We start from the raw sequence: 72,089 nt of genomic DNA, 5'->3' as shown, positions 1-72,089 counted from the left end.
TGTTCAATCGTCGTCAAGCTCGTTGGAGTATGTCTTTGTCAAGATTCGAGTTCATTATCACTTATCGGCCAGGAAAACAACAAGGTTTATCCGATGCCCTATCTAGACGTTCTTATTTTGTACCAAAAGAAGGAGATGCAGCTTTTGAGCAACAAAGAACGGTCCTCTTGAAACCGGAGCAATTTCATCTCCGAGCAATGAAATCAACATTGACTGTTGATTCAACTTTTCTCAAGCAAATCCAGTCCAGTATGTCCTCAGACCCTCTTGTTTATGATATCGAGAATAATTCTTCCAAGTCTCATGATCCTTCTAAGTTTGAGTTCAAGAATAATCTATTATATTTTGAAGGACGCCTATATGTTCCAGAAGGAGAAGCACGTTTACGTGTTCTTCAAGCATGTCATGACTTTCCAGCAGCAGGGCACTTTGGATATAATAAGACTTTGGAACTCATATCAAGAGATTTTTGGTAGCCACAAATGTGGAAGTCAGTCAAAGACTTTGTACAATCATGTGATATTTGTTCAAGATCAAAAATTCCTCGACATCGACCTTACGGACTTCTTCAGCCATTACCTATACCAGAACAACCATGGTCTTCTGTTTCTATGGATTTCATCACAGATCTTCCAAACTCAATATTTAAGGTGTACTATCAACTACCAACAAGATGATTGGACAACCCTTCTGCCATTGGCAGAGTTTGCTTATAATAATACGGTACATTCTTCCACGCAACAAACACCTTTCTTTGCCAATTATGGCTATCATCCACGACTTGATACTTTTGATTTTTCAAAAGTTGATAATCCTGCAGCAGAAGATATGGCAAATCGGTTGTCAGAGTTACATGCAATAATGAAGACACAATTCAAGAAAGCTCAAGAACGACAAAAGATAAACGCAGATCTATATCGTAAGGAGCAACCACAAATCAACGTGGGTGATAAGGTATGGCTACTTCGTCGCAATATCAAGACTACTCGACCTTGTGACAAGTTGGACTATCGTAGGCTTGGCCCCTTTTCTGTTTCTGAACAGATCAACCCAGTTGCATATCGGTTACATCTACCGGAGTCAATGAAGATCCATCCTGTATTCCACGTATCTCTTCTTGAACCATATAAGACAGTGGATATACAAGGAAGAAGACAAATGCCACCGCCTCCTATAGAAGTAGATAATAATGAAGAATTTGAGGTGGAAGAGATATTAGACTGAAGGCGGCGCCGAAATAAGCTGGAATATCTTGTTCATTGGCGCGGATATGATATTAGTGAACGCACATGGGAGCCATCCAGGAATCTAGCAAATGCATCAGCTAAAGTCAAAGTTTTTCATCAACGACATCCATCAAAACCAAGATGAAAATCTCTCTTATAAAAGAGACAAGATTGAGGCAAGATAACATTCAATTTCCTATCCTTGTTTGTAACTTCTTTGCATTTGTGACGCTAATTAGATGGAGAGCCAACAACCAGCGGATTCAACTCAAGAACCTTCGTTTGCTGACCTGCCAGACGAGACATTACGATTGTCACAACCTTCAAGACGACGCAATCGAGATGAAGATCTTCAAGAACGACATGTTCTTCCTCGAACAGATGGTGAGATACAACGCGTTTGGTATCACGATTTGGGAAGGGACTCCCGATGTTTGGTGATTTTGCTAGAGGTAGGAACAACTCCTGATGGTGTTTCGAATATTCTATTCGAAGGAAGTTATGAAGGCCTCAATAATGATCAAATAACTGGGTGGTCTTCCCGCCCTGGTATGGGACACTACCGATGGTTGAGAGGCCCTATCAATCATCTTCGAAGAGAACAGAGATCAGAGTATGTGGCGAATATAATTCGTCGCATCATAGATTTCCTCAACACATGATGACCGCTCCTCGTGGAACTCGTCTCTAGAAGGGGGGGTAATGTCACGGCCATAAACATATAAGCTAATAATTACATATAGAAATAGGTAGAAGTAAGTAAAAATAGATAAAAGTAAGTTAATTGTATAATATTTAATATAGAAGCTTCCTAGAAACTTCCTAGACGCTGCTTTGACTTCATAGGTATCTTTAATTGACTTTTTGGATTAGAAACGTGGTCAACAAGTTGGCCATGTGCCACACATGTTGTTAGCTTGAAGATCAAGCTAACTATTTGGCCCACACGTAGGAAAACTTGCCTTGTAAGTCAAGGCATGTGTCCTACAAAGTCAACACATATTGGAGGTCCTATAGAACGTCGCCACGTAGCCCCTAGTTAGATAGTATATATAGAGACAAGAGTGAAGGCTTCTTCACTCTTGTCAACTCCTTTCTTGCTTCTAGTCCAGCTTCAAGAGTCTTTAATTTCTTGTCTTGTGGCAATAGCCATTCCAGTTTCTTTTTAATATACCTACTTGTTTATATTTTGACTTATTATATCGAGATAGCCTTTTGGTGTATATTTTCCCTCATCGAGTCTTTATCCTTGACAGATTGACAAGAGTACACTTACAATATCAGAGCTTTGTTTTTTCTTGAGTAAGAGTGGATTACCCCTTTCTCTTGACAAGACATAAGCGGAATAACCAAAGTCGGAGTTGCATCTTCTCGAGTCGGAGTTGCGAAGATGACAAGAGGTGTATTTTGCTTGGCTTCCTTCATGAAAGCCTTGCACCTATAAACAAGGATTTGTTTCTAGACATTGTCTTGGCAGATTCCACCTTCAAGGAGTTTGTTAGAAATGTCACTTTCTGCAACTTCCAATCTATCAATGGATTATATCTATCAAGCCAAGATAGTCCCAAAATGATAGGACATGAAGGGGTCTTGATAACATTAAACACAATATTGCTCTCATGGTTTTCAAGACGTACCTTCAATGGTTTAGTTTCATGGATAACATTGCCCAAAGACAATGGTCGTCCGTCTATGACTTCTACATGGACATGCTTAAGTTTCTTTACAAGAGAAATATTGTGAAGCTTGGCAAACTCTTCATCTATAAAGCAAGCGGATGCACCCGAGTCTAATAAAGCATCGACTTGTAGTTCTTGAATACCCAGATGTAAAGGTACCATAAAACAATCTGAAGGTTGAGCTGAGAGAAAGGGACCTTGATTAATTTTGGATGTTGAGATGTCTAGCCGCACGGTCCCTATTGTGGCTGGGCGTCCTTGTTTTCCTGCATGCTTGTACTCCTGAGTCTTGTTGTTTGAGGCTTCTGTTTCTTCCGACAATCTACAGCTTTATGGCCCGCTTCTCCGCAATATAAATACAAATTTTGTTCAAACCGTCGCTTCCTTTCCTCAGTTGTGAGGGGTTTGAAACGTACCGCATCAATTTGCATGGGTTCAGGATCTGTGGAGTGATTCTCTGGACCTTTTGAAAATCTAGCAAATGCTCCATCATTTCTCCAGCCTGATCGTCTTTCTTGTCGTAATTCAAAGAGGCGGTTGTCACAAATAATTTCTTGAGATATAAGTTCTTCTAAAGTATCCGCGTTAGGCATGGTGTTCAATAAGTTCTTGACATCATCTCTCAGTCCATATCGAAATCGTGTCATGAACGCCTTATCATTCCAATCAAGATCACATGTAAGCTGTTGAAATTCTGCAGCATAGATTGCAGCAGAACGTGATCTTTGTCGCAGATTTTGTATCTTTCTTTCAGCCACTCTTTCTCGATCGCTATCTCCAAACGCAGCAGTAAGTCTCTCTATGAAAGCCTCTAGGTCGTACAATATTGGAGAATCCTTCTCCAATAGTGGAGCAAACCAAGAGCGAGCATTTTCTGATAGAAGAGTACCTATGAAAGCAACCTGGGTAAATCCATTCGGATAACGAGAAAGGTATAGGCATAGGTAAAGCCGTACTTGTTGCACAAAACCTCGAAAGTTGGCTCTTGTTCCGTCAAACTTGTCTGGCATACTCGCTTTTGGTTCTTTCGTACTAATCCTTGAAGTATCTATAGGGGTCGTATGTGACACATGTCTTGCTTCTCTCAGTCGAATAATCTCTTGTTGTAGGCTATGAATTTCGTGTCTAGCTTCTTCGGTCACTAGATCAATTTGAGGTTCTTTACTTGGATTGCGAAGAAATGCAATCTCCTTTCATACACTATTCATAAGAGCTTGAAGATCTGCAAGAGTTGCCACTCTATTGTCTACTTGTGGAGATGCACTCTCTATGACCTAGTCTACTTCTATATTTAGAGAATAGATGGATTAAAATTTTGAGAGAAGAAGAAATTGCTAAGTCTCTTGGAGAAAATTGTAGCACTACCTGTCACTAAAACCTACTCGGAGAAAAGGAAAAAAAAACACTAAACGATTTCAGTTTTAGAGGAGGGTAATCCGCAACCTCTAAAAATGCCTCAATACTTTCGAGAAGAGGGGTAATCCGCACGCTATCAAGAAGGCAAAGCTCTGAAATCGATGTTAACAGTCTTTTCTACTAGCTATGCTAAACAAAAAGAACGAATTAATATCAGTCCAAGAGAGGGTAATCCGCAACTCTTAGAACGCTCAAGTATCTCCAAGGAAAGGGGTAGTTCACTCTTTGCCTCAAAGAACTAAGCTCTGATATTGTGATTGAGAAAATATCAGTTTAGAGGAAGGTAATCCGCAACCCCTAAAGCGCTAGAATACCTTCAAGAAGAGGGGTAATCCGCTCTCAAACAAGAAGGATTCAGCTCTGATATTAAGATAAAGGTAGTCTCGACAAACTATCACGGACCAAAAATACAAACAAGAAATCTAAACAAGAAGTTCAAGAAGAAATGACAAGAACTAGATTATCAGATGAGTACAAGAACAACGCCAAGAGAATTGAGCTACAGCTTCAAGAGATGCGTTGTCGAGACTGAAGAACTCTTCAGCCTCGACTCCTATATATACTACTGGCCTATGGTTCTAAGGAAGCGCATCAAGAAGCTTCCCAAGAACTATGAAGCTTCTCGAGCAACTACCCAAGAGCTAGGAAGCTTCTTAAGTAACTTCCTAGAATCTACTAGAATATTCTAAGAATCTTCTAGAGCCTTCTAAAGGAATCTTTAGGGAATCTTCAAAGAATCTTTAAGGAATCTTTGAAGAATATTCTAAGAAAATATTCAAAGAATCTTCTGGAAGTTTGTAGAGACTTCTTTCTAGAAGGTTCTAGAAACTTGTTTCTAGAAAGGTCTAAGGACTATGTCCCTAACAACAAGACAATCAGTGGATACAAGGTCGTGAGTATAAAGCAATATTGAAGATTAGCAAATTGGGTTGTTCGGGGTTCTCTATAACATCTAGAGACCTATCGGTTGGGGCAAAAAGGATTTCGGCAAGCAGTCGAAGGACATCCGTATATATTTACGATATATTCTTGTAATCGTTAATATTCCAATAGTCAAAAACCGATCGACTGCTTGAATATTAGCGAATCTCCATACTACCTCCTACAGCCAGACGTCCGATGCATTCTCGAGCAGGAAAGCACGTAATACTACATAAGTGGTCAACCCGACGTGAAAGCTTGAGGTCGAAGATATAGGATTTCATTTGATTTTATTTTTATTTTTATGGAAAATGAAAATAAAAATTTTGAAGGATCTTTGGGAGGAGTTTCTGGTGGGGGTTCTTCTAAAGGACAAGGTATGCACATGGATCCGTCTATCACTAGTATGTTTCAAGCCTTTTCATTATCAATGCAGCAACAGTAAAGCAATGATCGAAAGAAAGCTTTGGCAACCAAAGCATTGCAAGCAGTGGTCAATAAAATTGATCAATTTGATCGAAGAAATATTTCAAGGTATTTAAGATGTTATGTTCGTGAAATGGAATTAAATCGAGTTTCAAAGAAGAAAATGGTTGAATTATTTGGACTTGCCATGATACCGGAGATAAGAGACCATATTACATCGATTACGGATCGTTATGGGAATTCATGGGAGGTTTTTTCACATGCATTAAAAGATATATATTTCTTGGAAGATGCTGATCGCGTTACTAAGATGCTGTTTCTGGAATAGATTGAATGGTCTAATAAGAATTTGCAAGCAATAGAGCTACTAAGGGAATTTGAGAGGCAGTACTCTCAATTGTCGAAGGTAGAAAAATTGACATTGGAGTCGAACAAAGTTGATCTATTTCTTCAAGCTGCTAATGGAGAATTGCAAGGAAAATTGGAACTCCTTCTTGAAGACAAAGAAGAAGATGAAGGATTGACAACAAAGTGGAAGAACGTTGAAGATGCGGTGGAATTGCTTACAAAAAGAGAAAGGAGGAAGGATAGGAGCAATATTTCGAAAACAGTACAAGCATGCAAAGCTCCAGTACGTACAACACCACCAACAATGCCTACAGTTCAACCTTCGACATCCTTATCGAAGAAAGCAGATATGGGGATGGAAGAAATTATATGAGGAATGCAAGATCTTCAAATCAAATTAGCAAGACTTGAAGAGAATACTTCTACAAATAATTTTAAGAATGATGGAAGAAAAAAGACGAGGAAATTTTGATGATACTAGAGAAGGAAATTCTTTTAAGAGGCAAACTCGAGGAGACAAGGCTCGGCAGCTTCACAAGAACTGCTTATACAAGATACCTCAGCATCATTGGAAGAAAAAACAAGGGAGACAAAAGATAAGGACAAATCAATTGCTTATAAGCTACTTTCTGACATTGAAGCGGCAACAAATTTGAAAGGGGTGTTGGAAGAACGTATATTAAACGCTAAAGTGGAATTCACATTTAAAGAAGTTTTGAGTATTGCAAAGAAGGAGTTTCATGATGTTATCATTGACAGCATTAAGCAAAAGAGGCAATTAATGAGCGAAACTGGAATGAGTCATGCTATTGAAGCAAGAATATGTAGAGATGAAGAAAAGGTTGATATTGGTTACAAGCAACCAACAAATGAAAAGAATGGATAAAATCAACGAGTATGTTTCGAAGATTCTAGTGACAAGGAAATGGAAACTTTGAGTCATTATACTCGAAAGCATTGGGCAAGGACAACTACTGAGTTAATGGTCAAAGTAGGAGATATAGAAGAACCAATTATTGCTTTAGTCGACCATGGTTCTGAAATAAATCTTATGTCTAAAGATCTTTATAAGAAGCAAAAATGGCCAATTGATATGAAACATGGATGGGCAATACGAGCAGCTAATAACACACGGGGCAAGTTAGATGGAGCTTGTCCAGATGTCAAAATTTGGATTGGAGATGTTGCGACGAAGCAACATTTCTTTGTTCAAGATACAACGTCTTATTCGTTGATTTTAGGACAACCTTATATTATGGCAACATGGATGGAAACAAAAGTACTTGACAATGGTTCTTCTTATGCAAGGATACGTAGCGAAGATGGGAGGAAAGCTGTACAATTTCTAACAGTACCTCCTAACCATGAACGGAATCGAGATAGGTTGAGGGAAAAACCATTGCCAAAGATTGTTGAAGGATTTAAGGATTTTTGAGAGGTACCACTATAAAGTGAGATTATGGAGGTACAAAAGAAGAGGCACTCTCGCGAGATGAAGGTGCCTTTGATGCGAGTTTTATTGGTATTTTGGAGAATGGAAATATTATGAATAAGAAAGTTGATGATTTTAAAAGAAAAGAAAAAAAAAGATTATATAATATTGAAGGAGGATTATGCAAGTTAGGTACATTATAAGATGCTGAGAGGATTTTAGGTGTTTATGAAGAAAATGGACTGGAAGATTCATTGGAATTGATTACATCTATTGAGTTAGGAGATAATGATAAGATTGTTGAGATTCATTCAAGAGAAATTTATACCATACTTGAAGCTCTTCAAGCACCAGAAGTCACTGTAGAGACAAGATATAAAATGGCACATAAGAAGGTAAAGCCTGTTGCCAGACCATTAGCAGAAGATTCCAAGGAACAAATGGGAGAAGCATCAAAAGAAGCAAGTTTAAGAGATCTAATGAATATTGGACATCAGTTTACTAAAGAGACTTTTGAAGAATTGAAGATTGGTTCTGATGGTTCTTTATTGCCGGAGGAAATTACTTGCTTCAAAAAGATGTTGGCTAAACAAGATAGATCATTTGCCTTCGAATCTTATGAAATTGGGTGTGCGGATCCAAATATTATAACACCTGTGGTTATCTTCATTGTACTCCATGTACCTTGAAATCTAAGACCGATTTCAGTACTAAGGGCACATTTACCTAAATTGGTGGAATTATTAAAAGAAAAGATGAAGATGAAAATATTGAAACCCTCATTTGTGTCGTATTCTAGACGATGGTTTACGGTACCTAAAAGGAATGGGTCACTACGGTTAATTCAAGTTATGCATCCGGTCAAAAATGGGTCACTATGGTTAATTCAAGATATGCACTATCAAAAATGTAGGAATTGGGCCTATCGTAGATGAATTTGCTGAGGCATTTGCAGGAAGGGTGATCTATTCAATGGGTGAATTGTATTCAAGTTATGATCAATTTGAACTTGCCGAAGGAAGTAGAGATATGACAACGATGAGGACACTACTTGGATTGGTTAGAATGTGCACTCTTCCTCAAGGCGCGACCAACTCAGTTGCGCATATGATGAATGGGATGAATAAGGTATTCAGAGATTTTATTCTGGAGAAGACTATGCCTTTTTTGGAGAATGTTCTTATAAAAAGGTGCAGAGAAGGAGACAAGGATGAAACTTTAGATAAGAGGGGGTGTCGCAAATATGTTGTTGATCATATACAAGATTGTGAAAAGATTTTAACTCAGCTTGGAGAAGTTCATCTTACATTATCGGGTATGAAGTCCGTATTTGGAGTACAAGAGGTTGTGATTGTTGGACATTTATGTGGATCTTACGGAAGAAAACCAGATCCGACTAAAGTTGATGCAATTGGAAGGATGAAAGAGGATTGTGATTCTTTAACAGAGGTTCGTAGGTTTTTAGGTCCATGTGTATTTTATCGAATCTGGATCCCTCATTATGCTCACATAGCGGATCCATTATATGAATTGTTACGCAAGGGCTACCGATTTAAATGGGAAGAAAGGCATATTCAGGCAATGTAAAGATTGAAGAAATTATTGATGTCACCTCCAATATTGAGGAAGGTTGATTATAAGTACAATAGACTAGTGATTCTTACTGTGTACACTAGTCCAATTGCCATTGGATGGGCTATGGGTCAAGATGATTCAAGTGGAAATAGATTTGCAGTTCGATTCGGAGCTAAAGTTTTAAGTATTCATCAGCGTGCATATTCACAAGTCAAAAGAGAACTTTGGGGAGTTGTTTCGGCTATGAAAGCTAAAAATGACTATTTGATTGGGGCAGTAGTAGTAATTGAAATAGATTGCTTGCCATTGCTTGGAATGATTACTAACTGTTCAACGCCAGATATTGCAATGTTGAGATGGATTGCTTATATTAAGTCACTAAATCCAAAATTTAAGCATGTTACTGGGAAGGACAATTTGGTAGCAGACATGCTATCTTGAGTAAGATACGAGAGAGAGGACAAAATGGTTGAAGACATTGATGATGTCGGATTGAAATTCTATTCAATATCAAATCTCAACAGAGAAGACAAGCTATTTCTTGAAGAATCTTATGAAGGAGAATTATTGGATATTGGTGATTACTTGAATATCTTGACTAAGTAGGGGAATTGGTCTACAGAAAAATTCAAACAAATAAGAAAAAAAGCATATGGATTTTTGCTTCGAGATGGATACTTATGGAAGAGACCGAAGAAAGGAATTGGGATGCCATAATGAGTGATAGGCAAAAAAGAATAAAAACTAAAATTATTAAAGGAGTTTCATGATAGTTTGTAAGTAGGGCATAGAGAAATCCGGGCTACTTTTGCTAAACTCAAGGAACGATATTGGTGGAAAAACATGTATCGAGATGTGCTCTCATTTGTAGAGTCATGTAAAATCTGTCAATCGTATTCTAATATCCGACATCGAGATGGTCTTCATCCTACGTATCCTCTAGTTATTCATTTTAAATGGATTGTTGATTTGGTTATTATGCCAGTTGGGTTATGGCAGATGAGATATTTGGTCTTAGCTTGTAAAGATTTATCAAATCAAGTAGAAGAAAGAGCAGTAAGGACAATATCTACAGAGGGGATTTGTAGGTTTTTGCTTGAAGATGTCATTTGCCGCTACGGATGCGTAGGAAAAATCACTGCAGATCGTGGAGAATTAAATGCACAAGAAGCTAGTAAGTTCTTTGAAAGATGTGGAGTTAAACTATCCTTGACTACTGCTTATAATCCAGAAGGGAATGCAAAAAGCGAATGTGGTCACCCACCGATTGTGAAAGCATTACTTAAAGCTTGTAATGGAAAAGTTAGAGAGTGGCCTCGGCTTTTGTCATTTGCATTATGGGCTGATCGAACAACACATAGTTCGGTGACAGGATATATGTGAGTAGAACTTATGACATGTCAAAAACCAATTATGCCAATTGAAGAAAAGGTACTTACTTGGAGTATGCTACCATGGAAAGATGGATTGACAAGAGAAGAACTTCTCGCTATTAAGATTCGACAATTGGAGCAAAGATCGGAAGATGTGTAAATAGCATTGGAAAGGTTAAAAAGAGCAAGGTTACAAAACAAGGCATGATTCGATAAGCAACATCGATTGAGACCTAAAGCAATTGAAGAAGGTGATTGGGTACTTGTTTATGATAGTAGTCTGGACAACCAATATAGCACTTTACGGAAGTTTTCAAAACATTGGTTTGGACCGTATGTGATAACAACTATTCATGATAATGCGACTTACTCATTGCGGGAGTTAGATGGTACAAGGTTAAAAATACCAATTGCAGGGAAGAGAGTGAAATTGTTTAAACAAAGATATGCAGAAATAAATATAGAAGACCTTAATGAAGACATAGATATTCAGCTGTCGGGGTAGAGAGGTTTTGCCTCAAGAAAGTGTTGGGCTTCTGGCTATCACTAATTGCTCAATCAAGCTTAAAATAAGGAAACTCTAAATTTATATATATAAGTTCTCCTTTTGGAACAATTACACCAAATACTTAAGTCTTAAATAACCAACAACACCCAAAATATGGTAGAAGTACTCTAAAACCTTGTATATCCTTATGTGGAAATTCTCTTGAATCTCAACACCTCATAACTCTTGATCCAACCGTCCAAATAAAATCAAAATTTACATGAAGTACTGATATGTTGTTATTAATTTGTACAAAAAATTTCAACAGCAAATTCGTCGCGGATCTTGAGATATCTTCAAAATCCTAACAGTCGCTTCAAACCCTAATCTTTATATACCCGCATGCAATTTTCTTTATATATCACAAACCATAAATCAAAATGCCCCGAAACTTATATAAATAGCTTTTTAACACAAATGTTTACATTTTCAAAAAAGTTTGAGCCAAAATTTCGTCCGAAAACTCAAGTTATGGCTCCTAACACTACTTTGAACAAAACCGCTCACTTACTGCCTTTGATTTTAATGCGCTATCTTTAACTCCCTATAACTCCTTCACATAATCTCCAAATGCAAAGTTTCCTTCGTAAAAGATGTATTTTTTTAAGTTGTGCTTCTAGCCGCTCCATCCGATCTCCAAGAGCTTCCGTAAGATTCCTCTTAAACTCAAAAGAGTAACAGTAGGTCTCAAATTAGAACCTTAACTTCAAACGGTTATAACTTATTCATCCTAACTCCAAATCCTATAAAATTTGCACAAAATTTGTAGCCAAAACCCTAAAATTTACAACCCTTGCCTTTGATTTCCTAATGGCCTCTTTGAAGTCGCGGAAACCCTTATCAAGGTCGCGGGCAACCTCCTAAAAGCCCATTGGGCATAGATTTCGACCAATGGAGATGAAGATCCTTATTTCTACCTTCATCTAACCATGCCTTGGTTTCATCCCTACCAATTAACCTCCTATTAGTTTAAATCTTCATCTTTAGGCTTCATACTTAACATTAAGGTTGTATAACTTTTATATACTATAATCAAACTTAGTAAGGAAAATAAAATAAAGTTTTTTTTTTTTTTTTTTTTTACCAACTCTTTTTAATTTAATCTATTAATCAATTTAACAAAAATTTAGATTTATTAATATATAATATATTTTAACAAATTTTTACATACTGTAAGCATTTATAGTACGACACCACAGTAGAAAGATGAAATTAATTTGGATAGTAGAAACGGTGGAGATGGACTAGATGAAGATTTGGAGAACATATTATGAATCAAATGGCAACTAGGTTAATTGGTGTATATTAGAGAATACACAGGTTCAGAGGGGGTGGATGTCATGTTGTAACATGAGTATATCATGAAAATATAAAGAAAGGGGACTTTTATTAATGTTCAGTTACCTCGAATATTGGGAGCAACGACCGATTCCAATGCCAATATTCAGGGGCCAGTTTTAGACACCCCGTCACAATCGGTCAAGGCATACTTACTAGTACTAAAAAACTTAGTTCGAGTCCAATAGTAGGAGTCAATACAATCAAAAGGACTAAATTGATGACTGAGCGAGCCTGACGTGAAGGACCAATTTGATCCAATTACGAGAACATCTAGGTCTTATTATGGGCCTCTTAGCCAATATGAGACCTGATTTGGTCGGGTGATTCAATGTGGTCCCGATTACGGGGGTTTTGATTCCGTTTCAGGCTGTCCTATTCTCTGTGCCATTTTAGAGAACGTTGTTTCTAGAAAAAGAACCTTTTAAAAGGCAAAAAATGGAGGAGAAAGCTCTGACGACGGGAGCCAATTCTAGATCCAAGACGAAAGATTGAAGAAATTTAGAGGCTAGGGTTTGAGAGGGGAGAGAAAAACATTCGGAAATGGTTAGGGTGGAAGAGAGGATTCAAAGATTCAGGAATTAGGGAGGTTAAGAAAAAAGAAGGATACAAGGTTTTTGAGTAGGGGTCAGAAAAGGGACTTTTGGCGATCAATGCTGAGAGGTCGATATGTTGTACTGGTGAATCAAGATTTTAATGAAGTGGGTGTGATTACTCTTGATTTTTTTGTGAAATCGAAGTTACATCTATGATTGAAGAATTAAAAGGGTATCTATAAGATTGAGTATGCGAAGTGAATGAAAATTTTTGGGTTAATCTAACAAGACAGTCAGTGGATACAAGGTCGTGAATATTAAGCGGTATCAAAGATTAGCAGATTGGGTTATTTGAGGTTCTCTGTAACGTCTAGAGACCTACCGGTTGGGACAAAAAGGATTTTGGCGTTCAGTCGAAGGACATCCGTATAGATTTACGGTATATTTTTACAATCATTTATATTCCAATAGTCAAAAACCGATAGACTGCTTGAATATTAGCAAATCTCCATATTACCTCCTACAGCTAGATGCCCGGTGCGTTCTCGAGCAGGAAAGTACGTAATACGATAGCGTTGACTTCTTCAAGGCATATTTTATGGAAACAAACAAGTCAAATTTTGCTATAAGTGTCGTGTTATCAAAAATTGGAAAAAATGACAAACTCCTCCTAATAGCTTTCCATTCGAAGAAATTTTCAATAGCCAAGATTAATTATGAGATCCATGAAATAGAACTCCATGCAACTGTGGATTCATTTCAAGAATGAGGTCATTATCTAGAAGGAACCTCAAGTCCATTTACAATGTATACAGACCATAAGAACTATGAGTACTTCATGTCAACATGTGTCTTGAATCATCGTCAAGCCCATTCTAGTATGTCTTTATCTAGATTCAATTTCAAGATCACTTATTGACTCGGTGTCGTATAGCATGATTTATTATTTGAGAATATACTAGGTATCTAGCTCAAGAAAGTTTAGCTTAAACCTTTATATGAATCTTATATTAGCTTCCAAAACTCCTTTATTTTACATAAAACTCAAAATATAACAAAATCCCTTCAAAACATATTTTTTCCGCAAAGAGTTTTCCTGTCTTAAACTATAGAAATTCATAACTCTTGATCTAGCCGTTCAATTTTTTTCAAATTTATAGGATAGGTAGAATTCACCTTTAAATCTTATCACAAAAAAAATCAACCGCAAATTCACTCCTGATCTTTTTACATCTAAGAAATCATAGTAGATGCTCTAAACCCTAATTTACAAGCACCCGAGTACTATTTTCTTAATATCTTAAGAACCCAATATTTAAATGTCATCAAATTTATTTTCAAAGTTTATTTATATAAATTTAAAAAAAATTTGAAATTTTGAGCCAAAACCTTGTCAAATTGCTCAAGATATGGCTCAAGACACAACCACTAGTAAATTGGATCACTTACTATCCTTAGATTGCATGCACTAACTTCAAAATCCAATAACTCCTTCATTTCAACTTGAAATCTAGTAAGCAGTATGCAAAAAGTCTAGCTGCAAAAGTACTCTCTCCAATTACAATCGCCGATCCTCAATTGCCTTCTGTACGCGTGCGTTATGTCAAAAAGAGTGACAATAGCTCCCAAATCAATACCTTAACTTTGAGCGCCTATATCTCCTTCATATAAACTCCAAATCATACAAGATTTGTACCAAAACCATAGCCAAAAACCTAAACTTACTGACCTTGGCCTTCAAAGCTCAAATGGCTCCAAAAAACTAATCCTAATCTCTAATATGGCCCCGGGCAGCCTCTTCAAAGCCCATTGGTCATGATTTTTGACTAATAGGAATGAAGATTTTCATCATTCATCTCCATTCATCTATATGGATGCCTTAAACTCTCTTTTCTACCAAAACCCTTTTTCAATCCTTTTTTTTATAAGATTTACATAATTTATGCTCTAAACACCAAATAAGAGAACTAAAATAAGTTTCCAAAGGTCACCAATGTTTAAGAAAGGTGACTCTAAATATTTAGAAGTTACTGTCAATCAAAACCAATCTTAAAAGCCACTATCAAAAAGAAATTAAAGTTATACAAATTCTATAGTAATCTTTTTAAATAACCTCTTCTCAAGGTAATAATCAAATTATATTTTATAACCAACTAAAATCTACTAACATGGCTCTCATCATGTTACTTAATAAATTATATATTAAGTATATAATTACATTATTTTCATATAATAGCCAAACCATAATACGAAAATGTACTTCTATTTTACTAATGCGATCTTGGATTATACTATCAGAAAAGTCAAGATTACAAAAAATCCAATCTATTTGAGGGTTATATTTTTCTAGCTATAATAATCCTAAAATAACCAGATTAAAGGGAGCTTTTATTACATTAAATACTACTATGTTGTTATGATCTTTAATTGCTACATCTAAAGGAATAGTTTTATGGATAACATTTCTAGAAGACAACGAACGACCATCAATGACTTCTACATGTACAGATTTAACTTTCTTCATTAAAGATATTTTTTGATTTTTGGTAAAATCTTCATCTATAAAACATGCTGAGGCTCTTGAATCTAACAAGACAAAGAATTTGTGATTATTAGGTCCTAAATATACTTCTATTATAAAATAAGGTGAAGGATCTGAGGAGATGATAAGACCATTACTAGGTATTGTACATGATTCCAGCTACACAATGCCTATTGTAGATGGAGAAACTCGTTTCTCGACACATTATCTTCTTAGGTAATTGTGCTTGTCATTTTATAATTGTATTGCTTCTTTAGATAATGTTGAGCAATGAGCTTAGCTTCTCCACAATACAAATACAATCCCTCTTGGCGACGTCGAGTCTTTTCGTGCTTTTTCAGAGGTTTAAAACGTATCATATCAATTTGCATTAGTTCCAACTTTGACAAATACGTTTCAAAAAACTTAGGAGTTGTCGCCATTACTTGATTTGTTCCTCTCCAATAAAATCTTTGATCTTAACACCTTTCAAATAAATATTTGTTGTATGAAATGGCTTAAGTAATAAATTGTTCCTAAGATTCTACTTTCAACATTGTTAATAACAAATCTTTGATGCTATCTTTCAACGCATATTGAAATTGGTTGATAAGTACTTTGTCGTTCTAGTCCACATCGCAAGCAAGGTTTTAGAATTTGGTAACATATATAGTTTGCACAACATCTTGTCGCAGACTCAAAACTTCTTCTATAGATGTAGGCATAGTACTTCCATGATTCATATTAGAAATACATGAGATTTCTACTCTTAGAGTGTTGAGAAGTTCATGAAGATCTACCATAGTTGCAAATCTGTTCTCACTTCCATTGAAAGTAGCATCCATAATCTTTCCTTCCATAGACAACTCAAATGAATTCAAAAGTTAAATTAAAAGAAGATAAACTGCAACCTCTAAAAATTAATCCCACAAAGAGGGGTAATCTACTCTATTTAAGAAAAAGATCAGTATTAAAAAAAATATATATATATTTAAAGATGGAAGTCTGCAACCTTCAAAAAACAACAATAGAAGTGGAGTAATCCACTCACTTCTAAAACAAGACAGAAACAATATGTTAGCACTCTGGTCAAATTGTCAAGGACATGAATCTTGAAGACAAAAAATCCTCAATATATTCTTCTATCACTAAAGAAAACTAAAAAGTCACTCAAAAGGTGATGTAATATTAACTAAAAAGGCTATGGCCAAAAATAAAAAGACTAGAAAGTCTTGAAATAAGACTAAGATTGAAAAGACGTTGAGAAGAGTGAAGAAGGCTTCACTCTCGCCTCCATATATACTATCTAACTAAGAGCTATGTGAGAATGTCCTATAAGACCTCCAACATGTGTTAACTTTGTTAGCCACATGTCTTATCTTGCAAGGCAAGTTATCTATGTATGCACCACGTAGTTGGCTTGTTCTACAAGCTACTACATGGAGATAACTTGTTCCATAAGCTACCAATACATGGTTAGCTTTTTGGCCAAGTTTCTAATCTACAAACACATCTAAAGTCAAAACCGTGTCTATAAAGCTTCTATGAAGCTTCTCAAGAAGACTTTATAAAATTATTCTATATTTATCTACTTCTATTTAATCATATAAGTAACTATTGAAGTAAATGTATATATCCTTGACAATTAATCCTTAGGATTGTCCATTAAGATATCTTTTTTTAATCTTCAATTTAAAAAAGCCCTCTTCACATCAATTTGATATTTTTTTAAATCTATTGCTACTCCAATTATTATAATGGTTCTTATAGTATTGAATTTAGATACAAGAGAAAATTTTTTATTAAAATCAATACAAGAAACTTATAAATAGCCTTTAGTAAGAAATCTAGTCTTAAATTTCATAATATTATCTATTACATTCTTTTTGATTTTTAACACCTATTTACAACCAATTGAAGATTAATTTGGTGAAAGTTGAGTCATTTTCCATATTCTATTGTTTATAAATAATTTTTATTCTTCTTCCATAGCATTCTCCCACTTCATAGCATCCATGGACTTCATTGGATCACAAAAATTTAATGGATTAGCAAGAAATGCAACATTGGCAATTTCTTCACTTATTTGAAAAAAGATGTGATTCATCCATCAATTACCAAGTTGTTTTCTATCTCTCAAAGGATATTTCTTTTTATTTGATAAAAATTCACCTTCTTGCACTCCAACATCTCTTATAACCTCTTCTTTTTTAAAGCTTGTTTCTTCGTAGTTAATGATTGATACTCTAAATTATCATCATCTTCAACATTTTTATTGTCTTCATTGTTAATTCTAATAATTTTACATGTTCTTTAATATATCTTGTTTAGATCTTCATCTTTTCTTACACTTTTACTATCTTCATTGTTAATATCTTTTTTTTCTTTTTTTGCTAGAATTGGAGATGTATTCATAAATATATCATTACTTCTATTTTAATACATGTCCAAGTATTCACAAACACTCTTATGCTCTAAAAATTCTACATTACAAATCTTGATGATCTTCTGGGTTTCTAAACATATAAACCTATATGCATTCGTACCTTCACAATATCCAACAAATACATATTTTGTATCTTTTGTATGAAGTTTGAACTTCATATAGTCTGATACTTTTGCATAAGTAATGCATCCAAAAAATTCAATAGACAAAAGTACAATACTAATGCATCAATGATGTAATCAAGCAAAGAAATATAATACTAATATTTTATAATACCATTCTAAAATGATTGATACCTTTTAAGACAATAGATGTACTCAACATCAAATAAGATCAAAACTATATCAACAACAAGATGCAAAATGGAATTTGTAAGATATCAAATCCTAATATCAGCAATAATCATAAGATCTAGTCTTTACAACAAGATAGACTTCAAAGAACTTCAAAATTCACAATTAAAGGTGAGTGGATGAATAACCTATTGAAAAAAAAGACCTTTGAATTCACTAACATATAGCATAAGTAAGATTGCTCTAAAAGAGAGTATGAAGTAAGATGTATTTTACTTCCAATATCTATTACTTATAGATGGTGGCTACTATCCTAATGGATAACTTCTATCATTTGATGAATACATCCATTCAATTATCTATCAAGATTATATATACCTATCTTATCTACTATAAGAATATATTTTTAGTATATTTTTTATATCCTTAAGATCTTTTGTTCATTCATCTACTTTATTTCTTGGCCTTCTTACATACCGAAAGCCGATCCTTTGACCAAAAGTAACTTAATCAAAGTAGTATCTTTTATAATATAATTTATTCTATTTTTATCTTTATTTATTAATTTTAATTATATTTTCCTATATGATTAAGTAAAAATAGGTAAAAATAGATTTATTTCAATTTTTTTTAAAGAAACTTCTTAAAAGCTTCATAGATGTTATTTTGACTTTACATATGTTTTTAATTGATTAGTAGGTTAAAAACTTAATCGACAAGTTAACCACATATTGGTAGCTTATAAAATAAGCTAATTATGTGGTACATATATAGAAAACTTACCTTACAAATTAAGATATGTATCTTGCAAAGTCAACATGTTTTAGAGGTCCTATAGGATATTGCCACATAGCTCCTAGTTAAGAATATATATGGAAGCAAGAGTATAGTCTTTTCTAACCTTATCAATGTCATTTTAGTCTTTAGTCTTGTTTTAAGACTTTTTAGTCTTTTTAACTTTGGCAATAGCTATCTTAATTTAATATTATATCATCTTTGAATGATTTTTTAGTCTTCACAAGTGACACAAGAGTATATTGACATTTTAGTTTTCTAAGATTTATGACTTTGACAGTTTGATAAGAGTATTAATTTATTATTTTTATCTTTTTTTAGAAATAATTAGATTACTTTTTTTTTATTATTATATTTTGAAGATTGAAAATTATCGAGCTTTAAATAAATTATTTAATTTTTTAATACTATTTTTTTTAAAGAATGCAGATTATCCCTCTTTGTAGAAATTTTCATTCAATATTAGAGGTTGCAAATTACCTTCCTCTAATTTGACTTGTAGATTTGTTAATTTGTTTAAAATGGAAGGAAAAATTATAAATTTTATACTTAATGGAAGTGAGAATAGATTTGTAACTATTCTAGATCTTCATAAACTTGTCAATACTCTTAGAATGGAAATTTCATGCATCACTAGCAGCAATTATAGAAATACTAATTCTATGCCCATAGAAGAAATTTAGAATCTATGTCAAAAAGTAGATCGACCTCACAACCAAATGCAAAAGGTTTTGCTTCTTTAAGTATGATTGAGACACGGATTAATATGCTCAAGAAGTTTGATGGAACAAAATCAAAATTTTAAAGAGTTCTGTAATAAGTTAAGTTCTATCTAAGATTCTATCCCTTCTAATATCTTAATGGATTTATTCAAGTTGGATTCATAGATACACTTCTATCTAGAAGTTATCTCTCTTGGTTTGTATCTTTGATAGAAAAGGATTCATAATTCTATTATAATTTGAATTCATTCCTAAAAGTGTTTATGGCCACATTCCAAGAAAGTGATCAAAAAAGAGTAGTAGAGACTAAGCTTTTATTTTACAATAAAGATCACAATCAGTTACCATATATGTTGTTAAATTCTAAAATCTCTCTTGCAATGTAAATTGGAATGACAAAGCCTTCATCAATCAATTTTGATATGGATTGAAGAATAATTTCAAAGATTTATTATTAACAATGCCAAACATATAATCTTTGAAAAAAATTATTATTCAAGCTATTGCAAGTGATAATTGATTATTTAAAAAGCATTAAGAATAAAGACATGGCTCAAGAAGAATAAGCCAAATAATGATGGTAGCTCTCAAGTTTTCAAAAACTTATTTATGAAGATTGCAACTAATATAAATTGATATGGTATATTTTAAATTTCTTATAGAGTAAGAAAAGACTTGACATTGTCAAAAAGATTTGTACTTATATTGTAGACAAGCTAAGTATACTATTCAATAATGCTCAAAGAAGCATTTCAATTATAAAATGAAGAGCACAATCGCCAAAGAAGATAATATATCAAAAAATGAGTTTTTCTAACTACAATAAGAACCATGCAACTAAAATCATATGCAATACCTAATAAAGGTCTTATTCTCTACTCAAGTCCTTTATCTTCTTTTACAATAGATGTATGTTTAAGATCTAAAAATCACAAAGTTTTTGTATTATTAGATTTAAGAACCTCATTTTATTTTATAGACAAAGACTTTGTGAAGAAACAAGAAATATTTTTATTTAAAAAAACTAAATCCATTGTTGTAATATATGTTGTCTTATTTGGAAATGCACCAAACATCTAGTTGTGGAAGATAAAGTACAAATATCCAGAAAACCTTAATAGGTTTCACACATATAAGAAGAATATAATTCAAATTTTAATTCAAAAGTACTTAAAGTAAATATAAAGTACTCAAAAATACTCTTCTTAGTAACCTCAACTATACATAAATTTCAATTGTCTTATTACTTTTATAATTAGATAATTTTGATTTTTCTTTGCAAGTCTTTACCTTAATTAATGAGCTTTGGTAAGCTATAACTCCTATTTTAACTGTCCACATAGTACAAAGTTTTGCATACAAATGCCATTGTAAGTCTTCTATATGCTTAAAAAAATTTAGTCCAATCCAACATACAAATTGTGAAAAAAATCCAAAAATGCACTAATATCACTTGGCCGCCAACTTTAAAGTTGATGCAAATGTTCTAGTGATAATTTCTCCTTCTCCAATTGTTAATTTCAACTCAAAATTAGTATGTAGCTTTATCTTGAAGTTATCTAATACCATGCCAAATTTTACCTTCATTTGACTTTTAACTTCATCTTCATCTTTTCTTTCAATAATTCCATCAAGTTTGGTAAATGTGCCCTTAACACTAGAATTGGCTTCAAATTCCAAGATACATGTAGTATAATAAAAAATAACCATAGGCATTATAATAATTAAATCCACACATTCAATTTCATGAGATTCAAATATAAATGATTTACCTTATTTTTCCAACATTTCTTTTAAGTACACAATTTTTTCTAGTAACAAAGTGTTAGGGACCATATACAAGACAAGGATTCAAGACTAAGGAATAGAATTAACTCAACATTAAAACAACAACTACATACAAGGTAAGAAGATCTTAGCAAGACCACAAGAACTGAGTTGACAAGATTGAAGATCTCCTTAGCCTTGATTCCTATATATACCAGGTCCTAAGAAGCTTCTTAAGATGTTTTTATGATGCTTGAGAATAGAGTAAGCTTGAGATCCTTCTTTAGCAACTTCTTAAATCATCTAAACCTTCTTAGAACCTTCTAGGATCTCCTATGACCTTCTAAAACTTTCTTAGAATCTATTAGAACCTTTCAAAACCTTTTAGAACTTCTAAGAACCTTCAAGAGCCTTCTTAGAACCTATTGGTATCTTTTTGAATCTTTTAGAAGCTACTAGTATCTTTTGAAACCTTCTAAAACTTTCTAGGACCTTCTTCAATTGTATGTCCATGATATCACTTCTTCTTTTAGCTTCGAGGTCTCTAAGAAGCAATATTGCAATAAGCTAATATATGCACAAGAAGTTGAAGATCTGTCACATGGTGTCTACTATATATTCTAGTTATTTTTTACAAAGTAAATGGTTTATAGGCCCTTGTAGCCATCGATAGTGACCGAAGCCTTCTACTTGTGATCAAGCATAAACTTTGGTATCTTCAATATAGAAGTTTCCTACAAACACTTCTTCTGGACGTCCTTCATAAGCATGTTCTACCTCAAACACAATTACCACTGACCTATTACTAAGTATTTTTTTGACGTCTTTATAGTTTATGCAGCTCTTTATCTTACAACCATCTTTGCAAGCTACTTGGTTGAGATGGTATGACCAATAAGGTATCTATCTTTGACTATTTTTATCATATAAAGTAAACAAGATCAAAAGAATATAAAGAAGCTATGGTTGTAAATTCAAACTACTGATTTATACTGTTCTAAATATTTGTCAACAATTGCCTCTTTTAGAGGTTACTTCCTTCCTTTTTTATGAGGCCAAGAATTTAAAATCTTCATAGTGAAGCCATCTTATCAAGCTATTGTTCTTTATTTTGCTGCTTTTGGTTTAGATGGATGTCATTGATAGAACCTTCGAACATTCATTTATATATTTATAACGTTGTCAGCTAGTTCCCACATGTGATTGTTGATATCATATCTGTGCCAATGGATCAGATATTCAAGCCTTCTATATCTTATCCTTGAATATAATACCTCTTCTATCTCAAATTTAATATGATTATTAATTTCAATCATAAGAAGTGGTGGTTGTCTTTGACCTAGTATGTTGGATTCTTTATACCTTTTCAAAAGTGAAACATGAAAGACTGGATGAATTTTCATGGATGAAGGTAATTCTAAGCAATAAGTTATTTAATTAATTTATTTTTGAATAACAAATGGTCCTAGCCTTTGCTTGTCCAACTTATCACATAGCTTATTGGTTTTTATATTGCGCCAAAGAAGCCATATTTTGTCACCAACTTGGAATAGAAGATGTTCCTTCCTCAATTCATCTACTAGTAGCTTATAACATTATTGAGTTCTTTCTAGATGAATCTTTATGGTTGCTTGAAATTTAGCCATTCTTATAGAAAACTCCTTTGCTACTGAATTTGCTGACTTTGAAGACTCTATCATATCCAAATTTGAATGATGACCGCAGTTTGAGTAGAATAGTATTGATTATATAGATACATAGATTGTATTATTATACACAAATTTTACTAACGATAAATAAGAAGTTGAATCATCTTGTTGATAGTTGATGGTACACCTCAAATATTGCTCAAGAATTTGATTGGCCAGCTCCATTTGGCCATCACTTTGAGGGTAGAAGGTAGAAGAAAGGTTCATGTCAATCTTAAGAATCTTGAAAAGTGCCTTCCAAAACCTTGATACAAATTGTGGCCCACAATCTGACACAATGTCATTTGGCAACCTGTGGTAATAATAGACATTATTAATAAAGAGTCTTGTCATATCTTCACTAGTAATTGACTTCTTACAGGGTATAAAATGTGCCATCTTAGTCAATCAATCAACAACTGTAAAGATAGTATCAAATAAATTTGATGCTCAGAGATTTTTAATGAAATCTATAGAGATAGATGACCATGGTTGTCTTGAAATAGGAAGGGGTTAAAAAAGTCTATATGGCTGATGTTGAGGGTTCTTTGACCTTAAATAAGTATTACATGATAGTACAAATTCCTTAACGTCCTTCTATATTTTAGGCCACCAAAAGTCTTTAGATAGAAGTTCCAAGGTCTTCTTGAATCTAAAATACCCAACTATAATGAAGTCATGGTATGTTTGAAGAATGCGCAGGCGAGTTGGTCCTTCAGTAATGAACAAAAATTCTTCAAAGAATAAGAGGTTATCTTCATACTTGAATTTAGAAGATTCTTTAGGAAAGTTGTTAGCAAGACACTTGATATTAAGAACAAGAAAGTCTATGTTTGAAGCTTTACAAACTTGATCAAGAAATGATAAATCCACACGCATTGATACATTGATTGCTCAAAGATAAAATTGCTCAGGATTTAATAAGGTTGTCCATTGTTGATCATATGCTACTTTGCCTTCTTTTGGTTCAAGATAAGAACATCTTGATAATGCATTTGATAATCCTTGTTGGCTCTCGGATCTATATATGATACAAAAGTCAAATCGTGATAAATATATATTTCAATATACTTGGCAAGAATTCAATACTCGAGCTTACATGAGATATTTAAGATTCTTATGATTTGTATATACAGTCACTTAATGAAAAGATCCTTCAAAAAAGTGGCACCATTCTTAGAAAGAATCTATGATAGCAAGTAGGTCTCTATTGTTGATTTAATAATTAATTTCTATCATAGAGAATTTTCTAAAATAGAATTCAATTGGATGAAGTTTGCCATCTTTTCCATATTGTGACTTGAGGTGTATGAAATACATACTTCTCCAATTTTACATACAGCCCAACATTTCATAGCTTTTCCAGCACAAAGCAAACATATTTTTTGTGGTCTTCCAGATTCTTAGAAAAGATCAGAATATCATTCAAATAGATCATAACAAAGTCATCAAGATACTCATGAAATATGTCATTCATTAAGTGTTGGAATATGGTTGGAGTATTGATAAGTCCAAAAGGCATGACATTATATTCAAAATGTTCATACTTGGTACAAAATGATGTCTTCTATTCATCTCCCTATTTGATGTATACCAAGTTATATATGCCTCATAGATCAATCTTTGTAAAGATTTTTGCTTTGCTAAGTTGATTAAGAAGTTTGGATATAATGGTAATGAATATTGATTCTTTACCAAGATTTTATTAAGATCACAATAATCAACATACATTTATAAGGATCCATCTTTCTTCTTCACAAATAATATTAGAGCACTAGTTCGTGACTTAGAATGTCAAATAAAATTCTTAGCCAAATTTTCCTCAATATACTCTTTTAAAGTCGCAAGATTATTTTGGGATAAATTGTAGATGGGTCCAAAGGATGGTTAAGCACCTTCTTGAAGGTCAATCGCATAATCATAAGGATAATGCTTTGACAAGATATTTGAATTTTTCTTTTCAAATACATCTGTAAAATTCTTATATGCCTCTAGAATTGTTGTTGTAGCAACCATAGGTTTTGATTATAGATTTGCATAGATAGCAAACGTAGTGCCTTATTTGACCATCCTTACAAATACTTTGGCTCTAATAAATAAATATTATTTAAATTTTGGCTTATTAGGTATTAAAAGTTTTTTTATAGATCTAGAGATTCTATGATCTACTAGAGGAAATTTTAACTTTTGTGATATCCAATCTATCCGTGGATTATATTTTTAAAGCTATGAGAGTCCTAAAATGACTAGACTTGATGGTGATCAAATGATGTTGAATATTACTTGACTGTTATGGTTGTCAAAGGTTATTTCTAATGGAACATATTTCATAAGTGATATCTCTAAAGGATAAAAGTTGACCATCTATTATTTCTACATGTAAGGCTTTGGATTTTTTGACCATACAAATTTTTTATGATCTAGAAAATTCTTTGTCAACAAAACATGTAGAGGTTCCTGAATCAAGTAATGCATGATAATCTAGTTTTGTGACTCTTAATTGTATAGGTATAATAAAACAACAAGAAATGCTGGCAGAAAATATATGATCTTTTTTGGTTTGTGATAGTCAAGAATTGAGGCACACGGTGTCGAGGTAAAGAGAGTTTGCCTCAAGAAAGCGTTAGGCTTGTAGCTCCTATTAAATATTCAATCAAGTCTAAGATATAAAATACCAAGTTTATATATATAATATTTTTTTTTTTTGAGCAATTACATCAAAACACAAGCCCAAGTACCAAGAAAACAGCCAAATGTATGATAAAGTTCTTAAAACCTTATATATCCTTATGAGAGATGTTTTCTGAACTTCAACAGCTTATATCTCACGATCAGATTGTCCAAACAATCTTAAATTTTACATAAAGTACTAATATATTTTCAAAAACTTCCACAAAAAAATACAATTGCAAATTCAATACGGATCTTGAGATATCACCAAAATCCTAACAGTAGCTTTAAACCCTAGCTTATATACATCTACGTGCTAATTTCTTTATATTTCACAAAATAAATATCTAAATACCATGAAACTTTGACCTATAGCTTTTTAACTTAATAACTCACATTTATAGAAATTTTGAGCCAAAAATTCGCTCAAGAACTCAAGATATGATTCCAACCATAACTATCAACAAAATGACTTACTTATTGCCTTTGAAATACATGTGCTATCTTAAAATGTCTATAACTCCTTCATCTAAACATGAAATTCATCAACTAGTATATGTAAATTATTGCTAAGAAAGTTTCCTCTCTAACTCCAGTCACCGATCTTTCATTGCTCTCCGTACGCATATGTTATGCTTCAAAGAGTGACAATAGGTACAAATTTGACACCTTAACTTTGAATACCTATATCTCTTTCACAAAAACTCGAAATTACACAAACTCTTCATCCAAATTATACTCAAAATCTTGAACTTGCTGATTTTAGCCTTTAAAGCTCAAATGAATGTAAAACAGAAATCCTAATCCCTAATAAGGCCTCGGACACCCTCCTTGAAGCCCATTGGGCATGGCCTTTGACCAATAGGAATGAAGTTTCTCATTCTTTGCTTTCATCCAACCATGCCTTGCTTTCATCCTCTCCAATAAGCCTCCTATTAGTTAAAATTTTCTTCTTTAGGCTCTAATCTCCTCTCAAGGCTTTATATTAAACATTTAGGTCTTACGATTGTTTTAAATGCTATAATCAAAAAAGATAAAATTCAAAATAAAGTTTCTTACATCTACTCTCTTTAAATTAATCAATTAACCATTCTAACATACATCTAGATTTATTAACATATAATATATTTTAACTAATATTTATATACTATAAGCTTTTACAATACAACAACGGTCCCTACTATGGCTAGACGCCCTTGTTTTCCTACAATGCTTTTAATGATGTCGTAGTATTTCTCGTTCAATATATATGCTGGCATTTCTCTAAATAATTATTAACCTTATGGCCATGTTTTCTACAATATAAACATAGGCCAAGTTCCCTTCGATGCTTCTTTACTTGCTCAAAAAGAGGTTTCAAGCAAAATACATTAATGACATGGACATACTCATGTAAGTCAGTAATTATATATACAAATAGATAGAAGTAAGTAAAAGTAGATAAAAGTAAGTTAATTCTATAGTATTTGATATGAAAACTTCTTAGAAGCTTCATAAATATTACTTTGACTTCATAGGTGTCTTTAATTGACTTTTTGGATTAGAAATGTAGTCAATAAGTTGGCCATGTGCCACACATATTGTTAACTTGAAGACCAAGCTGACCACACATAGAAAAACTTATCTTGTAAGTCAAGGCATGTGTCCTACAAAATCAACACATATTGGAGGTCCTATAGAACGTTGCCATGTAGCCCCTAGATAGATAATATATATAGAGACAAGAGTGAAGCCTTCCTCACTCTTGTCAACTCCTTTCTAGTCTAGTTTCAAGGATCTCTAGTTTTCTTGTCTTTTGGCAATAGCCATTCCAATTTCTCTTTCAATATACATATTTGTTTATTTGTATTTTGTTACCTTTCTTTGAGTAAAGGCTCACTTGTTTGAATTTCTTTTTCATCGAGTTCTTATCCTTGACAGATTGACAAGAATACACCTACAATATCAGAGTTTTGTGTAATCTTGATTAAGAGTGGATTACCCCTTTTTCTTAATAAGATATAAGTATATTAGAAGTTGTGGATTACCCTCTTCTAAACTGATATTGTCTTTAGTATTTTCTTTGTTTTCAAGTCCTCTCTTCTATTTGTCTTGAGCGATATTAGACATCTTCTTTTTTTTAAGTGTTATCATGGCAGAACTTGTTGAAATGAAGAGTGCAATGGTACAAATGCAAAAGCAATTGAGGGAGTTAATGCTTGTGATGCATCAACTCAATTTACCACCACAAGGAGCAACAAGATTGGTAGGAAGTGAAGATATAGAAATGGTTGGAGCTACTTCAATATCTGTACCAAATCATATGCTTTCTCCTATAGTGGAATGTCCTTCCAATATTAAAGAACCAAGAATTATCCTACCCGAGAAGTTTGATGGCACGAGATCCAAGTTTCAAGGATTTATCAATCAAGTGTAACTTGTGATTGAACTTCAATCCCAAAGCTATCCAACTCTAGGATCGCAAGTTAGATTCATTGGTACGCTTCTTTCATTTTCAGCACTATCATGATTTTCATCTTTTCTTGAACGATAAGATCCAATATTAGATAATCTAGAGGCTTTTCTAGGGGAGTTTTGATCCATGTTTGGAGAACATGATTCAATTCGTGTTGTAATTAATAAGATTCATATTTTATGACAAGGCAATCGATCAATAACATTGTATGCTTCACAATTTTGATAACTTATAACTGATATCAAGTGAGATGATGCTGCACTTATTAGCCAATTTTTCTACGGATTACAATATGAGGGAAAAAAATTAATGCTCAACTTATCTAATCTTCAAACATTCAGTCAACCAATTGACTTTCCTATGAAGTACGACAATCGCCTTTTTGAATTTCAATCTGAGAACCATATAAGTGGACCTCAACATTACTATAATTCAATGGCAATACTAACATCTCTTCAACACATACATTCGGAAGTAGAAGATATGCAAATTGATGCAGTACGTTTCGAACTTCTTACTGAGCAAGAAAAGACTCATTGTCGGTAAGAACGACTATGTTTATATTGTAGAGAACCAAAACATACTATTCAACATTATCCAAAAAAATGACGCAACCACAAAATGAAGAGTATGGATGTGAAAGAAGACAATATGTCAGAAAACGAGTTTATCCAGCTATAATAGGGACTGAGCGGTTGGAACCTTGCACAACATCTAGTAAAGGTCCTATTCTCTCCTCAAAGCCCTTTCTTTGTTATACATTAAATATTAATTTAGGACCTAAATATTACAAAGCCTCTGCCTTGTTAGATTCAGGAGCCTCAACATGTTTTTTAGATGAAGAATTTACTAAAAGACATAGCATATCTTTAGTAAAGAAAACTAAACCTGTTTATGTAGAAGTCATAGATGGTCGTCCATTGTCTTCTAGAGATATTACTCACAAAACCTTTCCTATAGAAATAATAATCAATGGTCATAATAGCTTTGTAGTATTTATCATTAGATCTTCCTGTAATCCAGTTATTTTAGGTTTATTGTGGTTAAAAAAAATACAACCTTCAAATAGATTAGATTTTCTGAACTCTTACTTTATCTAAAAGTATAACTAATAGTGTAGTTAATGAAGTAGAGAGTCATAAGTTCAATTCAATTAAACCTGTATTTATAGGTGTAAAAACTTTCTTGCATGTTGCTATGAAAGAATCACCATATATTATTTATGTTACACCTGTTTCTAGTGGTAGAAAGACTTCAAGTGGCATTCCCAGCCAATATCAAGAATTTCAAGATGTATTTGAAAAAAATAATGTGGATACACTCTCGAAACATCATCCCTATGATTGCTCAATTGACCTTAAAGAAGGAGCACAACTGCCATTTGGACCAATCTATAGTTTATCACAAAATGAGTTGACTGAACTCAAGGAGTATATTGAAGAAAATCTAGCTAAGAATTTCATACGCCATTCTAAATCTCTGGCAGGAGCTCTAATTCTATTTGTAAAGAAAAAAAGATGGATCATTGCAGATGTATGTTGATTATCGAGGATTCAACAAGATTACCATCTAGAATAGATATCCACTACGTTTAATATCTAGACTTCTTGATCAGCTCAATCAAGCTAAGATCTATACAAAAATAGATCTCTGAGGAGCATACAATCTATTGCGCATCAAAGAAGGAGATGAATGGAAGACTGCGTTTCGAACTAAGTATGGAGATTTTGAATACAACGTCATGCCTTTTGGACTTACAAATCCACCAGCAGCTTTTCAACATCTAATGAATGATATTTTTTGAGAATTTTTGGACAATTTTATGATTTGTTATTTAGGCGACATCTTGATCTATTCTAAGAATTCAGAAGAATATGAACTTCATGTTCATCGTGTGTTACAAAAATTAAGAGATGCAGGATTCTATGCCAAGATAGAAAAGTGTGTATTCCACACTACTCAAGTCAATTTCTTAGATTACATCATTTCAAATGATGGACTTATGATGGATCCTAAGAAAGTTCAAACTATTGTAGATTGGGAGATCCCAAAAACGGTAAGAGATGTCCTATGCTTTTTGGGATTTACCAACTACTATCAGATCTTCATCAAGGACTTCTCTCGAGTTACAGCTCCACTTACATGTTTGACTTATAAAGACAAACTCCAATAGAATCAAGAAGCGGAAGTTGCTTTTGAATCTTTGAAGACAACGTTTGTTTCTGCACCAATCTTATATCGTGTTGATTTTTCCAAAGCGTTCTTTATAGAAACAGATGCATCAGACTTTGCTCTAGGTGCGGTTATGTCACAAATAGGAACAGATGACAAACTTCATCTAGTAGCCTTTCATTCAAGAAAATTCTCAGCAGCAGAAATCAATTATGAGATCCACAACAAAGAACTTCTTGTAATCATGGATTCTTTTCAAGAATGGCATCATTATCTAGAAGACGCTTCCAGTCCAATTATTGTGTATATGGATCACAAGAACCTCAAGTATTTTATGTCAGTATGCATATTAAATCATCGACAAGCTTGTTGGAGCATGTCTTTATCAAGATTAGAGTTCATCATCACTTATTGGCTAGGAAAACAATAAGATTTATTCAATACCTTGTCTAGATGTTCTTATCTTACACCAAAAGAAAGAGATGCAGCTTTTGAGCAACAAAGAATGGTTTTTTTGAAGCCAGAGCAATTTCATCTTCGAGCAATAAAATCAATATTGACTATTGATTTAACTTTTTTCAAGCAAGTCGAGTTAAGTATGTCTTCAGACCCTCTTCTTCATAATATTAAGAATAATTCTTCTAAATCTCATGATCCCTCTAAATTCGAGTTCAAGAACAACCTACTCTATTTTGAAGGATGCCTATATGTTCCAGAAGGAGAAGCACGTTTAAATATTCTTCAAGCTCGTCACGACTTCTCAACAGCAGGATATTTTGGATACAACAAGACTTTGGAGCTGATATCTAGAAAAATTTGGTGGCCTCAAATGTGGAAGGAAGTCAAAAAATTTGTACAATCATGTAATATTTGCTCAAGATCAAAAACTCCTCGTCATTGACTTTTTAGACTTCTTCAGCCATTATCCATTCCAAAACAACCATGGTCTTCTGTTTCTATAGACTTCATCACAGATCTTCCAAACTCAGGTTCTTATGACTCTATATTCGTGATAGTAGATCGTTTTACCAAGATGGCACATTTTGTACCATGTACAAAATCTATTACATGTAAAAAAATAGCTAAGCTCTTTCTTGACAATATCTATCGCTATCATGGATTATCCAAGGATATTATATCAAATAGGGAAACTCTATTTGTATCAAGATTTTGGCGGACTCTTTTCAAGATTCTAAAAGTGGATATAAAACTATCTTCGGCATTCCATCTTCAAACTGATGGACAAACGGAGCATGTTAATCAAGTTTTGGAGCAATATTTAAGATGTACCATTAACTACCAACAAAATGATTGGACAACTCTTTTGCCATTGGCAGAGTTTGCTTACAATAACACGGTACATTCTTCTACAAAATAAACACCTTTCTTTGTTAATTATGGTTATCATCCATGACTTGATACTTTTGACTTTTCAAAAGTTGATAATCCTACAGCAAAAGATTTGGCGATTCATTTATCAGAGCTAAATGCAACGATGAAGGCGCAGTTAAAAGAGGCTCAAGAACAACAAAAGGTCAATGTGGATGTCTATCAAAAGGAACAACCACCATTCCTCTTAGATGATAAGGTATGGCTACTTCATTGTAATATCAAGACCACTCGTCCTTGTGACAAATTGGACTATTGAAGGTTGGAACCATTTTCTATTTCTGTACAAATCAATCCAGTTGCATATCGTTTACATCTACCGGAGTCAATGAAAATCCATCCAATATTCTACGTATCTCTTCTTGAACCATACAAGACAGTGGACATACCAAGAAGACGACAAGTTCTACCTCCTCTTATAGAAGTGGACAATAATGAAGCGTTTCTAGTAGAAGAAGTCTTAGATTCAAGGCAGCACCAAAATAAATTGGAATATCTTGTCTAGTGGCATGGATATGATAATAGTGAATGCACATGAGAGCCAATAAAGAATCTTGTAAATGCACCAAAGGCGGTGGAAGCTTTTCATCGACAACATCCATTAAAATCAAGATGAAAACCTTTTTTATAAAAAAAAAAAAAAAAACATCTAGGCAAGATAACATTCTACTTTCAATCGTTGTTTGTAGCTTCTTTGTAGTTGTGACGCTCAGGAGATGGAGAACCAACAACCAGTGGATTCGACTCAAGAGCCTTTACTTATTGATCTGCCAAACGAGACATTATGATTCTGACAACCTTCAAGACGACGCAATCGAGATGAAGATCTTCAAGAATGACATGTTCTTCCTCGAATAGATGGCAAGATACAATGCGTTTGGTATCACGACTTGAGAAGGGACTCCAGATGTTTGGTGATTTTGCTAGAAGTAGAAACAACTCCTGATGGTGTTCCAAATATTCTATTCAAAGGAAGTTATGAAAGCCTCAACAATGATCAAATAATTGGGTGGTCTTTTCGCCCTGGTATGGGACACTACCGATGGTTGAGAGGCCCTATCAATCATCTTCAAAGAGAACAAAGATCCGAGTATGTGGTGAATATAATTCGTCGCATTATAGATTTCTTTAACATATGATGACCGCTCCTCATGAAACTCATGCCTAGAAGGGGAGTAATGTCACGGACATACTCATGTAAGCCAGTAATTATATATACAAATAGATAGAAGTAAGTAAAAGTAGATAAAAGTAAGTTAATTCTATAGTATTTGATATGGAAGCTTTCTAGAAGCTTCATAGATACTACTTTGACTTCATAGGTATCTTTAATTGACTTTTTGGATTAGAAATATAGTCAACAAGTTGGCCACGTGCCACACATGTTGTTAGCTTGAAGACCAAGCTAACTATGTGGCCCACACATAGAAAAACTTACCTTGTAAGTCAAGGCATGTGTCTTACAAAGTCAACACATATTGGAGGTCCTATAGAACGTCACCACTTAGCCTCTAGTTAGATAGTATATATAGAGACAAGAGTGAAGCTTTCTTCACTCTTGTCAACTTCTTTCTTGTTTCTAGTCTAGTTTCAAGGATCTCTAGTTTTCTTGTCTTTTGGCAATAGCCATTCCAATTTCTCTTTGAATATACATATTTGTTTATTTATATTTTATTACCTTTCTTTGAGTAAAGGCTCACTTGTCTGAATTACTTTTTCATCGAGTTCTTATCCTTGAGAATTAATCTACATATCTTTTGTTTCTAATTGCTCATTAGAATTGGATGGTGAAGAAGCTGCAAAATAATTAGTGTATACATGTAGTATAATTAAAGAATATTTATCTTGTCATTATTGATATAAATGGTTATCGCACTTCACTACTTGACTAATGGCTTTATTGAGTGTTAGAAGATCTAACATAGACAATAATAAGTCCTTGACATCGTTTCTTAATTTCCAATGAAATTAACTCATCAATGTGTCTTTTTTCTAATTTATATCAGATATTAATTGTCAAAAATTTGAAGGATATGTTGATGCAAAGTGTGTTCCTTGTCCAAGGCTTTGAATTTTAGTTGTTGAAGAATGAACCTTATCATATTCACAGATGCTTCTACAAATACTACCAAAAATGCTTCAAAATTATACAATATATGAGAGTTCTTTTCAAATAATGGAATAAACCACAATAAAGCTTGATTTGAAAAGAAGGTTCCAACTAAACCAACACGAGATGCTTTAGTGGAATATTGTTGAGGTTGAAGCAAGGTGATGAGTCGTACTTGATTTATAAGCCACAAAATTTTAAACGGGTGTCATTAAACTTTTTCAGAAGGTTGATCCTTGGTTCTTTTGTTGTTATTATTGTCAGATCATTGCTTTGAGTCGATGCACCTCCCATGTTTGAAGTAGACACAATCATTTGAGAATTTGAAGTCTCTATTGCAATTTGATGCGGTGGTTTAGGCGCTCTGGCTCCTTGACCATTGTGTATGGTCATATGTAGTTCTTCATTTTACTTTGATAAAGCCTCTTTCCTAATCCTCAATGCTTCAAGAACATTAATAATAGAATCTAACTTAATCTCTTTAGAGTCTGTTATGTTGAATTTTCTACCTTTTGCTATAGAAAATCAGAGAAACACATGCCTTCAAAAAAAAAAAAAAAAAAAAAAAAAAAAAAATGATCTATGATACAAAGAAAAGAAACCAAAAGAATATTAAGAAAAGAATAATATTAGTTTAGAGGAGGATAATCCACAACCTCTAGAATACTATAGTACTTTCAAGAAGAGGGATAATCCACTCTCTATCAAGAAAGACCAAGCTCCTAATATTATTTTATTGCAGTCTTGACAAACTATTAAGGACCATATACAAGACAAAGATTCAAGACCTAGGAATGGAGTTAATTCGACATCAAAACAATAATTAGATAAAAAGTAAAAAGGTCCTAGCTAAATCACAAGAATTGAGTTATTAAGATTAAAGTTCTCTTTAGCCTCGACTCCTATATATACTAGGTCTTAAGAAGTTTCTATGAGAATTGAAAACAAAATAAGCCTAAGAACCTTCTTTAGTAACTTCTTAAATCATCTAAAGTCTCCTAGAACCTTCTAGGATATCTTATGACCTTCTAGAACTTTCTTAGAATCTACTAGAACCTTCAAGAGCCTTCTTAGAATCTACTAGTACCTTCTGAAATCTTTTAGAATCTTCTCAAATCTTCTTTAATCTTCTAGAATCTTCTAGAATATTCTTCAATTATATACCTATGATACAAAGAACTATGAAAACTAATCTTCAATTCCTCAAAAGTCTCTTTAGCGAACTTGTGCCTAATATTCTTTAAATCCTTTAAGCTCTTTTTTCTTGCAACTTCTTCTATTTGTCTTTTAAAATCTTCTAGCAAAGGTCCAATAATGGATTTCAATTTCTTATCCACTCTCTTATATTTTGATTCAATTATGATCTTTGATGCTTAAAAAGATTTAATTGTATCATAAACTTCTTTTATATGAATTTATATAATTTTATCATCATCATCTAATCTAATAAATATAATTAATTCTAAAAGATCTTTCAAACTATTTTCTTCATGAATATCTATAATCTTTTCATTGTCTTCTAATATTCTTAATCTACATAACTCTTTTTTAATATTACACAATCTTTTTTTTTCTTTTTTTTTTAAAACTTCGACCCTCTTATATATAGTACTTCTATTTTCAAAAATTTCAATAAATCCTGCATCAAAAGCACCTACATCTTACAAAAGTACCTCCTTTTGTACCTCTATAATCTCACTTAATAGTGGTATCCTCTAAAAATCCTTGAATTCTTCAACAATTCTTTGCTATGGACTTTCTTTTAACTTTTTTCTATTTTGCTTATGATTTGGAGGCATAGTCAAAAATAGTATTGTCTTTCTCCCATCTTCACTACAAATTTATACATAAGATGAACCATTATCAAATATCTTTATTTCCATTCAAGTTACAATAATATAAGATTGCTTCAAAATAAATAAATAAAAATAAATAAGATGTTGCATCTTGAAATTTTATTCTATTCTAACATCACCAATTCAAATTTTTATATTTAGGTAAGTATCATATAAAATACTTTATATATTATTAGCTATCTATATTTTCCATCTATGTTTCATATTAATTAACAAACTTTACTTCATGTAAACAACTTTAGACATAAGATTTATTTTCAAACCTTAGTCAATTAAAACAACAATCAATTCATCTATATTTCTAACCTTCACTAATACCTCTATTATTGCTCTAGCCGAATGCTTTTAAGAATAATAACTTCAAAATTCTTTATTCTTATTACTTTGATTATCAAAATATACTCTTTGATTATAATTCCTTTCCTCCCTTGTTGATTATTTGCAACAATTACCAAATTCATCTTTTTTATCTTCACATACATATGCATTAATAGCATAATTTAATCTAACTTCTTTCATTAGTTTCATCCTTTGTTTAATACTGTCAATAATGACATTATGAAATTCTTTTTTGGTAATTCTCAAAATCTCTTTTAATGTGAATTCAACCTTAACATTGAACATATGTTCTTCAAGCACCTCCTTTAAATCTATTGTTGCTTTAATATCATAGAATAGTTTGTATGTTGATGACTTACATTTATTTCTTATGTCTTTAGATTTTTTCTACAATATTGTCAAAGCATCTTTTATTGGTAATTCTTTTGAAGTTATCTCATAAGCTTTTTTTTTTCAAGTTTTTCTCTTAGAAATACTTCCTTCTCTTATGTCCTCAAAATCTCACTTCTTCTTTTCTTTTATTAAAGCTTCATATTTATTTTTAGTAATATAGATATATACTGATAAAGTTTCTACAAGATCCTTGAATTTATAGCTCTACAAATTATAATTGCAGTATTCAAGAATGCTCCCTATGGTAACTTTTTTTTTATTATAGAAATGACAAAAGACCAAAGTCTACTTGATATAATATTTCTAAAAAAAATTTATTTGTCATCATCATCCATCCTAATATTATAATTTATAACTTCCATTACTATAATTCCATATATAGCCAAATACTTTTTAATCAATGCTTTATAACTCTCTTACCAAAGTTATTTTGAAGAAGTTTACCAATATCTTTTAATGATATCTTTCCATCTTTTAAAAAAATAATATCTTGTTATACCATTTCTTTGAATTTACTACAATCTTTTTGAAAATAAAAATCATTGTTACACCAAATACATCTTTGCACATATCTTTATTTTAAAATAGCCTTCGAACTTGTTGTAGAAGTCTTCTTCTCAATGCTTGAAAGTTTGATTTGAAGATCTTAAATCCCATATATAATCTCCTCAAATTCCATGTTTTCTTTTTATGATATAGTTCTTAGAGGTTGAACAATACGTACTATCAATTATAAAGTAGGTACTTGAGTTTTAGATACTTATCCAATTCTTTAAATTCTAACTCTATTCTTTCTCATTTCCCTCTTTGCAAGTAATCTAATAGCATCTTCAACTTATTTCTATTTTATTATCAATTCTTCATCTTCTTTATTCTCAAGAAGAATTTCCAACTTTTCTTGTAATTCTCTATCAATTTCTTAAAAAAACAATTCAATCTTATCTGGCTTCATAGTTAATTTTTTATTTTTGATAATCAAGAATATTGCCACTTAAATTTCTTCAAAAATTCCATAGCTTACAAATTCTTATTTGGCTACTTAATCTATTCTAAAAATGATTTTTTAGTAACTTGATCAATGTCTTCTAAAAAATATTTGTCCTTTAATACATATAAAAATGTCTCTTATGAATCTCCAAAATGCTCCATAATTAATTCAATATGTTTTCTTATCTTTGATATTGTATCAAGTCCAAATAGGTCAATCATCTTTTTTTTGGAAATTTGATTTAATTCCATTTTTCATATATAACATTTTAAATACTTTGAAATATTCCTTCCATCAACTTAGTCAATTTTGTTAACCATTGCTTGTAATTTTTTGGTTGCCAACATCTTTTTGCAATCATTTCCTTGTTATTATTGTATAAATAATGTAAATACTTGAAACATATTTACAATGTTTAAATTAAAGTATATACCTTGTCTACTAATAAAAAATCTACTTGAAGCTCTACTTAAAGTTCTACTTGAAGCTCTACTTAAAGATCTACTTGAAGCTCTACTTGAAGCTCTACTCAAAGCTCCATCAAAAACTCCAAATTTAATCTTCTTGTTTTTTTATATCATTAATTTTAAATAACCAAAAATACAATGCAATACCTTCCACTCTAAAATTTCATGTTAGATTCACTATTTATATCATAATATGTATTGTCTTATTTAAGAATGCACCAAGCACCTAGTTGTAGAAGATAAAGTTGTATTTTATAAATATCCAAGAAACGTTATTAGGTTTTATCCATATAAAAAGAATGTAATTCAAATTTCAATTCAAAGTATTTAAAGCCAATACAAAGTATTCAAAAATAATTTTTTTTAGTAATCTCAGCTATATATAAACTCTATTTTTATTATTACTTTCAAAATTAGGTAATTTTGATTTTTCTATGCAAGCCATAATCCTAGTCAATGAGCTTTGGTAAGCTATAATTTCTACTTTGACAGTCCAAATAGTACAAAATTTTGCATACAAATGCCACAATAAGTCTTCTGTAGGGTTATAAAAATTTAATCCAATTCAACATACAAATTGTAAGAAAAAGGCCAAAAATCACATTAATATCAGTTGGCTGTCAACTTGAAAGTTGATACAAATATTCTAGTAGTAATTTCTCCTTTTTCAATTGTTAAATTCAATTCAAAATTAATGTGTAGCTTGATCTTGAATTTTTGTAATACTATGCCAAATTTCACCTTCATCCAATTAATAGATCTCAAATATCATAAAAATCCTATCTAAACTTAAACTATCAATTTTTAATACCTTCTTGTAACAAAACCCTAATATTTGCCAATTATACTATTAGATTAATATAAAATTTTACACATACTTAGCACATCCAATCAACAAAGTACTATCAAATTTTGAATCATAAATGTAACACCAATTTTACAAACTAAAAAAGAATATTAACTTTAATTGTGTTACATAAATCTCAAGTCACTAATACAAACCTTGACTTTGAACAATAATTGAAAAGTCAAAACAAACCCTATGAAAATAAGTCTTACATCTTTGAAATAACTCAATTGTTGGTCTTTAAATATTATCCTATTTTGCCTTAGGTAGCTGTTTTAATAGCTAGAGGTTTGATTTCGACCTTGTCCTACAAATGGTTGATCCCCGAGTATCAATCTAACCTATTTTAAGAATTTTTTAGCCCAACCTTACTTTCAACTTAATCCTAGTATCAACCATACTAATTATTTACCTCTTCTATCTTATTTTTATTAATTTATGGCCTTTCTAAAGTATTAAAAGAAATTCTACAATCTAAAAGATAAAATAATTAACCAATCTTTAATCTATTAGCTATTAAGATAAGAAAATAAATTAAGAAGCTTTTATAAAAGCCATGTTTAAATATCTTAAATCATTATTACATCAAGATGATTAAATATTAATTAGAAATTTATTTTTGATTATATTTTCATCATATAATTGTCATCATATAGTTATTACAACATGACATTGTACATATAGAAATCATAGATGGTGTCAACAACATGAGTTTTAAAAAACTAAAATATCAATATACTCTTGTGTCACTTAAAAAGACTAAAAAATCATTCAAAAATGATATATTATTAAACTAAAATAGGTATTGCTAAAGTCAAGATTTAAAAAGTTTTAAAATAAGACTAAAGGTTAGAAAGGCATTGACAAGAGTGGAGAAGGCTTTATTCTTGCTTCTATATATACTCTTAATTCAAAATTTTGAGGCAATATTTTATAGAACCTCCAAAATGTGTTGATTTTACAAAATATGTATCTTAACTTGCAAAGTAAGTTTTCTATATGTGTGCCACATAGTTAGCTTATTCCTTAAGCTACCAACATATGGTTAACTTATTGACTGAGTTTTTAAATTATCAATCAACTACAAATCCAAGTAAAGTCAAAGCAGTGTTTATGAAGCTTCTAAGAAGCATTTCTAAAAAATATTATGAAATGAATCTACTTTTATCTACTTTTATTTTATCATATAGATAAATATTAGAATAAATATATATATCCATGATATGAAGTTGATTGAATTCTACCTTCATATAACTTATTCATATGAGGCATACTAGTATGTATAGCTTATCTTATGCCTTGTGAAATTGAAGAGGTTGCTATAATCTTTAGCTCATCTATTTCAAGTTTTATACTTATTGAATAGCATCAAGTATTAGAACATGCTTCAAAATATACAATAAGAGATGTAAAGAGGATGAATTATATTAAAGGATTAAAAATCATAAGAGAAAAGGATAAAATACCTATATGTGAGTCATGCATTTTTGGTAAGGCCCAAAGGCAATCTTTTTCATACAATCATAAATATGCTAACAATATTTTAGATGTAATAGTGCTTAATCTTGATTATTTTCATACGACTACTTTTGGTGGAGCCAAATGATTAGTTATGTGCATTGATGAATATTTTGGCTATTATAGCTTTGCTTTATTTTAAATTAATGACCAAGTATATATTACTAATAAGACTTGAGAAGCGGATGTATAAAGAAAAATTTAAAAAAAGTTAAAAACTTTTCTCAGTGATGAAGGCACTGAATTCTTGAATAGTAAGCTTGGTTCTTATTTCAAAATTAAAGGCATTTAGCACATAATCACTCTTACATATACACATGAAATTATTGGCATAGGAGAGCATATGATGTAGATTATTTTTAAAGGAGTACAAATACTTCTAGATAATACCAAAGTGGATTGTCAGTATTGGGCATTTGCAACAAAATTTGTGACTTGGACTTGCAATCATCTTTTATTTGCAAGACTTGGTAGTAAGATAGTATATAAAGTTTTCTATAGTAAAAAAACTTTTCTTCAAAATGCTCATTGCTTTGATTTTCTTGCTTGGTATCATATATCAAAAGAAAAATATCAAAAATTCAATGCAAAAGCAATGAAGGGTGTTTTGTTGGATATTCAGAAGTAGCAAAAAGATATGAAATTTTTCTACCTAAAGAAAAGAATATGATTCTTAGTTAAGATGTGATCTTTTTTGATAATAAGTATGAATTACTCGGTGAATCACTAACTCTTCAAGAGAAAATTGGAAAATATATGGATGATAGAAATAATCTTGATATTTTAGATTTTCAACATCCAAATGAATTAAAAATATACCAACCTCAAGCTTTAAGATTACATGTGCATGATAGACTAGATGGAGAAATGATTTAAAAAATAAAAATAAAAAAAACAAAAAAAAACAAATTCTATATCAATAGAAGTAGTAGAATTCTATCAATCAAAAGTATAGGCAATGACTTAAGCTCTACTACCAAGAAATCATCATATAGGTGGCATTGACCTAGTAAATATTATAAGCAGTAGTAAGAAAATTCAATAGAGTCATTATTGCATGCTTTGAAAAAAAGACAAAAAAAAATTATTTTAAGAGATTATGTCTTACCGATTGAAATAGTGGATGTGGTTTATGTTAATGAATATATAGAATCAAAGACTTTTGAACAAGCCATGAATTCACTTTTTTGCAAAGAGTAGAGTCATGCCATAAAAGAAGAACTTGATTCTTTGAAAGATCATGGTACATGGGAATTTTCATTTTAAGCTAATGGTAGGAAGGCTATGGATTCAAAATAGATTTTTAAGAAAAACTTGCTAATAATGACTCTATTGAATTTTTTAAAGCTTAATTGGTTACAAAAGATTTTATTTAAGTGAAGGAATCTAATTATTAAGAAAATTTTGTACCAATTTCTTGCCTTGTAATAATTCATATATTTGTTACAATTGTTGCTAACTTTAATTAAAATATATTACAACTTGATGTTGCTTCAACTTATTTAAATGACAAACTTAAAGAAGAAGACATTTATATAAAAAATTTAGAAGGTTTGGAAGTTCTATCAAAATAAAAAAAACAAGGTATTGCGATTGCTAAAGACTTTATACAATGTGAAGCAATCTAAACATAGATAAAATAAGAGTTTGGATAAATCTTTATTGAATCTTGATTGGAAGTACTAAAAATTAGACCCTTATTTATACTTAATATATATAGATAGATTAGCTATTGTATTAATTATTTATGTTAATGATGTGTTTATTGGTGACAAGAACTTTGAGATCCTTGTGAAATACAAGGATGAATTAAAAGAATACTATAAGATGAAAGACCTTGGTAAATCTAGTGATTTTTTTTGCATTAATTTTTTACAAGATAAGAAAAATGGTACAATTAGTTTAAGCCAAACTAAGTACATTTGTCAAAAGTTGGAGGAATTTGGGATGAAAGATGCAAAGATAGTTGCTACACTAATGGTATGAAGTCATATCACTAAGTATAAGAATGATGATCTTTTTGATGCAGAAAGAATAAAGCTTTATCAAAAGGTTTTAGGTTCATTATTGTACCTTGCAAATAATACAAGGTATGACATTGCATTTTCTTGTCAATACTTTGCTCAATACATGGCACATCTACATGTTTTACATTGGCAAAGAATCAAACAAATATTTTGTTATTTGCAAAGAACAAAATATTTGGTATTATAATATGAAAGAAAAGAAGAAAATTTCCAATATATAGGCTACAATGATACAAATAGAGCAGGTTGTGTAGAGATGTGTTATTCAATAGAAGATTATGCATTTATATTAGACGAGGTAATTATCACTTAGTCAAGCAAGAAACAATCTTTAGTTTTTTTTTGTCAATAAAAGCAAAGTATGCAGCCTTAGATGTTGCAACAAGGAAGACTTTGTAGCTTTATAAAGTATTTAGAAATTATGACATTTTAGAGCCAAAAAGGATTCTTATTTATGAGAATAACAAGAATACAATTGCTATTGCCAAGAATCCAGCACACTATGGTTGTACAAAGCATTGGGATATAAAACATCATTTTATTAGATAATGTGTTGAGAAATGACAAATTGGTTTGAAGTATTGTCTCTTGGAGCAAATGGCGATAGATATCTTCACAAAACCTCTCCTTAGAGATAAATTTCTAATTTATAGGGATATGTTAGGTCTTGTTTCAGTAGAGAATTAAGTCCCACTTTTGGAAGAGGAGTGTTGAATATCCCACATTTTACATGCCAAAAGTTGTGACTTATCCAACTCTTAATTAAGACTTTAGAAGTGCCCTTTCCTTGGCTTTCAACACCTTTCATTAGCAACAAATAATATCCATCATGTTTTCATGCTTTCATTCTGTTTTAGGAATATGAACAGGTTCACAACAATTGCAGGGTGCACTTGTGTCAGACATGGCTCCAGTTCCGTTACAGATTTCAATAGTGCTGCAAGAGAGTGGGGCAGAATCTGATTTATCATTGAACAGTGGATGGCAGACTAGTGGAAAGAATCAGGTCTTTTGTCGTTAGTCATGGAGCTCATGTGCAAGCACATCAGTGCTCATGCAGTAGGCAAGTGTCCATTTGAGGTCTGACAATCAACAAGACAATATAGCCAAAGCTACAGAATGAAAAAATCACTGCTTACTATCATGATACTCTGCGCATACGTGCTGTTGAATTTACACATTTTTATGCTTACTAATTTGCAACTGTTTCAGCTCCAGAATTGGTCAATAATACCAGTTACAGGCTCCCATGAGGGTATTATATAAACAAACAAGCAAACATTAAACAAGATTTGCAAGGTTTACAACCGGTACTATAAACAAATAAAATTGCAACTGATCATCATTATTATTGTACAGAGCCACATGTGGAGAATAATCCAAAAATGACGTCTTTTAACTCCAGAATTGGTCAATAATACCAGTTACAGGCTCCCATTCCGATTCTAATGTAGAATACAAGATTACTGACCCACCTGATAAAAGATCCACATTTGTAGGGTGGAAGCAAAAAACATTAGCGAAATTTCTCTAGGCTCGAGAACCTCACTTAGCATTTGTGCTCTTCTGATAGAAGACAATATCGCACTCATCAGCCACGAAGTGATGCTCGGAGAAACTCTTCATCATGACAGAGATGAGGTGAAGAGGAAAAAGACCCGACTTTTGGGGCTCGCGGTAGTAACTTTTTAACAAGGGCCTTACGGCTGCTGTAGCTTCACGCAAATGATAATGCGGGATCTGAGGGAAGAGGTGATGCACGACGTGTGTGCCAATGTCGTGGTGGATCTCATTAAACAAACCGTAGTCGCGATCGATGGTGGACAGTCCACCCCGCAGGTAACTCCATTCCTGACCTCGGTACCAGGGGATTTGTTTCTCATACCCGTGGTGGTGAAGGTAGGTCACAGCGTCCAACCACATCACGTTGACGATGTAGGGGACGAAGTAAAGCTTGAACACAAAAAGAAACCCGACTTGCGACACCGAAGTCATCGAGATGGCAACCATTGTCAACCAGCATGTGGTCGACGTTGCCACCTCCTTCCACTCACTCGGGTCAAACAAATCGCTGGACGGATTGAAATGGGAACCCGACTTGCCAGGAGTTCTCCACCAGAGGTACGCGGGATACGCAAACAGCGTAGCCGGAAAGTTCAGCCGTCCAAATTTGCCCCAGAAATCCAGTGTGATAAACAGCCCCTCTGTCATCGGGTACCAGGACTCGTCGTTCTTGACGTGGCCATGGTTGGCATGATGTGTCCTGTGACTGATGCGCCACCCGTGATATGGCACCAGAATGAACGAGTGCAGGATGTGTCCGACCAGGTTGTTCAGGCTCTTGTTGCTTGAAAAGCTGCCATGCCCACAGTCGTGACCCAGAACGAAGATCGCCCAAAACATTGTCCCCTGTGCCAACCAATACACTGGCCACAGAAACCAGCTATCGAAGTATACCGCCACATACGCTAGCGTCACTACAATGGCAACATCTCTGACTACATAGCTGAAAGATCTCGACAGACTCCGCTCCCAGCAGTGCTTGGGAATGGCGGCTCGTAACTGGCCAAGGCTGAAGGGCGGCTTTCTAGACGCATCGAATTCTTCATCCTTCCTATTAATCTCATGCTTCACGGACATCCCACCCACGTTCCTGACATTCTCAATGCTATCCAACGACACCACGGGAAGATTGTGACCAATCTTTCGGGGCTGATCCAGCGATATCAAGCCCCTTCTAGACGACATCGCTCCAGTCCACAAGAGCTCCGCCGCGACTCTCCACTGGAGTCTCTCTCTCTCACTCACTCTCCCCTTCCCGAGACACTTATTGGAAAGAAGACTCATAAAAAGCACAGGCTGCATCTTTACACTGCTGTGGGCGGGTGGAGGTCAGCAGCTACCATTCAAGGTCACCCTTGCGTGCAATTTCAAAGAACACCCTAGTGCCACGCTCGTGTCGGATCTGTACTCGAGCAGCCAACAAGGACTAAGTGGCCTGCGCGGTCTGGCGAGTACGAAGGGGAAGACAATTGTCTCCACTCATTAACCGACACGACCCACGACCAGCGTACATATCATTCTCAGAAAACAAAAATAAACAGAAATTACGTAACAAAAACAAAAACAAACAGAGCTGCAAGAGATCCGCTTTCAGCAATCACATTGTAACCCAAACGGGCCCAAATTGTATTCTCCTCGCCTACAACACACAACTGTGTATGGGCCATCGATCCAACACCCTCCCAGTTGGGAACCGTCCAATTTCAAAAAACCAACTCCTCGTCATCTTGTGCACTACACCACCGCGACACAAACAAGAGCAACCTTATTGCAATTCATTGGAAGAGATAGAAACAATCTGAAACTCCTTCAAATTTCCAGATTCATAACGGCGATGTGCCTCCAGGGCTCGCAAGCACAGCACATCTACAACGATCGTTTGCGGCGCCCCCTAGTGAAATCCATTGTGGTTCATCTCGCAGCACCTCGATCTGAACTCATGCACCAGAGTCCCCAACCGTCGATGGGATACCAAGGAAATCTTGCAGCATCGCTGCCATGGATTTGCACGACCAGGCTGAATCTGTGCATGCCCCAGTGATTTCGAATTCACGGTGTCGGTATCGATAAACCCTAAAATGTTTTGCGATAATGCACACCGTTGGATTGTGTTCGTTGGATTGAGGAAACATGTTTGTTTGTTTGGTTCTTTGCTATGGGGCTGAATGTTGACAAATTAAGACATTTATTGAAAAAACGAAAACATTCGTCTACATCAAAACCAAGGTACTTGAAAATGAGCTAAAAAGTGTTAAACAACATGTTGTGAAAACATTGACATCAACCATCAAACAAGTTGTACCAATCATAACTTCTGTGTGCATCATTACCTTGCCTCCAAACTCTTTCATGATATTGATATATATACACACACACACACACACACACACATGTAAACACATACACATACATCATGATAAAATTTTTTTATTTTTATGTATTTTATTATTTGGCAATTCTGACGAAATGGAAGCACAATTGGTAAACTAACTTAGTATTGTAATAGACAAAGACAGAGGAAGCTAATTGAACAAATAAATTAAAAAGTTCCTATAAATTCACAAACAAGAAATATACTATTTCTTCGATTAAAAATGTTTTTATATGTAGTAATTGTGAAAAGTGATACTATTCAACAAATTGCATGAGAAAACAAGAACTCCAGGCCACGTTGTTGGCCTTAAGTGTAAAAAGAGCCCTCAAGGGAGGCCAATCCGTCTTTCCTTTTCCTCCTCTTCCTCCCTTTATTTCCACTTTTCTTTTTGCTGGTAGGTATGCACAGAAATGTGTCAGAAAAGCAATAGAGCAGGTCAACTTCCATTTCCCAGTGATGTTTTGGTTTGTAAGACAACTGTTTGCAGAATAGCAGGTTCTAAGCATGGTTTGTGAGAGTCTTTGGGTCAAAAGAGACTGCTCACAAGAAGAAGGGAGGCCGGAGCTAAGATGAAGCTCAGTTTTTTCTGAATAAACACTCAAGGAAGCATACGGGGTGGTGAGTGCCTGAAGGGACACCCTAAAGCAATTTTTTGAGCATGATGATGCTGCAGGAAGTAGAGAAGCGTGAGGAGGACAATTGCAGACACTTGGCAATCCAAACATCATTGAATTTGGCCACATAAACAAGAAGTTTCTCCAAATCCTAAAATTCCTTCTTGCTAGTTGAATTTTTTCTTCTACAATGTACCTTGCCAGATCAATTTAGGTTGTTTTTTTAGGATTGGAGATGCTCCTAATGGGGAACGTTAAAACACCTGTGCGGGTATTGCCTTGGAACAACACATCCAATACCATACATGCCACACTATTTCCGTCTGGTCCCAAGTTATGCCTTTATCTGTCCTTAGAAACCTAAACACAGATTGAGCAGGAAGCCACATCCCTTGCCCACCTAGTACTAATAGATTTTGCATCCACCAAACACCCCTCTTGCATTGAATTGCAAAAATGGGTGAATGCTTACTTGATTGAACCAAATATGCTAATAATCTGGATCTGGATGCTACAAGGGTACATTGTGATCACCTTCATGCAAGCTGAAGGTGCTCAAACAGCCTTGCAATAGAGCCTGCTTGCATGTGGAGTACATCTAATCTACCTACATCTTTGGAAACCTCAGTTTGATCCTCACACACTGCAAGGGATCCAAATTCTCTTGTGGGTATGCTTGGTTTTCCTAGTGGAATTACCCAAACCAATATGGAATGAGCAGAAAGCATATTAACCATTTGCACCACACATCAACCCTGTAATCACAATCAACATAGTCATCACCTGACTATTCAACGAATGCACCTGTGTGATGCATAAAACACCCATTCTCCTGTGTTCTTAATTCATTTGCTTCTTAGTCATGAATTGCAGAAATGAATGGACACACAAGTCAGAGAAGAATGGGGTGGTTAATAATATATGAAGAAAACAAAAATGATGTCAATTTGACAAACCTACATTTGATCATGAAAATGATTGGAAAGCACACTCACAAGCACAATTGGAATGTGCAATTGAAGGTTCACTTTGATTTTCTTTTGAGGTGCTTGACTTTGTAAAGTCATTTTGTCCCTAGAGCACTTTCACGTTGAAGGCATTTATAGAATAATGAAAAATCTATCCTGGGCATTGACTTGTGTTTGTATGTGTCTATATATATATATATTGATATTTTTAGGTAATTTGGTGATTCTTTTTGTGGAGATTTCACCCAAAGTAAATTTGTTGTTCACCAATAAATGTAGGCACAATGATTTAATCAACATTGTTAAGTTATTTGGAAAATTGTTCATGTAATCCAAAATTTCAAACTCTATCTCTTTTTGTTTATTTTTTTCGATTTTCCTAGATTTTATACAACAGTTTGCGGTTTCTAACTCATTAAAATGTATTTATAAATATCTTTAAATTAAATTTTAAAATTACAATTAATTTGTAAATATTAAAACTCTTAAAGTTTTATGTCCAGGTTTGACATTCTCATGTGGTTTACAGGCACAAAGTACAAGTGATAAATATATTTGTGTATGTGTGTGTATATATATATATATATATATTTATTTCTTTGCTCAATTAATTTCACACTTTTGTCATGGTATGTGGCATTTTATTTTTCTGTTTTCTTTTAATATTTTTTCAGTAATTAATTTAAAGAGACAAAAAGTATTTATTTTGGATAACAATATGAAGTGTTTGAATTCTTAAATTTCGTTTTATATTATTATAGTTTCTTTGATATGATTTTTTATTTATATAACTATGAAATTTAGAAGGGTAATAGAATTGTTATTGAATTTTTAAAACTTCTCTAAAAGTCATATATTTTTATTGAAATTCATTGTAAAGCCTAGTGTGTACTTTTTCTATTTTAAGCATATTTCATTTTCAACTTCGAATCAAATCATTTGAACTTATATTGGTGATCAAATTTAAAACACTTAACAGTAAAGGATTTTTGGAAATACAACCCAATTAGTTTTACTTCCAAGTTTTTATTTTTTATTTTTACAATGATTCATTTATGTTTTCTTAGTTTAAAAAGTACAAATTCATACTCAGAAAGTAATAAAATCTTGCAAGGCCGATTGAAATCATGATTTTCAATTTTGGTCATTTCAATTTATACAAAACTTAATTTTTATTACTTTTCTTTATTGTGGTCAGTTGTGCAAGGTACAATATTCTACCCCAAAACACATGTACATCATCTGACAATAAATTACGGTAATTCATAAAAATACTATTTTTTCTTTAATAATGATCCACATGTTTTCTATATCAACTCTTTATTAACTCTTTATTAACACATTTACTGATTTTAAAGAACTTTCTTTTTGGCATTTCTTGGCAGCACAACCATCCACAAACGACTCATACACCTTAGTTAAACTATCTTTACATGAAAAGAATCACCTCCATTTGAAAATACATCGAATGTCAAATAATCCAAGTGTGAAATGCAAACAACTGGACGAAACAAGAGCCATGAAACAGATTATAGAAGTACTTCTCAGAAGCCAGATCTCATGGATGAACAGACAGATGAACAGAAAACGATGAATAGACAAACGACGAGTGAGAATATAATGAATGAAAGAGCGGATGAGTGAATGATGAAGATTTAGATGGATGGATGTGTGGATGGGTCGATGGAGGGGTGGATGGCGAATGCATGGTCGGATGTGACAAGAAGCACGGGTGGTAGAGGTGGCCCAATGGCACGTCGGCAGCGACGAGGGCAAGGACGTGAGCGTGAAAAGGGATAGGTGAGGTGGAGGTGGAGATGGAACCCTAATTTGAAGCAGGGATGTTGAAGTTTGAACCTCCCACGAATCCTCTCGTCTTTGTGTGCTTGAATATCGTCGTAGGATGAGCGAGGAGGAGAAGGAGAAAGAGAAATAAATGGTGGCAGAGGAGGAGCTAGGGACCTTATCTGAGGAGCGACGGGTGTACCGGGTTTAGCCTCGCCACAGCACAGCACCACGAGGTCAGAGAATTGTCGGGCTTGCTTGTCGAGGATGGTACTCTTCATGTGCCCGCACACACACTCGGAGCCAATGTCGGTGCCTGGCTGGGCCGCACCTTAAAAGCTGCCATCTCACTTGTCTAAATCTGTTTGCGCAAGGTTTATATTATAAGAAAGATCCGGATTCGGCATCCACAGGCGAGACCGGATGCGCTGCGTTGGCAGCCACGCACACATCCAGGCTGGAGTGTCTTTTGTCGTCAACCTCACATGACCTTGGCGGTGAAGGGCCACTGCTTGGACCTTTTCCGCGGGACTCGCCTCGCGCTCAGAAATCCGCATCCATCTCCTCGCGAATCGATTCCTCCGCTGTTTTCTATCGAATTCCCGACTCATTGCATGTGCTAATACGGGTGGAGAAGGTCTTGGTCCATCATTTTCTTTGCCGCTCTTGCATCTCGCGCTGGCGGAGGTGTGAGATTCAGTCCGCGATTCGGGACGCCAGAGGTTTTTTTTTAAAAAAATCTTGTTTCAGCTGCATTGGGCTATTTTTCGGGCTTGTTGCAGTCTGAGATTTACGGTGAGGCAACTAGCCGTGCGTAGGTGAGTTGCCCTTTTTTTTTTTTTTTTTTTGGTTTGTTTGTTTGTTTTGTTTTGTTTTGTTTGTTTTGTTTTTTTTTTCTAGCTAGCAGTTTCGGCGTATGTTTTTTTCTAAGTGCCACAGCGATGGGCTTCAAATTGTTGTTTGTGTCTCTGTGCTTTCGCATTTTGAAAAGTGAGCACTTGTATCCTGCTGAGGGTTAGGAGCACGTAATTTCTGGTCGCATTGCTTTCTTGTATGTTGGGATGCACTCTTCGGAGTTGGGGTCTCTTACCTTGTCCCTCATTTAGTAAACGTCCGAGAAATTAATCACTCACAGGTTTGGATATTTGCAGCCGCGGTGATACTCCTCTTGATGATTTCAGGACTTTTTTGAAATGAGAGGTCACACCATCTTGTTCGTGTACCTTTGCACTTTGGTTCGTACGTGCCAGGGCACGTACACTAGAGTTTGGATTTTAAAGATTCGATTACTGTTACACGTGTCTAGTGATGAGGGATGTGCTGGTCTTGCTTTAAAGTTTCAAGTGCAGTTGCACGTTTAGGAACTAATCAAGTGTGTGTAGCGTGGTACAATCTGTATTGGTATCTATCTCTCTTTTTCGTTTCGTATGCACTATGTGACAATCTTTTGCTGTACTCGTTGCGTAGGCCTTGATTATTTTGTGCCAAGATGATGCAAACGCGGAAAGACATCTTGGAGATCGACCGGGAGAGTGTTATAGTTATCTCCAAATCTAAGCTTATAGATGGCTTGCTCAATCTCATAGGTGTGCTTCTTAACTCCGCATTTTTTCCATTTGCTCTCTTATTGGATCTCTTCAACATTTCATCTGCCTGTTCACTCATCTCAAATTTGTTGTCCTCCCGCTGACTTGACCAAATCTCAAGAATGAAATAGTTTCTATACTTGTCTAGTTACATTCTAATGAAGATGAGATGAATAATGCTTTGTGGTTTATAAGCATGCATTGGTCTTGAAGGATGCTTTCATCTTGTGGAATGATTCTTTAGCCTTTATTTTTGGCAGGGCCGGATGAGAGAGTGGAGTTCAAAATCCTTTGCAGACGTATTGAATCAACAATTCGAGCTTGGTACAACCTGAAGTTTGAAGAGATGAATGTAAGATCGAGGTTTTATTTGTATCTGAGGCAGTCTACAATAGAGAGCTTTTTATCATATGTATTTTTATGTGTTATGATTGACTTTCACGTTGTGTTGGAGTAGGAGCGGTGAATGTAATATTTGTTCTGGATGAAACCAATATTACGTTTTCTCTACCTTAAGATCTTAAGTCTCCCGTGTTCTCTTGTTCGTTAAACCGCTTCTGAAACCCCGTCTGCTTTTTGAAATTTTCAATCGGTTGATCGAGAAGTAAACGGATATTTAACTTTGGTAGTTCAATATCCACTATGTGGGATCTCTGTTTTGAAGTAGAACATCTTACTTCGCAGAGTACTTGGGTTCGATGTCAATCATTGGTTTTATTTAGGCCATGCAACTGAATTGTTTTTAGATTAATTGCTTGCTTGCAAGTGTTTTGATGTAGCTTGCTGAACAGGGGGCAACGTTTTTCTGGTAAGACAAGGATGGATTCGGTAGGCCGATCACCCCTACCTGGAATTAGTCAGGCTGATTTTCCTATGTTTGCAATTCGCAGCAACTGTATTCACTTTTTGATCCAGTTCATGGGCGAAAGAAATTGGAGTCACTGCATCTCAGTCCTGCAAAGGTCGATAAAATGGAGCAGCGATTCCTGAAAACCTTGTTCCAGGTGCACCTATTATGACTTCGCTCTTCGGCTGTACTTATCCTCCATCCATCGTGTTTTGTTTTCTTTATTTTCTTTTGATGAATTCCTTCTTGGAGTGACAGTTTGGAATATCAGAGCATGTCTGATTAGTCCTGAAATTAGACAAACAGCCTTCTAATTTCACGTAAACAATCACCGTGAGACTTGTTTCTTTCGAAATCACTGCTGAGAATAGTCTACGTAGGTCTAAATCATCTTTAGTATGATTATTAGGTGATGGAGCAGAGCAACTTCCAAATACTCAGCGATGCTGAAGTAGAGCTGGCAAATGCAGGCCAGTATCTTGTGAACATGCCAATTGCAGTTAATAAATCCAAGGTACTTCAGCAAAATCAAGACTTTGAATTCTGATTTTGATCCTAGGTTCATCGCTACCACTATAAATTGTCATTTTTTTTTTTTTTTTTTTACATGTTTTATTTTTAATTTGTGAGATTTTTGTTAAGAGATTGATGTTTTAGCAAGTTCTTTTTACTAAAGAGTATGTCGTGATGACACTGGGACCTGCAGTTAGACAAGAAGCTTTTGACCACGTTTTTCAAAGAAAACAAAGTTGATCAAGTGCCTTCGTATGCGGATCAGGTATTTGAAAATCAGGAATATTAATCTACTTACTGAAGCTCGAATATTCCTTCATAGAAAGTTCTGAACCTATTTAAATTGGATCTTGGAATCCCTTATCCATAAAAATATACCTAAGAAGACATTTCGAACCTCCAAGGAAATTCTTTTGAAGTATGCGCTTTCTGCCTCTACCATTTTAGACACATCAATCTTTAACTATATATCTCTGACGTAGTAGAACTTCAGATGTTAATAGTGGTTGATACGGTAATGTCTGACATGTTTTTATTTAATGCTCCTAGTACGTTATCTTTCGACGTGGAATTGGAATCGACAAAACCACAGATTACTTCATTCTGCCCAAGTTGGATCTCCTCATTGAACGCACTTGGAACTGGTTTTTGGAAAAATTGGGGTAATGTTCTTACCTATCCATGTAGTCAAGACCCCATAGAATTCAAACTCAAGTTGATGGTGGTTGCTTGCTTACCCTTATCTGTATTTGAATTAGATTTTCGAAGGTGAAAAATGAGCAACTTGTTCATGTGCACTCTCTCTCAAGAAAGCGAGTTGAAGACCAGAATACACTGCAAGGCAACACACAGAATGAAGACAAAGATTCAGGAGCTGATGCTCATAATCTCCGCTTTGAACGTATTCGAATTCAGAATATGGATATCAGGTGAGCGGAGATGACAATTATGCCAGAGATTCAATGTCAAACATCCGTGTTTGAAGTTCTATCCTTAGTCTTAGAAGAGCAGACATCTCAAATTGATTAGCCTAACATGGCGTACGCCCTAAGATTGGCATTTAATCTGTTGGCTTAGTGCTTTACTATCGCATGTCCCTTTTTTCTTGCAAGTGCTTTATGGGGAAGTACAAATTAATAAGCAATAGAAGCTGATAGTCTGAAGGATTACATTTTTCATCCCTATCATCAGATCATGTGATACTCATACTTTTGGTTGTTGTGACATAGTTTCCAGAATCTCTTCACTCAAAATACGGTACAGGAGCCTACATTTGACCGCATGATCGTAGTTTACAGGTAATCATACCATTTGAGTTCCAGGTATAGATAGTTTAGTTAATAGTAGTGTTGGGACCCGTTTCACATATTTGTGCATGTAAGTAATCGGTTACTATAGTTTGTGTTATGACTACATTGAGCTTGAAAGCCACGCTTTCTTGTGCTGTGTATCGTGCTGTGGTGGTTTGCTTTCTTTGTAACATCAGGATGTAAGATGCTCATTAGAGAATAATTTCCTTGCTGAAATTATGTTATATTGGAACGTACCTAAGTATGTTGTTTTTCGAGAGCAGGCGTGCTTCTAAACCACATCATATAATTGACCCACTTGGGGACCGGGCCATACACATCCGGCATTTTCGAAACATTCCTTTGGCAGACATGGAGCTTGTGCTTGTAAGTTGTCAATGTCTATACTTCACACCTGTATGTCTTAGGTCAGGGTACAAAGCCTTCAAAATATGCAAGTATGATATATTTTGCATTTTCTTCGGTGCTATAGCGTTGCATGTGCAAAAGCAGAAGGCAGAAATCTTATTTTGGTTTTTATTAACATCCTTCCGGTTTTGCTTGCCATCAGTGTTAGACCATCAGCATATGTGTTATTTTGCTTCTAGACCTGTAGATGTAATTAAAGTAAGTAATAAAATCAAATTTATTTTGTGTGGTTTCAGCCTGAGAAGAAAAATCCAGGTTTGACACCTATGGATTGGGTCAAGTTGTTGATATCGGCATTGGTTGGCCTGGTAAGCTATATGTTTCAATTATGATCTGGCATTTTCTGAATTTCATTCTGGTTTAGGTCTTATAATGGACATGAGTTCTTCTTGTTGACAGATGTAGCTTTGTTAACCTACGCTGATGATGTGCAGGTTGCTTTGTTTGGCTCGACAGAAGTAGGGGAGGGTGATGTATGGGTGCTACTCGCAATCTTGGGCGGCATTGTTGGATACATTGTGAAGATATATTTCACGTATGTAATTCTACATCCAGAAATCCATTTCCAAAGAAGAAAAGAAATTCAACCGTGTACTTTTTTTCGTGTCATAATTTTTAATTGTTTGACAATCCCCTTAATAACCGTTGAAAGTTTTGAAGCATCCAGTAGCCAACTGTACAATGAGTCTCCCATATGCTTTAAATGTGAAACATTGGACCATCGCAGCTTGCTGCCATTGCTTTTTGTCTAAAATCAGTGAAGTAAATTCATGTTAAGATTACATCTGCCTACTTCTGAGAAGAATTTAGTATAGGCCTCCAGTCTTACTCATAGTCAGTAGCTCACCACAATAAGTTCGTACGATCTGTGTTGTGAAATTTAACCGGAGGTCTCGTTGAAACGCTTTGCAGATTCCAGGCCAATCTCGTGCTGTACCAAAATCTTATCACTCAATCCTTGTATGACAAGCAACTTGATAGCGGAAGGGGGACCATACTCCATTTATGTGATGATGTTATCCAACAAGAGGTCTGGCACCGCTACATGGACATGATTGATTATACATATGTGTGTGTGTGTGTATGTGTTATTTTCATTTCTTTTTGGTGACATTTGTGCAGCTCGTAACTGTAGAGATTCACAATACTTGCTTTTGCCCAGGTAAAGGAAGTTATCATGGCTTACTTCGTTTTAATGAGTCAAGGCAAAGCTACCGATCAAGTGAGTGATAATCTGAGCACATCCATTAAATCAATGTACTTATTTATTCAATTTTAATGTGTTGTTCTGACCTTTATATGGATCCAAAATTGAGTATTCTGTTGTATATTTAAACCTGTTTCTTGTTTCTAATGTTTCTCATGTGAAAATGTAAACGAAGCAACTCCACTCTGGTGCTTTCAAACTAACAAATGTAATGCGTGGGTCAAGTAGGAATTAGATAGGCGGTGCGAGGAGTTAATGACCACAAAATTTGGTGAAAAATGCGACTTTGATGTACATGATGCACTGGTAAAGTTGGAAAAGCTCGATATCATTACAAAAGTGAGTCTGATTTCTTGGCACTTGGCTTCCTCATCAATCTTTTTACGTACAACTTTTAAGTCACAACTAGTTCATGACGAGTCTCCTCTCTCTTTCTCTCTCTTCTTCTTCTTCTTCTTCTTCTTCTTCTTCTTCTTCTTTTTTTTTTTTTTTTTTTTTTTTTTTTAATTTTCTCTTTCAATTTTTTCTACATGCTTTTGGTTTTCCTTAAAAGCTTAATTGGGCCATATAGTGTTGGCAAAGATGCCTTAGCTGCACCCCTCCTCGAGGCTTGAGGTCTTCAGTTGTTCGGATCTTGTTCTCAAGTGAACTTACGCTGCGGTTTGAGGTTTTGTATGATCCTGATCGATCACCATCTATGACAATTTGTTTGCGTGATGATAGAATGCGATTAACAAACAATGTAAAATTCAAGTAGAAAATTATCTCTAGAATGGTTTGTTTGGGAGGATTTTGTAGAACATGACTTTGGTTTTCAAAGAGAATGTTGCTAAGTGATTTCGTTCATAACAAATTTCCAGGACGTTAATGGGAGATACTCTCATCAACCGCTGAAGAAAGCCAACAATGCCATTGGTCAAACCACTGACGAGAAGGTCGAAATGACAATTGGACGATGATTTTATACGATAATTAGGGCGGTCTAACCATCGAAGAGTTGTCCTAGAGTTTCAAAATTAAGGAAACATTGGGATAGGTAGAACTCTGGCTTAGATCTAGGTAAGAATTTGCTATTCAATCTTGTGTACATTGAATAACGAACTTAATTTTGGATTGATGAATCATCAACGCCTCCATAATTCATTGGGTGAGATGCTACCATGTCTAATCAATCTGGGGGTAAAGAAGAGGTGGTTCATTTGCCGATTCTGCTCCTTGTGTTTATGAGCATTTGTCCAATTGTTGCTCCAATCAAATAAGGATGGAATTGTAGTGCTTATTTAACAAATGTTAGTGTACATTCTACAAGTTTTTAATTTTTTTCTTAGATACTTCTTAAAAGTTATAGATTTTGAATGTGAATATGCTAAATTATACAGAAGATAATTGTTATATATATAAGAAAATAAATTATAGAAGAAAACAAGAGGGATTTTTGTGATTTATTTTCAAAATCCAATTTATACAAAGATAAATAAAAAAATGTCAATTTTTACAAAGTTTATAAGATAAGAAATATGAGTCCATAAGATTACTTTTAAAGTTAACTTATAGACTTTGTAAAAAGTTTATAACATAGATCTATAAGATTAGAAATATGTCAAAACTTGTGATTGTACCTATATTATGAAAATAAAATGCATACTCTATCCAAAACACAAGGTAGCATCATTTAAGATATTCTCGTAATTATTTTTTTAGTTGATAATTACAATCAAAGAAAAAAAATAATAAGAAAAAAATAAAATCCATAAGAATTTCATATTCAAAACTAAGTACATTCTATTTATTAGAATTTTTATTAGAAAATTAAAATTTACTTCAAAGAATTCTTTTATTATAAGGAGAAGGATTTGATCCTCATCAAGGTGTAAAGTAGTAGACTTGAAGCCTTGATCAAATCTTCCTATCCACTTTTAAAGTGCTACAATTTGTATAGTACTTTGTAAAATAATAATAAAAATTATAATGTGCCAAAACAACCAATCATTTGTTTTTTAAGATAGATTTGTTTTTAAATCATTTAACTATTATATACTTGTTATAATAATTTTCATTCATTCATTATATATGTAATATGTGACAATAAAAGTTATAATGTGCTTCAATATCTAATTATTATTATTTTTAAATACTACAAAAATAAACATAATAAAATATCAATATTAATAAGTTTATATTATTTACATAATAATATAATATGTAAAAAAATATATTAATTTATACATAATTTTAACAAAATCTAATAACTTCTATATAATTTTAATAAAATCCACTATGTTCTATATACAAGTAATATAATTTATCATTGAAAATTTTAATTATTTGTTCTACATTTTTATGAAAAAAGTTATAATTTTTTGTATAAATAAATAAATAAATAAATAAATAAATATATATATATATATAGATTTAAAAATAAGACAATCAAGTGGTGATTTACAACTAACCATGTTTAAAATAATACCACATCTACATACTACTTATGTATTCAATTAGATATATATAAATAATATATTATACCTAGTTTAAAGCTTTAATGAACACTATTCTAATGTCCCTCTTCTATATCCTTCATCAATATGTTCTTTCTAAACTCATAAAAATTTATTGCACTAATTTCTTTTATGTTCATACATCACATGCAATTGCATTAATTTCAATCCCAATACTAAACTATCAATTAATCATTCTCATGTATCTATGTCTATTGTTGTAACATAAATATATAAAGACATATTTATTATTGTTGTACTTGGATTAAATGGTTGATCAATCTAATAGTATTTCTTGAGATTTCTACCAATAATTTACATTACATGTCATTCAACTTCTTATCCATGTATTTATTAAACTTATCTACAACTTCATTTTTTTTTTCTTTTCTTATCAATGAAATCAATTATTTTTTTAACTTTATAAATTTATTGAACAATATCTCTACTTTTAATTGTTCAACTTAATTAAATGTAATTCTCATGAATTCTTTGTTTCTAAAGCTAATAACTTTATGAGTTGCTTCTTTAAACAACTTATTATTTTGATTTAACCATGTGCTATCTTCAACTTTTGGATACATCATATTTCTTTTCAAGCTTCAAAGCCATCAATGGGATTTCTACATTAACATGGCATCTATTCACAATCTTTTTGTTCCACACTACATTATCTAATAAGGTTATTACCTCATCTCTATAATGATCATTAAGATCCCTTAGATTTATATATGAATGATGGATATAATCTTCAAATTATTCTTTAAAAATATTTCTTTAATTAACTTAGCCACATTAATAGATTGGTCTTGCATAAGTCTTAATAGGCTCTTACATAATGTTATACCTTGAAAACCAAAAGTTGATAAAAGACAAAAATCATTTATAAATTGAAGAGTTTTAATAAAATCTTTGGTGGATTTTATTAAAATATTGATATAGCTATCAATATGATTAAATATGCATTACATGGCTACTATACTCTACTAAAAATTTTATGTCATTTTTGGTGAAGGCCACCAAATTTTTCTTTAAACACAAAGTAAGATTTAAGACAAATTATCTTTTAAAATCCACCTTCAATACATACATATTCAAGAAATTGATCTAAAAAGTGCTAATATAAGTATAATAATTCTATCATTATAAAAAATACATTATTGTATATTTTTTTATATCAAGAAAAAAATCACTCAAATAATTATACAAAATTAAGTATTATACTTGCACACAAGGAAAGAAAACCTTATATGAAAAATCTCTGCTTTGGATCTTTACATTAAAAGTGAGAACCAATGTATATTTTATGTTATAACTATCTTTCTTTATCAAAATTGCTAGAATATATATATATATATATATATATATATATATATATATATATATATGTTTTCTATGACAATATTCTTCATAACATATATTCATTTTCATCATAATATATATCACATCTTTAATTTCCACTTAAGACATCACTTTTGAAATCTACTTAGAAGCATTTTTTTTCTTATTGAATGATTTTTTAAGTATTAATTTGAGACTATTTCTCTTTATATGACTTTCATATTTGTAATAGGTTCTTTTGTATATCCAAGTATTCATGGTTGATGCTAAAAATAGATTATATATTTTTTAATACCAAATTAATATAAATCTAATACAACAATATCTTTCAAATCTTTAAAGAAAATGATATGCCTACCTTTATGCAATTCTAAAGCCAGTGCTTCACATATTTTATATACTTCTCTTAGAATTATATAATTTTTTTTTAATATTCTTGATTTCATTTGGAGATATTTATCAATAAAGTCCTTCCATTTGATAATTGCTTCAAAAGAATGTAATCTCTTCTATTTTGTAATTCTTTTTTTTAATTGAATACATGCTTTATAAATAGAAGGGACTTATATAAGTCTTTAATGTACATTATTTATCACAAACTTTATTAATGGTTTTACTATTTTTACAGAATAACTTGTTATAAAATATTCGTTAGAAAAGAAATCAAATAATTTTATATCAAGGATATGAATCTCAAAGATAGAAATCCTCAATACACTCTTGTGTCACTCAAAAAGACTAGAAAATTACTCAAAGATGGTAATAGATTGAACTACAATGGCTATTGCTAAAGACAAGAAGATTAGAAAGTCTTGAAACAAGACTAAGGGCTAGAAAGGTGTTGATAAGAGTGATGAAGGCTTCACTCTTGCCTCCACATATATTATCTAACTAGGAGTTACATAGAAATGTTCTATAGGACCTTCCTTTGCTAGTCACATGTCTTAACTTGTAATACAAGTTTTTTATATATGTGCCACATAGTTAGCTTGTTCCACAAGCTATCAACATGTGTGCCACGTGGTTAATTTTTTGACCAAGTTTCTAGCCTATCAATCAACTACAAATATGTATAAAGTCAAAATTGTATCTATGAAGCTTTTCTAAAAGATATTATGAAATTAATCTATATTTACTTACTTCTACCTAATCATATAGGTAATTATTAGAATAAATACATATGTTTGTGACATTTTATAAATATTTACTTTACATTTATTGAAATTTCTTCTAAATTCCTTTTAATTTTTTAAAACTTTAGTAAGCATTCTATATGAATAAATATTATAGTTACATGCAGCTTTTGAGTTCAAAATTTTTTTATATTGATTGATAAGAAATGTAATCATTTTAGAAACTTTCATGTAATTAATTTTTTTTTAATATATATATTTTTTAAAAGAGAATATTTCAAAATAAGTCTCTTACACTTCTAACATTACTTGATGATAAGATCTAATAGGCATAAAACTCATCTTGTCTAACTATTTCTCAAATTAAAAATTGAAGTGACCATAAAATCATTAAAATCACTTTTAAACCTTTGATTCTTTTTTGAATGCTATTAAAAGGGATATTGATAAGTTTAGGTATATTATATTCAAGGTAGAAATATTAATCTTTATAAAAAAATACTCTATTTATTTCTACATAATTATATTTTTTACAAGTTATAAATTAGCAATATTAGATTATATTAGTTAATTAAACAACATCATCAACATGTTTTGAATAAGTATTTGTTATTATTCAAACCATGCTTTGAATCAAAATAATTATAATCTATAAGATTACTTAAAAATTAATACATATACTATTTTAAATATAATATAGATTATTGATCAATATTAAACCTTTATATATACTAAATTTAGTTGTATTATTAAAAAATATAATTTAAATATAACATCTATTCTAAATTATAAATGTATTTTCTAATAATTTTTTATATATCTACTATAGAAGATTTAGGCTCTTTTTCATTATTTGTAATAATGTTAAGTTTTTAAGTTTATATAAAATTTTAATTTTTAGTTGTTGTCTCAAGAAATTCTATGTTATAAATATAAAATCAAGTAATATGCATGTTAAAATCCATATACTCATATCCTTAATTTCAAATGCTATAATCTATTTCTTCATAGAATAATAACACATATTAATAATTTTTAATTTTTAACTCTAATATAGTATGAAAAGTCATAAAAATTGTAAAAAATAAAAACTATAAATTTAAATTCGTATTTGAATGTAACTAAAAATAAGATTGTGAATAATATTTATCTATCAATTTAATAGATGTGAGATATCTTATTTATTTTTGAAAAGCTATATAAAAATATCTTATATAATGTTTTTTTTTTGTAACACAATTAATGGATGAAAGAAAAAAAATATTATATTAAAAAAGATCTTATTTCAAAATATAGTAAAAAATTATTTAAAAAATATAGATAATGGTTAAAGAAGTAATAAAATTAATAAAGGCTAATATTACTTTTTTATAAAATAGGCTTCTACTTACTTCATAGGACCATAAATAAGACAAAACAAGATAGATTAGTAAAATTAATATCATGTGTATCTTAAGATAGAAGTAAATAGTAGCTTTTAGAAAATATTATCTAAAGAATTAGATGTTGATACTTAGAGAAGACCAGTTATGAACCTAAGGCACAAAACCTTGCCTTTATAGTAAATCCAAAGTTTTCTTATTGATTAAAAAGTTGAATTTAAAAGCAAACTAGAGAGAGGTTCTTTGGGCTTCAGTTTTGAGCCTTTAAATTTTGTATTAGCTTTGTAAGTACTTTATAAAGTTAGGATTATTTTAGGATGATTCCAATTTTTGTAAAACAAAAAAGTTTATATTTTGGAATATTTTATGAGATTTGACATGATATATTAGTAGTTTTTTCGGATTTATAATTATAGTTATGTTGGATTTTTTTTTTTAAAAGTTTGAGCTTGATTATATCATTAAATTAAAAGTTGTTGAAATTAAAAAGAGTTGAGGTCTTGAAAATTAGAGTTTAAAGGATTAATAAGGATTTTAAATATTTGCAATAATCTGCTACTTAGATTACAATAAAATTTGGTACACTAGTAAGAAACTTAATTTTAAATGACTTTAAATTTTTTAAAAGTACTTGAATAGCAAAAATATGATATTGGCATAAGAAAATTGGCATCAAGGTTAGAAAAGGAGATTGATTGATATCCAAGTGGACTATGAGGTTTTTTCTATTTGGTGAGTTTAATACTTTATAAATTTATTGTGATTTTATTGAAGTAAAGGCTTCAAAGATATAAATTTTTTGAATCAAGATTAAGACTTGAAATATTAGTTATTGAGGTTTTGAATATATTTTGTGATTTGATTAAATTTTTATTAGGATTATTTAACATTTGATTAGACTTTGATTAGGATTTGATTAATTTTTTATTAAGATTCTTTTAAAAATTCATTAAGATTTATTTAAAATTTGATTAGATTTTTTTTAGGATTAGTTTAGGATTTGGTTAAAATTTGATTAATATTTGATTAATATTTGATTAAGAATTGATTAGGATTTTTTAAAGATATTATTAAGATTTGATAAATATTTTATTAGAATTTCTTTAGAATTTTATTAAGATTATTTTAGAATTTGGTTAAGAGTTAATTAAATCTCTTTTAAAATTTGATTAAGTTATGATTATAGTTTGACTAAGATTATATTAAAAATTGATAGAATATGACTAGAACTTGATTAGTCATATTAACATTCTAGTAATATTAATTAAGATTCCTTTTGGATTTTATAAAGATTTTGTTAAGACTTGGTTAGAATTGATTAATAATTTTTTAAGATATTATTAGGATTTGACTAAAATTTTATTAGAATTTAATAGAGATTTATTAATATTTTATTAATATTTAATTAGGATTTGATTAAATTATGTTAAATATTATTTAGGATTTATTTGGAATTAATTAGAGTATAATAAGATATATGTGGGATTTTTTAAAACTTGATAGCATGTATTTAGGATAATTGGAAGTTAATTTAGATTATTTAAGATTTCCAAAGGATATTTCTAAATACTTTATTCATTATTTTGGGTTATAAAATAAACTTTATAGTAAGTTCAAATCCTTCTACAGTAATATTTTTAGTATATTTTTAGATTAATTTTACATAATATTACAATTTAGTTTTAAAAAAATTATAATTAGTTATTACATGCTTTTTATTGTCTATTATTTCATCTCACAAGTTTTTTTTTGTTTTTATATAAAAATATATTAGATAGTTTAATATTAATCATCAAACTATTCTCAAACATTGATCTTAATAATTTTTCAATAGTAATTAATAGTAATAATTGATTATTTCTTCATTAAAAAATACTTATTATATCTAAAATCTTTTAAAATGATGAAACATATGGACCTATTTTACTTCAGCCACTTAAAAAGTTAATTCAAGTGTATCATAAGTAAGAGAGTTTTTATTTGATTAGTTTTATTTATGCATAATATTCATCCATACTTCTCTACAAGATTGATTTTTCAATCTATAGTATAGAATGAATTCATTTCTAAAAAACTATTTTTTGAATCAAAATATTCTTTATGCATAAGATGAAACTTTTTAATAATATTTTTTTTATATAATCAATCTTTGGATTTTATATTAATATAAGAATAGATAATTTTAAATAGCAACTAATAAAATCAAAGTAGCTCCATTAATATAAAATTCCTAAAGAATCTTTGTTTTATATATTACCTTCTACAGATACATGTAATAAGTTTGTCTATTAAGAAATGCTTCTAAAAAATATATTGGATTTGATTTTTATACTAATTAGTGGAGGTCTTCTATTTAATATATTTGCTATGACTTGAAATTAAAGCATTACATCTTTCTACATTACAAGTACAATGTATGTATCATTAATTCATATTATCATTAATAAATATCTTTAAAAATATCTTTGCCATTGCATAGATTGTGGAAATATTACAAAAATATATATATATATATATATATATATTATTTTATAATTAAAAATATTATAAAATATCTATATATTTTACATTCTTATTATTATGTAATCATATATTATATTCATGTAATACATACTTAAGATAAGCATGTAAAGAAATAAAATCTATATATTCTAAAGATGCATCATCTTCTAAATATATCACAAGTTCTTTTCAAATAACTAATATATCATGTGGTGTCAAAGACATGAATTACAAAGAACCAAAGGCCGAATACACTCTTTTTTCATTAGAAAAAAAAAATCATTCAAAGATGGTATAATATTAAGACTAAAATGGCTATTTGTTAAGGACATGAATCTTGAAGAAAGACAATCTTCAATACACTCTTGTGTCATTGAAGAGAATTAGAAAGTCACTCAAAAGGTAATATAATATTAAATTAGAATAGCTATTGCCAAAAATAAAAAAACTAGAAAGTCTTGAAATAAGATTAAGGACTAAAAAAGTGTTGACAAGAGTGAAGAAGGCTTCACTCTTGCTTCCATATATACTCTTAACTAGGAGCTATGTGGTGATGTCCTATAGGACCTCTAAAACATATTGACTTTGCTAGCTACATGTTTTAATTGATAAGGCAAGTTATCTATATATGCGCCACATAGTTAGCTTGTTCTATAAGCTATTATATAGAGATAACTTGTTCCACAAGCTACCAACACGAGGTTAACTTATTGGCCAAGTTTCTATCCTACAAATACATCTAAAGTCAAAATCGCATCTATAAAGCTTCTAAAAAGCTTTTTTAGAAGACTTTATGAAATTAATCTATATTTACCTACTTGTTCCTAATCATATAAATAACTATTGGAATAAATATATATGTCCATGATATTACCCCCCCTTCTAGAGATGAGTTCCATGAGGAGCGGTTACTATCTTTCATCAATCTTTACAATCCTTCATCTTGGTTTTAATAGATGTTGTCCATAAAAGGCCTCAACCTTCTTTGTTACATTTCCAAGATTCTTTACTGGCTTACATGTGTGTTCACTAATATCATATCCATGCCAATGAACAAGATATTTCAATCTATTTTAGTGCCACTTTCAATCTAAAACTTCTTCTACATCAAATTCTTGATTATTATTCATTTTTATAAGAGGAGGTGGCATTTGTCTTCTTTTCAAGATATTCACTATTTTATTCAACTCAAAAAGAAATACATAAAATATAGAGTGGAACTTCATAGACTCTAGTAGATGTAATTGATAAGCAATAGGATTGATTTATTCACAAATAAGAAAAGGTTACAGCCTATGATAGTCCAACTTATCACAAGGACAAGTAGTCTTGATATTGTGAAAAAATAACCATACCTTGTTACCTACATTGAATTATTGCTACTCTTTTTTATAGGCATCTAAGTTGGTCTTTTGTAGTTCTTGAGCTTCTTTTAATTGTATCTTTATTCTTGTATGTAGCTTTAACAAATGATTTGCTAAATGTTTTGTCACAAGATTAGTAACTTTTAAAAAGTCAAAAGTATCAAGTTGTGGATGATAACCATAATTGGCAAAGAAAGGTGTTTATTGACTAGAAGTATATATCAAATTATTGTATGTAAATTTTACCAATGGCAAAAGAAATGTCCAATCATCTTGATGATAGTTGATGGTACACCTCAAATACTATTCCAAGACTTGATTCACCCGTTCCATTTGTTCATTAGTTTGAGGATGAAAAGCCAAAGAGAGCTATATATCCACCTTTAAAATCTTGAATAGGATTCTCTACAATCTTGATAAAATTTAATCTCCCTATCTAATATAATATCCTTTGGCAATCTATGATAGTAATAGAAATTGTCAATGAAGAGCTTAGCTATTTCTTCACTTAAAATAGATTTTGTATATGATACAAAATGTGCCATTTTAGTGAAGCAATCTACAATTACAAATATAGATTCATATAAACGTGAGATTGAAAGATCCATAATAAAATCTATAGAAACGAAAGACTATGGTTGTTCTTGAATTGGTAATGATTGAAGAAGTCCAAAAGATCGATGGCGAGGAGTTATGAATCTTGAATAAGTATTGCATGATTGTACAAAGTCTTTGACTGCCTTCTAGATTTGAAGCCATCAAAAATCACTTGATATTAGCGCTAAAGTCTTGTTGAATCCAAAATGTTTGGCTGTTGAAAAATCATGATGAGCTTGAAGGACATGTAATTGGGCCTTGCCTCCTATAATATATAGATGATCTTTGAAATATATTAGGTTGTTATTGAAATCAAACTTTGAAGTGTCATAAGACTTAGATGAAGTATTCTTGATATCATGAAAAAGAGGATTAAAGGACATACTCAATTGAATTTGCTTGACAAAGATTGAATCAACAGTTAATGTTGATTTTATTGCTTAAAGATGAAAATGCTCAAGCTTCAAGAGAATTTTTCTTTATTGATCAAAAGATGCATCTCCTTCTTTTGGCACAAGATAAGAATGTCTGAAAAGGACGTTTGATAGACCTTGTTGTCTTCCGAATCAATAAATAGTCTTGAAATTGAATCTGGATAAAAACATACTTCAACAAGCTTGATAATGATTCAAAATACGTGTTGACATGAAGTACTTAAGGTTCTTATGATCCATATACACGATGATTAAACTTGAAGTGCCTTCTAGATAATGATTCCTTCTAGATTCTTGAAATGAATCTATAATTGTAAAAAGTTCTTTGTCATGGATTTCATAATTAATCTTGGTTATTGAAAATTTCTTAGAATAAAAAGCTAATATGTGGAATTTGTCATCTATTTCCATTTGTCACAATACAACATCCGTAGCAAAGTTTGACACCTCTATTTTCACAAAAAATATCTTAAAAAAATTGATACAATACAAGATTGATACAAAAATAAATTCTTTCTTTAAAGCATCAAATGATTCTTTTTCTTCTTTATTCCACTCAAGTTTGTCTTTACAAGTCAAACGTGTAAGTAGAGTTGTAACTTAAAAAAAGTTCTTGATGAAGATTCGATAGTAATTAGCGAAGTCTAAAAAGTATTATACATCTTGTACTATTTTTAGAATCTTTCAATCTATGATAGTTTGGAATTTCTTAGGATCCATCATAAGGCCTTTGTTAGAAATGATGTACCCTAAAAAGTCAACTTGAGAAGTGTGAAATATACACTTTTCCAACTTGGCATATAAGCTTGTATTTTTAAGTTTATGTAATACATAAAAAATATGAAGTTTATGTTCTTTTATGTTCTTAGAATAGATTAGAATATTATCTAAATAGCAAATGAGAAAATTATCCAAAAATTCACAAAAAATATCATTCATAAGATGTTGAAAAGTAGCCGTTGCATTTGTGAGTCCAAAAAGTATGATATTATATTCAAAATATCTATATTTAGTTAAAAATATAATCTTTTATTCATCTCCTTCCTTGATACAAATATTATTGATTGTTCCTTGTAGATCTATTTTGGTATAGATTTTTCTTGATTGAGTTAGTCAAAAAGTACTGAAATTAAAAACAAAGTTATATATTTTTTATGGTAATCTTATTGAGTCTTCAATAATCCACATACATCTATAGAGATCCATCTTTCTTCTTTATAAATAAGATAGAAGCCTCAATTGGAGATTTAAAATGGGATATGAATTTTTTTGCTAAGTTTTCAACAATGTACTTCTTTAATGCAACCAATTCATTCTACGATAAGTTATAAATTGATCCAAATGGTGGTTAAGTTCCTTCTTGCAAATCAATTGAATAATCATGAGATCAATGCTTTAAAAAAATATCTATATTTTCTATTCAAAAATATCTTGAAATTCTTGATATTATCTTAGAATACTACTTGATATCTTTCCATCATTAGAAATGAATGTAGCATATACAACAAAAGATGATCCTTCTTTTGTAGCATGCATAAAAGCTCTTATACCTACTAGTAAAGTTTTGGATGTACTAAACTTATGTACTTCTACTTCACTAATTCAATCTTAGATTATACTACCAAAAAAGTTAAAGTTATAAGAAATCGAATTTATCTGAAGATTATATGTTTCTAACCATGATAATCCTAAAATAATCAGATTCAAAGAAGATCTTATTAGATTAAATACTATTATACTATTATGATCTTTAATTTCTATTTCTAAAAGAATAGTCTTATGGATAGCATTTCCAAAAGACAATGAATGACCATCTATGACTTCTACATGTACAAGTTTAATTTTCTTGATTAAAGGTATTTTTGATTTTTGACAAAATCTTCATCTATAAAATAAGTTGAGGCTCTAGAATCTAATAAGACAAAGACTTTGTAATTTTTAGGTCTTAAATACACATCTATTGTAAAATAAGGTGAAGAATTTTAGGAGAGAATAGGACCTTTACTAGATGTTGCACATGATTCTAGCTGCATCGTCCCTATTGTAACTGGAGAAACTCATTTTTTTGACACAATATCTTCTTTGGTAAATGTGTTCTTCATTTTGTAATTATCTTGCTTCTTTGGATAATATTGATTAGTATGCTTAGTTTCTCTACAATAAAAATATAAATCCTTTTGGCAACATCAAGTCTTTTTTTACTCTATGAGAGTTTAAAATGTATTATATCAATTTACATTGGTTTTGGCCTTAATGAATATGTTTCAAAAAACTTGGGAGTTGCCGCCATTACTTGACTTATTCCTCTGTAGCCAAGTCTTTGTTTTTTATGCCTTTCAAATAATCGATTATTCCATGCAATGGCTTGAACAATAAATTATTTTAAAGATTTTACTTTTGACATTGTTAATAACAAATCTTTGATACTATTCTTCAATCCATTTCAAAATTGATTGATAAGTGCTTTGTCATTCTAGTCCACGTCGCAAGCAAAGTTTTGGAATTCAATAGTATATGTGGTGGCCAATTGTGATCCTTGTTGTAAAGATAAGAGTTAATCTCTGCTAGTTGTTCTCGATTATTTTCTTTGAATGTAACCATAAACACTTGTAAGAATGTATTTAAATCATAAAGAAGTTATAAATCTTTTTTCATTAAAGATGCAAACCAAAAAAGAAGACTTGTAGATAAAAAAGCACCTATAAAGCTGACTTGAATAAATCCATCCATGTATTGGAAAGGATATAACTTTAAGTAGAACTTAACTTGGTATAAAAACCCTCAAAATTTTGATCTTGTTCTATCAAACTTCTCAAGCATATTAATTCTTACCTCTCTTAAGTTTGTAAAAGTAAGATCCTTTGAATTTAGTTGTGAGGCTGATCGACTTGTTTCCCTCAATTGCACAATTTTTTAATATAGGCTTTGGACTTCTTCCATAGGTATAGAAGTAGTGCTCCTATGGTTGACATTGGTGATGCATGAAATTTCTACCCTAAGAGTGTTGACAAGTTCATGAACATACACAATAATTATAAATCTATTTTCACTTTCGCATGGAGTAACATCTATAATATTTCTTTCTATAGATAATTCAAATAAATCCAAAAAGTTAAATTAAAAAAGAATAATTCGTAACTTTTAATAAAAATTTCTACAAACAAGGAAAATCCATTCTCTTTAAGGAAAAGATCAGTGTTAGAAAATAAGATTTTTTGTTTAAAGATCGATAGTCTACAACCTTCAAAATACAACAATAGAAGTGGAATAATTCATTCAATTCTAAAACATGACAGAAAAAATATGTTAGCACTCTTAACAAACTATCAAGGACATGAATCTTGAAGAAAGATAATCTTCAATATATTCTTGTGTCTTTGAAAAGAACTAGAAAGTTATTCAAAAGGTGATATAATATTAAAGTAGAATAGCTATTGCCAAAAATAAGAAGACTAGAAAGTCTTGAAACAAATCTAAGAACTAAAAAGGTGTTGAAAAGAGTGAAGAAGGCTTCACTCTTGCCTCCATATATATTCTTAATTAAGAGCTATATGGTAATGTCCTATAGGACTTCCAAAACGTGTTGACTTTGCTAGCCACATGTCTTAACTTTTAAGATAAATTATCTATGTATTTGCCATATAGTTAGCTTATTCCTCAAGCTACTATGTGAAGATAACTTATTCCACAAGCTACTACACGGAATTAACTTGTTCCACAAGCTACCAACATGACGTTAATTTTTTGGCTAAGTTTCTATCCTACAAATACACCTAAAGTCAAAATTGCATCTACAAAGCCTCTAGAAAGCTTTTCTAGAATATTTTATGAAATTAATCTATATTTACCTACTTCTTCTTAATCATATAAGTAACTATTGGAATAAATGTATATGTCCGTGATACTATTGCCTAAAAAAATAAGAATAAAGATCCTTGAAATAAGATTAAGAATAAAAAATGTGTTGACAAGAAAGATAAAGATCTCATTTTTGCTTCTATATATACTATCTAATTAGGAGTTATGTAGCAACATTCTATAAAAATTTCAATATATGTCCAAGTTGCAAGACATGTGTCCAAATTATAAAATAAGTTTTTTTACATGTACGCCATGTGACAAATATGTACTATAAAATATCAATATATATAATATGTCGTTGTGTAGTTGTATGGCTATTAAGTGAAAGAAAAAAAAATGTTATATCATAGAAGAGATATAATAAAAAAATAGATAAAAAATAAGCACGTAGTAAAATCTTATAGTATTAGAATTACTTTTTATAAAAATAAATTATATTTACTATGTATGGCCATAAATAAGGCAAAATAAGATAAATTAAATAATTAAATAATATAGACATATGTAAGAAAAAGATAGGAGTTGATTTTAGCAAAAATTATCTCAAGAAAATATGAATTGATATCCATGGAGGATTGGTTGCCAACTAGGATCAAAATCAGATCTTAAGACACAAAATCAAGCACTTATAGCAACTTCAAGATTCTTTTGTAAATTAAATAATGAAATTTGAAAGAAAACTTTAAAAAGAGATTTTTGAAAGTTGATTTTATGTCATATGGATTAATATCGAGGTTTTGAGGGATTTTCAAAGATAGTAATGTATTCATTAGCTTTAGATTTTGAGAAATAAAAATAAGTTTACAAATTTGAGGATTTTTTGAATTTCTTAGCATATTTATAATTGAAACTTTGTCAATTTTTTGTTGTGCTTGTTGTGAATGTGTGTGACAAATTTGAGGTCAATCAAGCAGTTAGATTAAAGAGTGTAAGAGTTTTGTAGATTATGGTCTTAAAAATTGGAATTTAAAGGACCAATGAGGATTTCAAAGATATCTATCAATCTAGTAATTAGATTGAAATATATATTTTTTTAAATAATTAATTTGACTTCCAACAATTGTATAAAATTTAAAATTAATTGAATGGTGAAATTAAGAAGTCATGGTTCAAAAATATCAACATCAAGGTTGGAGAAAGATCTCAGTTGATACCTAAGAAAAATTTAGGAATTATCATCTAATTGATATGTGCAATCTTTTTCAAATTTTTTATACTTGTTGCTAACTTAATTTTTGCATAGTTTGCAATATTGAATCAAAATTAAAAATTCAAATATTAATTATTGAATTTTTAATCTACTAATAGATTTATTAAGAATTTATTTAAGATTTAGGATTTAATTAAAGATTGATTAGGATTGATTTAGAATCTAAAATCTAGTTAGGATTTGCTTAAGATTTGATTTAAGATTTGGTTAAGGTTTTATTAGAATTTATTTGAAATTTTATTAAAATTTATTAAAGATTTGATTAGAATTCGGTTTAAGATTAGGATTTAATTAGAATTTAAGATTTGATTAAAA

General features: G+C 31.7%; 2 protein-coding genes across 3 annotated transcripts; one reads left to right on the top strand and one right to left on the bottom strand.

The window, feature by feature from the left end:
* Positions 1-43,596: 43,596 nt before the first annotated feature.
* Positions 43,597-45,827, bottom strand: LOC112279588 (acyl-lipid omega-3 desaturase (cytochrome b5), endoplasmic reticulum). The gene has a single exon (XM_024514189.3). The coding sequence runs from the start codon at positions 45,143-45,145 to the stop codon at positions 43,826-43,828; it is 1,320 nt and encodes a 439-aa protein (XP_024369957.1). The 5' UTR covers positions 45,146-45,827; the 3' UTR covers positions 43,597-43,825.
* Positions 45,828-49,639: 3,812 nt separating this feature from the next.
* LOC112280639 (uncharacterized) lies at positions 49,640-56,579 on the top strand. Of its 2 annotated transcripts, XM_024516332.3 has the most exons (17): positions 49,648-49,820; positions 49,959-50,402; positions 51,052-51,170; positions 51,431-51,522; positions 52,061-52,174; positions 52,427-52,531; positions 52,724-52,795; positions 53,080-53,192; positions 53,289-53,459; positions 53,760-53,828; positions 54,104-54,206; positions 54,485-54,556; positions 54,683-54,783; positions 55,161-55,278; positions 55,411-55,470; positions 55,684-55,794; positions 56,316-56,579. In XM_024516332.3, the coding sequence occupies exons 3-17, from the start codon at positions 51,074-51,076 to the stop codon at positions 56,412-56,414; spliced, it is 1,497 nt and encodes a 498-aa protein (XP_024372100.1). In that variant the 5' UTR covers positions 49,648-49,820; positions 49,959-50,402; positions 51,052-51,073; the 3' UTR covers positions 56,415-56,579. The 2 variants fall into 2 exon arrangements, with proteins under 2 accessions (XP_024372101.1, XP_024372100.1); XM_024516333.3 differs by having other exon boundaries at positions 49,640-50,379.
* Positions 56,580-72,089: the final 15,510 nt, after the last annotated feature.

Source organism: Physcomitrium patens, chromosome 3 (assembly GCF_059467195.1).
Source record: "Physcomitrium patens ecotype Gransden chromosome 3, ASM5946719v1, whole genome shotgun sequence".
NCBI classification, from domain to species: domain Eukaryota; kingdom Viridiplantae; phylum Streptophyta; class Bryopsida; order Funariales; family Funariaceae; genus Physcomitrium; species Physcomitrium patens.
This window is presented reverse-complemented; position numbering and strand designations above follow the sequence as displayed.

Bases quoted from the DNA above. Each gene is read 5' to 3' on its own strand.
- LOC112280639 (XM_024516333.3), top strand. From the start codon at position 51,074: ATGATGCAAACGCGGAAAGACATCTTGGAGATCGACCGGGAGAGTGTT. The intron at 51,171-51,430 runs GTGTGCTTCTTA...TATTTTTGGCAG, and splicing joins TGGCTTGCTCAATCTCATAG to GGCCGGATGAGAGAGTGGAG. The intron at 52,796-53,079 runs GTATTTGAAAAT...TAATGCTCCTAG, and splicing joins TGCCTTCGTATGCGGATCAG to TACGTTATCTTTCGACGTGG.
- LOC112279588 (XM_024514189.3), bottom strand. From the start codon at position 45,145: ATGCAGCCTGTGCTTTTTATGAGTCTTCTTTCCAATAAGTGTCTCGGG.